Here is a 72089-nt window from a genome sequence, read left to right on the forward strand (position 1 = left end):
GGGGACCATATGGGATACTGGATGCATCAGCCATGTGCAAGGCAAGTGCATTACCCTCTGTGCTATTGCCCAGGCCCAAATACTTTGCATTTTGAGTGAAATTTGATAAAATAAAACATTCACAAGTATTATCACTTAACACTTTATATTTGGGCACTACTTTGAAATCATGAGCAAATTAATAAAATAAAACCCATTTACTTTTACGGAAATATAATACAAAGCTATGAACAAAAGTTCTGCAAATATTGGATATAATGTACCAGTTAACAAATAATTTAACATTTGAGGGCATATTATTTCTACCATGCATACTCAATATTGCAGCAAAAATATGAGTGGTTATAGGAAATATGTAAATAAGTGAGCATAGCTGTTTTCAATAAAACTTATAAAGAAAAGTTATGGGCCTGCTTGTTCCACAGACAATATTTTTTGACCTTGCCTTTGATATCTCATATACATACCATAGGTAGCTATAGCATAATATATATAGAATAAGATCATTTCTTTGCCTTAAGAAGTCAATTTTTGGCTTCTGGTTTCAGTCCGCTTAGCTGTCCTCGGGAGCCCCAAAGCTTTGGAATAAACCCGCTTTGCTTTTGCATTCTCTGAGGAAAAGAGACTGAACTTCGCTGGATCTCAGATGCCAGCACCCTTCTGCCTCTCTACTCTGCTGTCCTGCATTTCCGGCCTGATTTCACCCTTCGTGCAGCTCATCAGCCAGCCTGCCTTCCTGTGAGCTTTCCGGGGAGTCTGCCTTCCTGTGAGCCTTCCGTGGAGGTGAGTCGACACGACCAGAAAGGGAGGAGCCACTGAACTTCGCTGGATCTCAGATGCCAGCACCCTTCTGCCTCTCTACTCTGCTGTCCTGCATTTTCGGCCTGATTTCACCCTTGGTGCGGCTCATCAGCCAGCCTGCCTTCCTGTGAACTTTCCGGGGAGTCTGCCTTCCCGTGAGCCTTCCGTGGAGGTGAGTCGACACGCCCAGAAAGGGAGGAGCCACTGAACTTCGCTGGATCTCAGATGCCAGCACCCTTCTGCCTCTCTACTCTGCTGTCCTGCATTTTCGGCCTGATTTCACCCTTGGTGCAGCTCATCAGCCAGCCTGCCTTCCTGTGAGCTTTCCGGGGAGTTTGCCTTCCCGTGAGCCTTCCGTGGAGGTGAGTCGACACGCCCAGAAAGGGAGGAGCCACTGAACTTCGCTGGATCTCAGATGCCAGCACACTTCTGCCTCTCTACTCTGCTGTCCTGCATTTTTGGCCTGATTTCATCCTGGGTGCGGCTCATCTGCCAGCCTGCCTTCCTGTGAGCCTTCTGTGGAGGTGAGTCGACACGCCCAGAAAGGGAGAAGCCAGAGGAGCACGGTTGCTCCGCTCCCCTTCGTGACAGTGCACAGCATTTAGCCGATGAATACAATCACAACACGTAGAAAAACACGCAGTACTAGTGTGACAATGGGGAAACAACACGGGCCAGTGCCAGACATAGAGAATGAAGATGGCAACTCTGATGACTTGAACATGACCAACCACCTAGTCAGTCTCTCAGATAAGGAGTTTAGAGTTGCAATATGGAACATGTTCAAAGAACTCAAACAAAGTATAGAAGAGAAAACTAAAAAGAATCAGGAGAATATGAAGATAGAAATGAGAAAACTCCAAACAGAAATTTCAGATCAAATAACAGGTCTGAGAAACTCAGTAGATGAATTGAAGAAAAACATGTTTGAGATTTCCCACAGGTTAACAGCAGCTGAGGATAGAATCAGTACACTAAAAGATGAGATACATAACAATTACATACAGCAGAAGAAATTGGAAAAAAGCCTCAAAGCAAATGATCAAACAATGGAAAAATTACTCAAAGAATGGGAACAGATGAAAATAGAAGTCTATGATAAGCTCAACAGAAACAACTTAAGAATCATTGGAGTCCCAGAGACTCAGGAAGAAAATCTCCAGGAAGAATCAACAGTCAAGAACATCATTAAAGAGAAACTACCAGAGATAATGAATACATGTGATCAAATTCTGCATGCCCGAAGAGTGCCAACTAAAAGAGACCCCAGAAAAAACACCCCAAGACACATCCTAGTCACAATGACGAATCCCATAGATAGAGACAGAATTCTGAAAGCAGCAAGATCGAAAAGAGAAATTACATTCAAGGGAACATCCTTGAGATTTACTGCAGACCTGTCACCAGAAACACTCAAGGCCAGAAGGCAGTGGTGGGACATAGTGACAAAACTCAATGAAATAAATGCTTCGCCTAGAATACTGCACCCAGCAAAACTCACTTTCAGGTTTGAAGGAACAATACATAGTTTCACAGACAAACAACAGCTCAAAAACTTCACAGACTCAAAACCATTCTTAAAAGAAAAACTGAACAGCATACTTTAAGACAAGGCTTACCAACAGACACACCAAACTTTAATATAAAGATGGCACTAACTCCCAGGACAATTCTTTCTCTCAATGTCAATGGACTAAATGCACCAGTTAAGAGACACAGAGTGGCTAAATGGATCAAAAAACTCAATCCAACCTTCTGCTGCCTACAAGAAACGCACCTGAATAGTCAGAACAAACATAGACTCAAAATAAAAGGCTGGAGGAAAATCATCCAAGCAAACAACACCCAAAAAAAAGCAGGAGTGGCCATATTAATATCAGATGATGCAAACTTTATACTTAGGAAAGTTGTAAGGGACAAAGATGGACATTTTGTATTAATCAAGGGATATGTACAGCAGGAAGAAATCACCCTCCTAAACATATATGCACCGAATGAGGGGCCAGAATAATATTTAATACAACTGTTGACAAATCTGAAAAATAATATCAATAACAACACAATAATTGTGGGAGACCTCAACACGGCATTGTCAACACTAGACAGGTAAACCAGACTGAAACCCAACAAGAATATACTAGACCTGAGGAGAGAAATGGAAGAAAGAGGCCTAGTAGATATATACAGGACACTCCACCCCCAGAAGCCTGGATACACATTTTTCTCTAATGTACATGGGACATTCTCTAGGATAGACTACATGTTAGCACACAAAACATACCTCCATAATATCAAGAGGATAGAAATTTTGCAGGCTGCCTTTGCTGACAACAAAGCCCTGAAATTATATATAAACTACAAAGGGACACAGAAGAAAAATTTTAACACCTGGAAGTTAAATAGCCTCATACTGAATAATCAGTGGGTCCGAGATGAAATCAAAGAGGAAATCAAAACCTTCCTGAAAACAAATGACAATGGAGACACAAATTATCAGAACCTATGGGACACAGCAAAAGCAGTACTGAGAGGAAAATTTATAGCTTTGCAAGCACACATCAGGAAAGAAGAAGGGGCATACCTGAATAGCTTAATGACGCAGCTCATAGAATTAGAAAGTGCTCAACAAAAGGATCCAAAAATAGGGAGGCAGAAGGAAATAACAAAGCTGAGAGCAGAAATCAATGAAGTGGAAACCAGAAAAACCATCCAAAAGATCAACGAAAGCAGAAGTTGGTTCTTTGAAAAAATAAACAAGATTGATAGACCACTGGCAAAACTAACAAAGAAAGAAAGAGAGAGAAACTTGATAACTCGTATTAGGAAAGAAAAAGGAGAGATCACTACTAATATGACAGAGATTCAAAGGGTAATCAGTAACTACTTTGAGAAAATCTATGCCACTAAAAATGAAAACCTGGAAGAAATGGATAAATTTTTGGAATCTTATAATCTTCCACGATTGAATGAAGAGGCTGTAGCATATCTAAACACACCCATTACTATTGAGGAAATTAAGAAAGTAATCAAATGTCTGCCCAAAAACAAAAGCCCAGGCCCAGATGGATTTACTAATGAATTCTTTCAAACCTTTCAAGGGGAACTACTACCAATCCTGGCAAGACTCTTTCATGAAATTGAAAAAACAGGAAAACTTCCAAATAGCTTTTATGAAGCCAACTTTACCTTGATACCTAAACCAGACAGAGATGCTACGAAAAAAGAAAATTACAGACCAATATCGCTGATGAATGCAGATGCAAAGATCTTCAACAAAATCCTGGCAAATAGGATTCAATGCCTCATTAAGAAGATCATCCACTACGATCAAGTAGGTTTCATTCCAGGAATGCAAGGCTGGTTTAACATCCGTAAATCTATCAACATAATACACAACATCAACAGCAAGAAAAATAAAAATCACATGATCATATCAATCGACGCAGAGAAAGCATTTGACAAGGTCCAACACCCATTCTTGATCAAAACACTCAGCAAGATGGGAATGGAAGGAACCTTTCTCAATATAGTTAAGGCCATCTACCACAAGCCAGAGGCAAATATTGTCCTCAATGGAGAAAAACTGAAAGCCTTTCCTCTAAATTCTGGCACAAGACAAGGCTGTCCTCTCTCACCACTCCTATTCAACATAGCACTGGAAGTACTCGCTATAGCGATTAGGCAAGAAAAGGATATCAAGGGAATCCAGATAGGAAAGGAAGAAGTCAAGCTCTCACTGTTTGCAGATGACATGATACTCTACTTAGAAAACCCCAAAGACTCTACCAAAAAGCTTCTAGAAACAATAGACTCATATAGCAAGGTGGCAGGCTACAAAATTAACACACAAAAATCAATGGCCTTTCTATACACCAATACTAATAAGGAAGAAATGGACATTAAGAAAACAACTCCATTCACTATAGTGTCACACAAACTCAAATATCTTGGAATCAACTTGTCTAAAAATGTGAAGGACCTATACAAGGAAAACTATAAAACTCTGCTCCAAGAAATAAGAGAGGACACGCAGAAATGGAAGCACATACCCTGCTCATGGATTGGCAGGATTAACATCATTAAAATGGCAATACTCCCCAAAGCACTGTACAGATTTAATGCGATCCCCCTAAAGATACCCATGACATTCTTCAAAGAAGTGGATCAGGCACTTTTGAAATTTATTTGGAACAATAAACACCCTCGAATAGCTAAAGCAATCATTGGGAAAAAGAATATGGGAGGAATTACTTTCCCCAACTTTAAACTTTACTACAAAGCAATAGTTATCAAAACAGCATTTATTTGAATAAGGACAGGCCCTCAGATCAGTGGAATAAGCTTGAATACTCAGAGAATGTTCCCCAGACATACAATCACCTAATTTTTGATAAAGGAGCAAAAAATCCTAAATGGAACAAAGAAAGCCTCTTCAACAAGTGGTGTTGGCACAACTGGGTAGCCACTTGCAAAAAATTGAACTTAGACACCCAGCTAACATCATGTACGAAGGTAAAATCCAAATGGATTAAAGACCTTGATATCAGCCCCAAAACCATAAGATATATAGAACAATACGTAGGTAAAACACTCCAGGACATTGAGGCTAAAGGCATCTTCAAAAAAGAAACTGCACTCTCCAAGCAAGTGAAAGCAGAAATTAACAGATGGGAATATATTAAGCTGAGAAGCTTCTGCACTTCAAAGGAAATAGTGCCCAAGATACAAGAGCCACCCACTGAGTGGGAGAAACTATTCACCCAATACCCATCAGATAAGGGGCTAATCTCCAAAATATACAAGGCACTGACAGAACTTTACAAGAAAAAAACATCTAATCCCATCAAAAAATGGGGAGAAGAAATGAACAGACACTTTGACAAAGAAGAAGTACAGATGGCCAAAAGACACATGAAAAAGTGCTCCACATCACTAATCATCAGGGAGATGCAAATCAAAACAATGATGAGATACCACCTCACACCCCAGAGAATGGCACACATCACAAAGAATGAGAATAAACAGTGTTGGCGGGGATGTGGGGAGAAAGGAACTCTTATCCACTGCTGGTGGGAATGCCGTCTAGTTCAACCTTTATGGAAAGCGATATGGAGATTCCTCCAAAAACTGGAAATCGAGCTCCCATACGATCCAGCTATACCACTCCTAGGAATATACCCTAGGAACACAAAAACCCCTTCATTACACCTATATTCATTGCAGCTCTATTTACCATAGCAAGACTCTGGAAACAACCAAGATGCCCTTCAACAGACGAATGGCTAAAGAAACTGTGGTACATATACACAATGGAATATTATGCAGCTGTCAGGAGAGATGAAGTCATGAAATTTTCCTATACATGGATGTACACAGAATCTATTATGCTGAGTGAAATAAGTCAGAGAGAGAGAGAAAAACGCAGAATGGTCTCACACATTTATGGGTTTTAAGAAAAATGAAAGACATTCTTGCAATAATAACTTTCAGACACAAAAGAGAAAAGAGCTGGAAGTTCCAACTCACCTCAGGAAGCTCATCACAAAGAGTGATGAGTTTAGTTGGATAAATAACTACATTTTGAACTGTCCTAATAATGAGAATGTATGAGGGAAATTGAGAACCTGTTTAGAGTACAGGCGGGGGTCGGGTGGGGAGGAGGGAGACTTGGGACATTGGTGATGGGAATGTTGCACTGGTTAAAAAAAAAAAAGAAAGGAAACACAAAGGGACTAAAGGACTAACAAGAGTGATTTGTAAAAAAAAAAAAAAAAAGAAAAAAGAAAAGGAAAAGAATTGTATAAGAAAAGAGAGGTAGACTCATCAGAAAAATAAGTCAAGGCCTTGATCAGACAATCACAAACAAAAAAGAAACTAAAACCTCTATTTGGATAAATGTTCTGCCTCAGCATCAATCAAAGAAATCAAAGTGATTATAATAATATAATTAATAATGAATTAATATTTTAGACTTTCAATTTGACAGACTAGAATAATGCAAAGGTATACCACATATCATATTCATGTATCACATTGGCAAGAATGTAATATAAATTTTTTTAAGGACTGTGCAAATAAATATAAAGATACACACACAAAAAAAAAGAAGTCAATTTTTTTCTAATACTTGTTAGCCTTTACTCTCTTAGAATTTTATTCTTTCCAAAGATTTATAACCTAAAAAAAGTCATTAGACCAAAACATTAGACCTCCAGAATAAAGCCACAGAAAAATGGATTGCATGAACAAACCAACTTACTCTTTTGTTACAAGTTTCCCTACATAAGACTTTTATTTAGAAAAATGAATCATATCTCAACAACTGGCTAAGAGTAATATATTTTAATATTCAATGTTCATTCAATGAACAAAGTAGTGCTCAAATGCTTATCCAAACAAAATCAACTACTAGAAAAAAATTTGGGGGGCCACAGACAGATAATAAAGAATATATGACTAAATTACTTTTCTAGACTTAGAGTTTCTTTTTTTTGTTCTTAGGGCCACACTGGGCAGTTCTCAGAGATTATTTCTGGCTCTACACTCAGGAATCATTCCTGGTGGATTTGAGGTCCATATGGGATATGGGGAATTGAACCCCAGTTGGCCACATGTAAGTCAAGCACAATATCTGCTGTACTATCTTTCCAGTTGATTTTGAGTTTTTTAAATGTATTAATCTCTTAGTAAATGTAGACACTTAACTATAGTTACAGTAATACTAACATTTCTATTTTCCTATCCACTTATCTTTATGGAACTACAAAAGGAGATATTTTAAAGATATACCCTAAGTTTTCTTCTTGCTAGCTCCATCTTAACATTTTTTATCTTGGGATGCTATTAAATTACATTTAATAAACAAATTAGCATATTATTCTAAAAGGCTAAAATATTCATCTTGAGAATCAGAGATGTAGCTCAATAGCAGAGCACATACCTTGCATGCGTGAGACTTTGTGTTTGAGCCCTAACACTGCTAAAAAAAAAACCCAGAAAAACAAAAATAGCTTTTTGTGGACAAAATTTATTATTTCATAGGTCAGAAAGATTGCATAGGCAGCAAGTCATGCACCTGTCTTGCACACAACAAATCCAGATTTGATCCCAACTACTGTATATTCCAAGTGTGATCCCTGGGCATAAAATCAGGGGCAAACCTTGAGAACAGCTAGATATGGCCCCAATTTTTTTTTAATAAAAATAAATGTTTCAAGGATGAATCTTAAATTTCAGTGTGTAGAGAAGAACTGATTTACTTTGAGAGAAGTTCTTTTCAAATCAAATTATTTCTCTGTCATGAGCATGCATAGCCAATAGTCGTAGGCAGATAAAAAGAATTATGGGGTGCATAAACTTTAAAGTAGATTTTGACAGAATGTGAGGGTAAATTTTCTTTCGAGGCATAGGAAAGTCATACAAAAGTCCACAGTAACTGTGCATGTAGGCAGCCCTAAAGAGGCTGCTAATTCTGAGTATCTAAATCTGTGCCTATTTGTGAATGAATCACCAGGCCCTCCATAGAACTTGGCAATTGCATCAGTTCTTCTGCATCTGGCATTGCAGACAATTTGCATATTGTGGAAGTGAAGTACTTTGCAAACTCTGAGCCCCATCTCATTACGGTGTGATGAGCTCATAGCCATGTGCGTTCCATCTTTAGTTCTAATTTCAGGGCAGCCTTAGTTAAAAACTTAAGAACATACATACATACACAGTTTATGGATAATGATTGCCTAAACTGTTTTTGTTAGTAAACTTAAGATGTTAAATTAAGAACAACTTGAAGAACTAGAATGAATAAGAGGATAGGCAAAAATTTTCCCTCCTTATTACCAGGTTTTTCAAAGAAAGATAAAAAAAACCATTACTTTAAATTAGAAAATGCTGGGCATGACTATTAAAATTTAAACAGCCTTCATAATTCACCTTTAATTTTATAAAACACATTCAACAATCATAAATTCAGGAAAAATATGACAATTATATATCTTTTATTTCTCATGTAGTTTTATTTTCTTATACTTTAAAAACAAAAATAAATGAGCTTGAGTAGGTTTATGTTTAGCATAAATAGTTGTAATTAGAATTAAGAGAAAATTTGATATATGTCAGTGTGTTAATATCCATTATACATATGCTGTCCATCTCTAGTAGAATTCTGTAAACATTGTTAATTAATTGTTTAGAAATGTGTCCTAGAATCAAATATTTTGGTTTCCATATTAGATCTCACCACAGACATACTATAACTAGTTCCCTAACTTTTTGCTTAGATTAGGCAATTTTAAAAATCAGAACTCTGGACATGTTTAACTTATTGTAAATATATGGTATACATATTATAAATATGATGTTTCTAATAACAAAAAATTACAAGTTAAAATCATTCACTCTTTTTGTTGTTATTTTTGGTCCACACTTGACTGTGCTTAGGCATTCTCCTGGTTGGACTTGAGGACCATACGGAGTGCCTGGGATTGAACTTATGTTGGCCACATGAAAGGCCAGAGTGTACCCTCTGTACTATCTTTCCAGCCTCTAAAGTCAGTAATATTTTAAAATAATTATATTTCTTCTAAAACAAAGTTACTGAAAAGTGTGCCAATTTCTATGGTTTTACAAGTCATATGACTAGTTTAATTAAACACCATCAGATTTGGGGCCAGAATTGATTCCTGGCATCACATATGGTCTTCTGAGCACAACCAAGAGTGATCTCTAAGCACAAAACCAAGAGTAAGCCCTGAGTACAGTAATGTGTGGTCCTAAAACAAAAACTAAAATAACGTAAGGACATAAAATTTATAGAAATTCTGGGCAGGTCTGGAAAAACTCCCTCTCCCTCTCTACCTCCCTTTCTCCTTCCTCTCTCTCTCCTTTCCCTCTCGTCGTCTCCCTCTTTCTCTTCCTCTCTCTTCCCCTCCCTATCCTTCTCTTCCTCTCTCTTTCTCCCTCCCTCTCTTCCTCCCTCCCTCTCTCTCCCTCCCCTTCTCCCTCTCTTCCTCCCCCTGTCATTTCTTTCTCTCTCTCCCTCTTTCTCCCTTCCTGTCCCTTTCCTCCTCTCTCTCCTTCCCTCTCTCTCCTCCCTCTCTATCCCTCTCCCTGTCATTTCTCTCTCTCCCTCTCTCTCCCTCCCTGTCCCTCTCCTCCTCCTCTCTCTCCTTCCCTCTCTCTCCTCCCTCTCTCTCCCTCTCCCTGTCATTTCTCTCTCTCCCTCTCTCCCTCCCTGTCCCTCTCCTCCTCCTCCTCTCTCTCTCCTTCCCTCTCTCTCCTCCCTCTCTCTCCCTCTCTCTGTCATTCCTCTCTCTCTCCCTCTCTCCCTCCCTGTCCTTCTCCTCCTCCTCTTTCTCCTTCTTTCTCTCTCCTCACTCTCTCTCCCTCTCTCTCAGAAAGAAAAGAAAAAAGAGAAGAAAAAAAATTCTGATCGTATCAATTATCATATCTCATGCTATGTAGCATCTAAAAAACACCAGCATACACATAAGAATGAGATGAGAGGCCAGAGCGGTGGTGCAAGTGGTAGGATGTCTTCCTTGCAAGGGTTAGCCTAGGACAGATCATGGTTCAATCTCCCGGAGTCCCATTAGGTCCCCTAAGCCAGGAGCAATTTCTGAGCATCACAGGTGTGGCCCAGAAAACAAAAGCAAAAAAAAAAAAAACCCAACAACAACATACAAACAAACAAACAAACAAACAAAAAAAGAATGAGATGAAAAAGTAGAATACCTAACCATTATTAATGAAAACAGATTGACTTCCCAAATCTCAAGGAAAGATTCTAGAACACCTCAGAGATTCATGGATCAGATCTCAAGAACCTTTGCTTATACTATTGTATTTTTGAGATGAGTGAAGTTTGGAGAATAAACAAAAAACACTGGACCATCAAAGATAACTAGACCATAGTGTCCAACAATAGAAACCTCTCAACAAGCCACAAAAATCTCATGAATACTTAGAATTTAGTAAAAAATCTGTCATCTGGTATGTAAGGATTCATATTAGTTAGCAAATTTCAATCAATAAAAAATTTAAGAATCAGTGAGCTAATAAGTGAAAAATTTGAGGGACTGGGTATGTGGCTCAGCAGTAAAGTACTTATACTACATGTGTAGACACTGTATTTGAACCCTCACACCACCACCACCAAAAAAATGGTGGAGGCTCAGAAACCATTTTAATATAAAGATAAAATAATGGAGGAATTCCTTTTTATTTGATGATATTTGGGGGGGGCACGCCTAGCAGTGTTCAGGATTAACTTTTTTTTAAAACTTTATTTGGTTGATTGACTGATTCTTTTTGGGGCCACACCCAGCTGTGCTGAGGAGTTACTCTTGGCTCTACACTCAGAATTTGCACATGGCAGGCTGGGGGAACATATGGGATGCTGGGAATCGAACCGGATCCCTCCCAGGTTGGCTGCATGCAAGGTAAAGGCCCTACCACTGTGCTATCTCTCCAGCCCCCAGAGCTAACTTCTGATGCTCCTCTTAGGGATCACTCCTGGCTGTACTCAGTGGAGCATGTTGGCTGCCTGGAACTGAACTTAGGTCAACTGCATGAAAGGCAAACTCTCTAACTGCTATTCTATTACTCTGGCTCCCATAAAGTGATACAAATAATATGAATATAGGCACTTTAAATTATAATTACTGAAATATTTAAGCACTAGTTAAATCAGCAAGAGAGAAGTATTCTATTGATGTCTTTGTTTGCCATAAAGAATGTGAGCTAAGTATTACTTTCATATTAATGCTTTACATTTTTCTTCATTTTAAACATTTCTTATAAACAAAATCTCAGTTTCCACAAAATATTGTATCTGAATATCAGCTTATACTTTATTCATAGTTTTTATTTACTTCTTTTGTTATATCAGATTTAAATTGATTGAATTAATTTAATAAAACTTTTTATACTAATTTATTTTATTTATTCATTTAGCTAGCCTCATGTGTAAATATTTATTAGAGGTCCAGAAATATGTATACAGACTAAAAATATTATTAATGGTATTTTACTTTAATTATATTTTATTTTGTGTACATTCACCCATTCCTGAATTTAAAAATACATAACCATAAAAGTTTCAAAATAATGCTTCATTATTCTTCAGAAATGTCATATCATGGTAAAGTATAATATGCTTAAAGTGCTCAAATGAATACATACATTTCTTTCTTCCCATTGACCTTTCAGGCTCTTTTTAGTAAATACAAAAACTAAAAGTCTATAAGAGTATTAGATAATAATATTCAGAAGAAAATGTCAAACACTTTCTGAAAGCAAAAGAGTAGATAAAAGCAGCATGATGCTGGGTCCAGAATGACAGCTAGAATGGAGCTGGTCTTGTACATGTCAGATCTGAGTTCAATCTCAGGCATCCCCTTTGTTCCCCTGAGCCATGCCAGGAGTAATTTCTGAGTGCAAAACCAGTAACATGGTATGACTATAAAGTCATGACGAAGCTATATTACATAGACGACTTCTATGCTTCCCTCGGCTTAAGGGGCCCCAGCAGAGTCAGCTTTATCCACAGTCTCCGGCCCGGAAAGAAGCTGGACAATTCTTTTTTAAAAATGTAATCTCAGTTCAATTTAATACACAGTTACAAAGTTGTTAATGATTGAGTTTCAGTCATACAATGCTCCAACACTAAGGCAATTATTATGGGCTAGAACTTTATATTCCCTCTAATCCATATATTAAGTAAACCTTGATTCTATATATTATGAAATTTATAAATTGGTGCTTTCGGAGGTAAAAAAAATTAATATGAGAACATGAAAATATATCCCACTGAAGGAATAAGAGTCCTTAAAATGAAAAAGAAACTCAAGTGATAACTCTCCCATTAGTATGTAAAAGCATAAAGAAAATATGATCTCTTTTTTTTGGGGGGGGGGAGGTTACACCTGGCAGCACTCAAGGGTTACTCCTTGCTCCATGCTCAGAAATCGCTCCTGGCATGCCCAGGGGACCATATGTGATGCCGAGATTAGAACTGATGACATTCTACATGCTATCTCTCTGACCCCAAAATATGATCTCTTTAAGTTAGAAAGAAAGGAACAAAATATGCTAGCACCTCGATCATGGATTTTCCAGCCAAAAATGTGGAGAATAAATGCATATTGTTCAAGTCACCAAATTTATGTTATTTGGCTATAGTAGCTCAAGTTATTAAAATCAGAACCTGCTGAAGATAAAATTTATAAATAAAAACTGATATTTCAATAAAGGAGAGAGAATTAAATCCTATAAAATACTTGATTAAAATCACAATGGGCAGAGAAATATTGGAATATATTGATTAGAAACAGCGAACAAGAGTAAATAGTAATATAGTAGATATTAGTCTAATTATATAAAATTACTAAAGTCAATGGCTATTATATATATGTATATATATATTTGAAAATATTGTCAAGGTATACCTAAAAACAAATGTTATTAGCTGTATGCTGAATCCAAGAAACAAACGTTTAAATGTATATGTATGTCTATATAGATTGAAAGCAAAAGAATGAAGAAGGTTACATCATACTAGCATCCAAAGAAAAAGGAACTGGGAGATAGCTTAGGTGACAGTGCCCGTTATGTGCAAGATCCTCAGTGACAGCCCAGATCCAGATAGCCCCTGACACTGCTGGGTCTAGCCCTTAGAGCTCCCTAGTACTATTACTGGCCAATGTCTAGCCAAGCTTTGCTAAAAAAAAAAAAAAAAAAAAAAAGCTTATCCATTTATCCTTTTCTCTTTCTTTTCTCTCTCTCTTTCTTTCTTTCTCTTTCTTTCTTTCTTTCTTTCTTTCTTTCTTTCTTTCTTTCTTTCTTTCTTTCTTTCTTTCTTTCTTTCTTTCTTTCTTTCTTTCTTTCTTTCTTTCTTTCTTTCTTTCTTTCTTTCTTTCTTTCTTTCTTTCTTTCTTTCTTTCTTTCTTTCTTTCTTTCTTTCTTTCTTTCTTTCTTTCTTTCTTTCTTTCCTTTCTTGAGCATGTGGAATGCTTGGAGAAAATGCAGGTCAGTTACATGAAAAGCAAGTAACATACCTGCTGTATTATCGCTTTGTCCTCTTCAAAGAAATTTAAAAATAGAGTTTGAAGTGAATGATAATAGAACTTTTCAAAATTTGGCAGTCTACTTTAAATTAGGAAAATAGGAAAAGTCTCAGAATAAGATAGGCCTTTTTTTAAATTTTTTTTATTTAAACACCTTGATTACATACATGATTGTGTTTGAGTTTCAGTCATATAAAGAACACCACCCATCACCAGTGCAACATTCCCATCACCAATGTCCCAAGTCTACTTCCTCCCCACCCGACCCCCGCCTGTACTCTAAACAGGTTCTCAATTTCCCTCATACATTCTCATTATTAGGACAGTTCAAAATGTAGTTATTTATCTAACTAAACTCATCACTCTTTGTGATGAGCTTCCTGAGGTGAGCTGGAACTTCCAGCTCTTTTCTCTTTTGTGTCTGAAAATTATTATTGCAAGAATGTCTTTCATTTTTCTTAAAACCCATAGATGAGTGAGACCATTCTGCATTTTTCTCTCTCTCTCTGATTTATTTCACTCAGCATAATAGATTCCGTGTACATCCATGTATAGGAAAATTTCATGACTTCATCTCTCCTGACAGCTGCATAATATTCCATTGTGTATATGTACCACAGTTTCTTTAGCCATTCTTCTGTTGAAGGGCATGTTGGTTGTTTCCAGAGTCTTGCTATGGTAAATAGTGCTGCAATGAATATAGGTGTAAGGAAGGGGTTTTTGTATTGTATTTTTGTGTTCCTAGGGTATATTCCTAGGAGTGGTATAGCTGGATCGTATGGGAGCCCAATTTCCAGTTTTTGGAGGAATCTCCATATCGCTTTCCATAAAGGTTGACTAGACGGCATTCACACCAGCAGTGGATAAGAGTTCCTTTCTCCCCACATCCCCGCCAACACTGTTTATTCTCATTCTTTGTGATGTGTGCCATTCTCTGTGGTGTGAGGTGGTATTTCATCGTTGTTTTGATTTGCATCTCCCTGATGATTAGTGATGTGGAGCACTTTTTCATGTGTCTTTTGGCCATTTGTATTTCTTCTTTGTCAAAGTGTCTGTTCATTTCTTCTCCCAGTTTTTGATGGGATTAGATGTTTTTTTCTTGTAAAGTTCTGTCAGTGCCTTGTATATTTTGGAGATTAGGCCCTTATCTGATGGGTATTGGGTGAATAGTTTCTCCCACTCAGTGGGTGGCTCTTGTATCCTGGGCACTATTTCCTTTGAGGTGCAGAAGCTTCTCAGCTTAATATATTCCCATCTGTTAATTTCTGCTTTCACTTGCTTGGAGAGTGCAGTTTCTTCTTGAAGATGCCTTTAGCCTCAATGTCCTGGAGTGATTTACCTACGTGTTGTTCTATATATCTTATGGTTTTGGGTCTGATATCGAAGTCTTTAATCCATTTGGATTTTACCTTTGTACATGATGTTAGCTGGGGGTCTAAGTACAATTTTTTGCAAGTGGCTAGCCAGTTGTGCCAACACCACTTGTTGAAGAGGCTTTCTTTGTTCCATTTAGGATTTTTTGCTCCTTTATCAAAAATTAGGTGATTGTATGTCTGGGGAACATTCTCTGAGTATTCAAGCTTATTCCACTGATCTGAGGGCCTGTCCTTATTCCAATACCATGCTGTTTTGATAACTATTGCTTTGTAGTAAAGTTTAAAGTTGGGGAAAGTAATTCCTCCCATATTCTTTTTCCCAATGATTGCTTTAGCTATTCGAGGGTGTTTATTGTTCCAAATAAATTTCAAAAGTGCCTGATCCACTTCTTTGAAGAATGTCATGGGTAACTTTAGGGGGATCGCATTAAATCTGTACAGTGCTTTGGGGAGTATTGCCATTTTAATGATGTTAATCCTGCCAATCCATGAGCAGGGTATGTGCTTCCATTTCCGCGTGTCCTCTCTTATTTCTTGGAGCAGAGTTTTATAGTTTTATTTGTATAGGTCCTTCACATTTTTAGACAAGTTGATTCCAAGATATTTGAGTTTGTGTGACACTATAGTGAATGGAGTTGTTTTCTTAATGTCCATTTCTTCCTTATTAGTATTGGTGTATAGAAAGGCCATTGATTTTTGTGTGTTAATTTTGTAGCCTGACACCTTGCTATATGAGTCTATTGTTTCTAGAAGCTTTTTGGTAGAGTCTTTGGGGTTTTCTAAGTAGAGTATCATGTCATCTGCAAACAGTGAGAGCTTGACTTCTTCCTTTCCTATCTGGATTTCCTTGATATCTTTTTCTTGCCTAATCGCTATAGCGAGTACTTCCAGTGCTATGTTGAATAGGAGTGGTGAGAGAGGACAGCCTTGTCTTGTGCCAGAATTTAGAGGAAAGGCTTTCAGTTTTTCTCCATTGAGGACAATATTTGCCTCTGGCTTGTGGTAGATGGCCTTAACTATAGTGAGAAAGGTTCCTTCCATTCCCATCTTGCTGAGAGTTTTGATCAAGAATGGGTGTTGGACCTTGTCAAATGCTTTCTCTGCGTCGATTGATATGATCATGTGATTTTTATTTTTTTTGCTGTTGATGTTATGTATTATGTTGATAGATTTACGGATGTTAAACCAGCCTTGCATTCCTGGAATGAAACCTACTTGATCGTAGTGGATGATCTTCTTTAATGAGGCATTGAATCCTATTTGCCAGGATTTTGTTGAAGATCTTTGCATCTGCATTCATCAGCGATATTGGTCTGTAATTTTCTTTTTTCGTAGCATCTCTGTCTGGTTTAGGTATCAAGGTGATGTTGGCTTCATAAAAGCTATTTGGAAGTTTTCCTGTTTTTTCAATGTCATGAAAGAGTCTTGCCAGGATTGGTAGTAGTTCCTCTTGAAAGGTTTGAAAGAATTCATTAGTAAATCCATCTGGGCCTGGGCTTTCATTTTTGGGCAGACATTTGATTACTTTCTTAATTTCCTCAATAGTAATGGGTGTGTTTAGATATGCTACATCCTCTTCATTCAATCGTGGAAGTTTATAAGATTCCAAGAATTTATCCATTTCTTCCAGGTTTTCATTTTTAGTGGCATAGAGTTTCTCAAAGTAGTTTCTGATTACCCTTTGGATCTCTACCATATCAGTAGTGATCTCTCCTTTTTCATTCCTAAAACGAGTTATCAAGTTTCTCTCTCTTTCTTTCTTTGTTAGTTTTGCCAGTGGTCTATCAATCTTGTTTATTTTTTCAAAGAACCAACTTCTGCTTTCGTTGATCTTTTGGATGGTTTTTCGGGTTTCCACTTCTTTGATTTCTGCTCTCAGCTTCGTTATTTCCTTCTGCCTCCCTATTTTTGGATCATTTTCCTCTCAGTACTGCTGTTGCTGTGTCCCATAGGTTCTGATAGTTTGTGTCTCCATTGTCATTTGTTTTCAGGAAGGTTTTGATTTCCTCTTTGATTTCATCTCGGACCCACTGATTATTCAGTATGAGGCTATTTAACTTCCAGGTGTTAAAGTTTTTCTTTTGTGTCCCTTTGTAGTTCATATATAATTTCAGGGCTTTGTGGTCAGCAAAGGCAGCCTGCAAAACTTCTATCCTCTTGATATTATGGAGGTATGTTTTATGTGCTAACATGTAGTCTATCCTAGAGAATGTCCCATGTACATTAGAGAAAAATGTGTATCCAGGCTTCTGGGGGTGGAGTGTCCTGTATATATATACTAGGCCTCTTTCTTCCATTTCTCTCCTCAGGTCTAGTATATTCTTGTTGGTTTTCAGTCTGGTTGACCTGTCTAGTGTTGACAATGCCGTATTGAGGTCTCCCACTATTATTGTGTTGTTATTGATATTATTTTTCAGATTTGTCAACAGTTGTATTAAATATTTTGCTGGCCCCTCATTCGGTGCATATATGTTTAGGAGGGTAATTTCTTCCTGCTGCACATATCCCTTGATTAATACAAAATGTCCATCTTTGTCCCTTACAACTTTCCTAAGTATAAAGTTTGCATCATCTGATATTAGTATGGCCACTCCTGCTTTTTTTTGGGTGTTGTTTGCTTGGATGATTTTCCTCCAGCCTTTTATTTTGAGTCTATGTTTGTTCTGACTATTCAGGTGCGTTTCTTGTAGGCAGCAGAAGGTTGGATTGAGTTTTTTGATCCATTTAGCCACTCTGTGTCTCTTAACTGGTGCATTTAGTCCATTGACATTGAGAGAAAGAATTGTCCTGGGAGTTAGTGCCATCTTTATATTAAAGTTTGGTGTGTCTGTTGGTAAGTCTTGTCTTAAAGTATGCCGTTCAGTTTTTCTTTTAAGAATGGTTTTGAGTCTGTGAAGTTTTTGAGCTGTTGTTTGTCTGTGAAACTATGTATTGTTCCTTCAAACCTGAAAGTGAGTTTTGCTGGGTGCAGTATTCTAGGCGAAGCATTTATTTTATTGAGTTTTGTCACTATGTCCCACCACTGCCTTCTGGCCTTGAGTGTTTCTGGTGACAGGTCTGCAGTAAATCTCAAGGATGTTCCCTTGAATGTAATTTCTCTTTTCGATCTTGCTGCTTTCAGAATTCTGTCTCTATCTATGGGATTCGTTATTGTGACTAGGATTTGTCTTGGGGTGTTTTTTCTGGGGTCTCTTTTAGTTGGCACTCTTCGGGCATGCAGGATTTGATTGCATGTATTCATTAGCTCTGGTAGTTTCTCTTTAATGATGTTCTTGACTGTTGATTCTTCCTGGAGATTTTTTTCCTGAGTCTCTGGGACTCCAATGATTCTTAAGTTGTTTCTGTTGATCTTATCATAGACTTCTATTTTCATCTGTTCCCATTCTTTGAGTAATTTTTCCATTGTTTGATCATTTGCTTTGAGGCTTTTTTCCAATTTCTTCTGCTGTATGTAATTGTTATGCATCTCATCTTCCAGTGTACTGATTCTATCCTCAGCTGCTGTTAACCTGTGGGAAATCTCAACCATGTTTTTCTTCAATTCATCTACTGAGTTTTTCAGACCTGTTATTTGATCTGAAATTTCTGTTTGGAGTTTTCTCATTTCTATCTTCATATTCTCCTGATTCTTATTAGTGTTCTCTTCTATACTTTGTTTGAGTTCTTTGAACATGTTCCATATTGCAACTCTAAACTCCTTATCTGAGAGACTGACTAGGTGGTTGGTCAGGCTCAAGTCATCAGAGTTGCCATCTTCATTCTCTATGTCTGGCACTGGCCCATGTTGTTTCCCCATTGTCACACTAGTACTGCAGGTTTTTCTACGTGTTGTGGTTGTATTCATCGGCTAAATGATGTGCACCGTTGCAAAGGGGAGCAGAGCAACCGTGCTCCTCTGGCTCCTCCCTTTCTGGGCGTGTGGACTCACCTCCACGGAAGGCTCACGGGAAGGCAGGCTGGCAGATGAGCCACACCCAGGATGAAATCAGGCCGAAAATGCAGGACAGCAGAGTAGAGAGACAGAAGGGTGCTGGCATCTGAGATCCAGTGGAGTTCAGTGGCTCCTCCCTTTCTGGGCGTGTCGACTCACCTCCACGGAAGGCTCACGGGAAGGCAGGCTCCCCGGAAGGCTCAAGGGAAGGCAGGCTGGCTGATGAGCCGCACCCAGGATGAAATCAGGCCGAAAATGCAGGACAGCAGAGTAGAGAGGCAGAATGGTGCTGGCATCTGAGATCCAGCGGAGTTCAGTGGCTCCTCCCTTTCTGGGCGTGTCGACTCACCTCCACGGAAGGCTAACGGGAAGGCAGGCTCCCCGGAAGGCTCACGGGAAGGCAGGCTGGCTGATGAGCCACACCCAGGATGAAATCAGGCCGAAAATGCAGGACAGCAGAGTAGAGAGGCAGAAGGGTGCTGGCATCTGAGATCCAGTGAAGTTCAGTGCAAGATAGCCTTTTTCAAGCACCAATGATCTCACTTATGTGTAGTATATAGGAAAACCAAAGAGACTGAGATCTCCAAATCTCAGAGAGCAATTGGGCAAGGTATGACATGGAATGAGTGGACAATATGAGTACTTTGGTAGTGCTGACATGAAGTCATTGTGTACGCCCAAACTACATATGTCAGCACTATTGTAAGTACATTACATTAACTATAATAAATTTAAAAATAAAATAAACACCAGAAGATAGGCCTATTATAATAATATACAAATAAAATGTTAGAAAGGGAAATAGTAATTCACAAGTAAATAAAAGATGAATGTGAAAAATGAGATAGATGAGATTTGAAAAAAATGCAAAGGCTTATATATATTTTTAAAAATTGTATACAGACCACTAAAATAATGCTAAGAATTCTCTAGATTTCCCCCAAGTGAGGCATATGTAGGAAGAAAAGTAATAAGGAAGAATCAAACTTGATTTTGACTTTAGTAAATATTTAACTAGAGGTTTTACACTAGGTTTTATGGCAAGAATTAAAAACCTAGGACTGGGGCCAGAGAAAAGTTCAATAAATTGGAGTACCTGCTTTGTATGCAAGAGGACTGAGTTTGATCCCTGGAAATATATGGTCCCTCAAGGACCCAGGAGAGGAACCCCCCAAAGCATCCTTGAGTCTGACTTATAAACAAAAATAATAATTTAGAAAAATTTAAAACTAGGCCTGTTCCTTTTGGGGTAAACAAACAGAAAGTTTACTGGTATTAAAAAAATAGATCTTTGTAGGGTTTGGAGAAATAGACTAAAGCATGTGCTTTGCAAGAAGGAGCCCTGCGTTTTATGTCAGCATCACATGGTTCTCATCATGGTAAACAACCAAGAATATGGCTGACATATCTTACATATGCAAGTGCATGTCTTACGTATGCATTGTCTTGGGTTTGATCCCATATAGCACACGATCCTATAATAAACATTAAGTAATCACTAAAGTCTAATTGTTACTTTATACATAGCAAATATTTCAATTCTAAACTTGCACAGATTTAGAGACATGGGTCATAACAGTTAAGCAAAACGTTGTAAAAGAGTAGTAAGAGAAACTTGATTTACTTATTTATATTTAGGAGCCAGACCCCAAACTAATTTTTGCTCAAGAATAAATCCTAGTGATGCTCAGGAAACTATGTGCATTTCCAGGGCTTGGAACTAAGGTCACAAGAACACAAGGCAAATGTCTTAACCCCTGTACCATCTCCCCAGCCTCAAGAGGGGAAGCTTAGCAAAGAAATATGTTTTAATACAATTATTCTAATAATTAATAAAAACAAAATTTTCTCAGTATTTAATCCCTTAGTAATGGATAAAAGTAAAAGCCCATAGAGAGTACAAAGATTAAGAAGCTTGTATCACTTACATACCACCAACCCCTATTTGATGATTGTTGGCACTACTTGGTCTTCTAAATCTTTCTAATGCAGCCCTATAATTTCCCAAGAATCACAGGAGTGACCTGGGTAATCCCCCACACCACAGAACTGAACAGTACTACATTCTCAAGTTAGCCTTGATGACAGCTAAAGACCTGATTGGTTGAGAATTGTTGAGAGTTGCCCATGAATTCTGAGCAGCACTTAGGAGGGCACGAAAATATAATTAGAAAAATATAATTAGAAGCAAATTTTAGGGGGAAATTAAAAAGCTATCTAAATTCTACAAAATAGTGATAAAACGCAGAGATGCAAATATGTTAAATATAACACTGGAAACAAAAAGTCCACAGAGTACTGAGTGTTGAAAAGATAAAGTGGCATGCATGATATTTTTCAATAACAATATTACAAACCACAGTGTCTAGAGCTAAAAATGGGACTAGAAGGAGAAGAGATGGAGGAGAGGTGGAGGGGATAGAAAGATGAGGAAAAAGAGGAGGAGGAGAGGAGATGGAGGAGGAGGAGGAGGAAGAAGAAGAAGAAGAAGAAGAAGACGAAGAAGAAGAAGAAGAAGAAGAAGAAGAAGAAGAAGAAGAAGAAGAAGAAGAAGAAGAAGAAGAAGAAGAAGAAGAAGGAGGAGGAGGAGGAGGAGGAGGAGGAGGAGGAGGAGGAGGAGGAGGAGGAGGAGGAGGAGGAGGAGGAGGAGGGTCTGTATGCCGAGAAAGTAGGGGAAATCGGTGGGTAATTGGAGACATTTCTGGCATAAAATAAACACAGTGAAGGGATGGGTGTTGAATATTTTATAACTAAATCCAACATAAATAATCATATTCTGTCTCTTACAGTGATTCAATTAAAAAATTTAAATGTTCACATCAAAATTTGAAGGTTGCAACTAGAATTCAGAAATGATTGTCTTAAATGCTTATACTAGAGAATAATAAAAGCTGACATGAATCACTAAATTAAAATCAATATCAAGAATTCATAAAATAGATCATGAAGCTAGTAATGTTGAATAATGTCAACATTGAAAATGGCAGAGAACAGATAAAATGGTAGCAAAACTCACTAAGGAATAAATAGCAAATAACTTTTTAAAATTCAAGACTTTTAATGACAAAACCAGTAAGTAAAAAGTAACAGAATTTATTACATCTTTGGAATTAGTGGTCTATAGGAAGAATCTACTTCTTTTTGTTTTATGGTGATCATGGCACCTTTACCTCTAGTAGATCCATAATCTAGTACAGCCCAAGACTTCATTTTATACTATCAATATTGAAAAGTCCGGACGACCCGACCCCCCCAGTTGCCCAGCACAGAATAGTGAAAAAGGCACGTGCTCAGCAAATTGCAGGCAAGTTCCAATTTTAATCTGATCAATCAGAGGTTCGAAACGTGTTCAGAGCAGAGCAGAGGTTGCGAACCCCGAGGTCTGAAATCAGGGGGTTTTTATACAGTTTTCAGGTGGGCTGAGTTATTTTTACAGCGGAAACAGGAATGGGCTTTGATATGGGGGAATCCGGAGGTTTGGGGGGTAGGTGTGAGTAGGGATCCAGACTTCAAGTCTCCAAGTGAGCGGGACTCAGACATTAAGTCTCCAAGATGTCTTCAGGACGATTAATGCAGGGTCTGTAAAACCATGGGGAGCCAGCAAATGGATCAGCACCTGTAGCTCAGTAGATAAGAGACAAGCAGATAGTTAACACAGAGGGGAGGGTGGGGGGGGAACATTGCATTGCATGAGAAAGAGACAGACAACTCCCATCAGGAATGTGTAGGGGGAAATATGTTTTTCATTCCTTTCAATATCACACAAGAAAGTAAATATCACTGCTCTGATATCATATTTTCTATAAGGATATATAAATACTATGAAGAACACCACTTATCTTGGCCACTTAATCTTGTTCCTAAGTATCAACAACTCACTACAAACTCAGTAAAGGGAAGCATTTTCATAAGCAGTGAATGAGAAATAAAATACTTTATTTTTCTAATGAGTACTAAATTGTTTGGTTTTTTAATACCTGCTGTTGAGAACATCTAGAGAAGCTGGAGATATTAGGAAGCACAAATATCCGTTAGAAGACCTTGTTGATTACCAGTGAGAAAGAGGATTTGCAGAAAACATTCTAATAAAAAAGAAAACTGTGGGGAGATAATCCCAGATTTAGTGTCGATTTGCCCATTGAGACCACTGCTTATATTTAAAGATGAAGCTAAGAATCTGGGAAACTGTGATTTCGTCTCAGAAAACAACAATGAAATTCAGGACTTGCTGGAGGAGGTGCCCTAGGAAGCATCCAGAAAGAATACAAATTGAAGACAAAACCCAGTACAAAAGAAAGCCAACAAATACATATAAATCTTTAGGGGGAGTCTAATTATCTAGTCCCTGCAATTATTTCCACATTATTTCATATGCAATGTGCACTACTAAATAAAACATAACCAAGCATAAAAGAAAACACAAAACATTACACTCCACAGGAGAAAATGAGTGAACAGAAAGTCACATCAAAGGAGGAGATTCAGAAAGCAGCTGAAAGAGCAAACACAAGGCAATTACAGAAAAATAAGTCATCGGAGACACCTACATCAGCCACAATATTTCAAACTGATCAATTCTAAACAAAGGCTCATAAAATAATTAAATTTAAAAAAAGGAAATCTCTTCTGGGCATCTAAGAGAAAAGATAGCACTTCACAGAAGAATACACTGGGCATTTCAAACAAGAGTTGGTTGATATGTGGAGCCTCACACCACAAGTCAGGCGTGGTCCAAACTTCCCCTGTTGTTTGGATTCCCTGGGGCAATGATCACTTGTGTGAGCTCCTGGGCTCCACAATAATGAGTGGGACCCCCCCCCCCCCAGGAGCAACCTAGTTTGCTATGCCTGGAGGCCAAGAGTGTGCAGGTACTGGTTTTCTCAGCAACAAAGGGAAGGGGATCAAGTAGGATTTTATCTTTGTATGTTAAATTTAAAATTTGACTTCTCCACCTAAAGGTACTTACAGCCCAGAGAAATAAGACTTTCAGGACACAAACCAAAAATATTGGCAAATGAATGAGGGAGTAGAAAGCTTGTATAGAGTACAGGTGGGGGGGTGGTGGGAAGGAGGGAGATTTGGGACATTTGTGGTGGGAATGTTGCACTGGTGAAGGGGAGTGCTCTTTACATGACTTAAACCCAACTACGATCATATTTGTAATCAAGGTGTTTAAATAAAAATATTAATTAAAAAATAAAAAATATTTGTATTCAGGATTTCCTATTTTTCCAATGTCTCTTTCAAGTCTAAGGCTAAAGAAAACATATTGCAGATTCACTAGCATCTCAACATGAAATAGGAATTCTCAGCTTTCACCCCTCTGCCAAAGCAACCATGTACTCTAGCTCTCTCTATAAATAAAATGATTTAACTTCACCAAATAAAGAAACAGAAAGCATTATTCCATAGACTGGGAATATGTAGTCTAGTGGCCTTGCAGCTGAAAAGCTGAGTTTGGTTCCATAATCAAATTTCTGAGTGAAATGCAGATATGATCCATTGCATCTCAAGTGTGAAGTTTCTGTTACAACATAATTCTGTATTTTGGAGCATCTCAACTAAATGTACCAACCATTCACATTGCAATGATAAAAGGAAAATTGAAAATAGAAGAAAAATATCATTATATAGACCAGACAGGTAAGGATATTAAAATTCTCCACATAAACCGTTATATATATTATACTTAAAGAACTAGAAAATAAATTTTATTGGCTCATAGACAACAGGTTAAACTTCAGAAAGATGATTGGTAGTACACTTGATGGTTTATTTAGATCTTTAACAATGTTAAAGAATAAAACACAGATGCAATTTGCTTTATCAACTACAGATAAAGGAATTTTAAACTTAAGGACAATTGAAATATAAAAGTGCATTGTTTGCCCTCTAGATAATGTGAGTTAAAAGGAATAATATTTCAAACTTATAACCTAACTATATGACTAAAATAAGAAAAGGAAGAAAATACCACTATATTCAAAGAATTTATTTTAAAGGCAAAGTTATTAAGAAAATAGAAAAACTTCCCTAAATTCAAAAATAGGAAAGTAGAGAATAAAATATTACAAAAACATAGCATACAGCAAACATTATTAGCAGAGCTGAATCTAATTCCATCAGTCACATTAAAAGCAAATAAGCAATGCACATGTAATAAGAAATTATTTTGAAAGACTCACAAGCAAAACTTAAGACCTGACAAGAAGGCTAACTTTTAGAAGTTGATTTAAGAAAGCTAAATATAAAGGGATAAGAAAAAAGGTGACTGCAAAAAAAAAAAGCAAAAACAAAAAGTAGTGATCAAAATCTTGATATTTTGTAAGGTAGAACCGATACCCCAAACACCCTAAATACCAAAATCCAAAACCCAAACACTATCATTCTAAAATCAATTTTACATATTGATTAAACAACAATGAGTATATGTGTATTGAATAACATTAAAAGTAGAAATTACATGGCATTCTAAGAGTAATGGAAGAAAACGAATAACTATGACTGTTTAATATATTACTTGCAATTCAGATGTAGAAAAAATCATTAGAAAAATATATTACAGAATACCTAAGCATATTAATTATCAAAGTCTATCAAATGGAATATATATCAAACTAAACTCTGTACTCCAATAATTGAGGGCTCACATTTTTCTTCAAGTGATCTGGGAACATTCAGAAGATTAATTGAGTCACAAGAAAAATTCGATATATATAAATAATCAAACAAGTGTGGCTACCATTTTGTATGTTGGTGATCAATAATTACAAAAAAAACATTCCATGTGAAGATTTTACAATGCAATATTTCAGCTTAGAGTCTCTTGACACATGACTAAACCAGTAAAAACTAGTCATATCCTTAAAAATATATCCATAAAATATTTATTCATATCCATAAAAAAGAAGAAAATTCACACTTTAAACATTACATTTATAAAATTAATGTCAATAATCTTAAAGAAAAAATGGAAAGAGTAGGAACTACTACATAGTGTTAGAAAAATACTATAACAAAACAAAAATGAAAGTCTCTTTTGTAAAATCTATGTTTTAGATATCAGCACAACTATTCCAGAAAGTAAAATAATTCGCTTATAGAGCAACTACTGTAGCAAAGAAGTAACTAATGATACTCTGCATATAAGTTTTAAAACATGTGAAATGTACCATTTACTAAAATGATCTAGAATGAAACAAACAAAATTCAATTCAGTACCCGTGAAAGAAATTGAGGAGGCTATCAAAGAGCTGTTCTCTAAATAAAAAGTAGAAACAGCTCAAATTGTTGAAATAGAAATGATATTATAAGGGGAGAAAATCTTCACACTAAAATATGCCTCCTTGGCCTAAGGATGATTAATTATTTTTTTGTTTTGGGGTCACACTCGATGACACTCAGGGGTTTCTCCTGGCTATGCGTTCAGGAATCTCTCCTGGCTTGAGGGACCATATGGGACCCCAGGGGATCGAACCGAGCTCCCTCCTGGATCAGCTGAGTGCAAGGCAAAATGCCCTACCGCTATGCTATTGCTCTGAACCCAAGGATGATTAATTTATAGAAGGCTGGGAGAGGTAGGGTGGAGAAGGTAGGTGCAGAGAAGTTGTGTGTGTAGGAGTCTTTCTTATGGTGAATATGAAATGATAAAAAAATAGCACTGTATTCCTAAAAATTACAGGAAAAAAGTATGCAAGTTATAATGCATAAACTATTGTTACTGAAATAATTCTTAAAGAGAAAATAGGCAACAATAATAATATGTCTTATTCATTTTCTGCAGAAAAACCGAAAGAAAAAAATCAGGGCTTAATAGGAATATCACAGATTTCAGCTAATAGAAAGAGAATGTGACATATGAACATAGCTTTATGTCTTTAGGTTTTTGAATCATGTAATTAGTTCACAGATTGAGTATAAAAGTAAATAAACAGTTGAATAGAAAAGCAAAATGAAATTGAGCATAAATCAAATAAGATAACATAACCACACAGAGAAAACAATTATTTTTATAATTTTAGCACAGTTGTCTAACCACAAAATAAAAACTGAAAAAAATTGTTAGTAGTATAGCAATTTTAAAGCAATTTTTTATTTATTATAGCAGAAAGCAAGCTGATGACTATATTAGAAACTAAGATTTCACTGCAGGGGAAAAGAAATACAGATATAAAATATAATGTTTGAAAGAAAACCCTGTAACAATAAACTGGAATGAGAAATAGCCATGAGAACACATATTTTGAACAATATATAAAATATTTCTAATCTGTCCCCTGAAAGGCCCAAGAGAAATAACAGTGTGGTAGCATGTGCTACAGAGAACTTTTTGGAAAATCTTTTCTGGTCTGAGAATAGTAAATCATGGGTTATGTTAATGTACCAATATGTAAGAAAGCACAAAATGGTCAATAAAATTAACAGGCCACAAGGGTAAACTGTGAAGGATTTTGGAAGGTAAAATTAAGAATAACCTGAGCATTTCAAAAATAACTTTTGTTTATTGAAATTAAATTCTAATGCATTAAAAGATGAGTCCAATATGATACATACATCAACATACAAACAAGAGAAATAATGCTTTGGATGCTCTTCTATATAAAAGAATGCTTTTAAAAATGTAGAACAAATGATAAATTGAAAAAAATCAAAGTTTCACAACCTTCTAGGGAAAAACTACCAAAGAATGGTAAAATACTATATCAAGCATTGCCAAGTGAGCCCCCAAATTATACTATAGTTATGAAACACAAAGTATGCAAAGAATTCATCTTAAACATATATTTTCATGAAAATGGAACCCTTCCTTGTTCACTATTGGTGGAAACACTGGCTGGTTCAGCCTCTCTGGAAAACAGTATAGAGATTTCTCAAAAAAATTAAAACTAGAATTACCATGTGACCCAATGACTCCATTCCTTGGCATGTATTCCAAGAACACAAAAACATGAATTAGGAAATACATTGTTCAGATTATGTTTGCTGCAGTCCTATTTACAATACCCAAATTTGGAACAACTCAAATGACCAACAACAGATGAATGGTTAAAAAAGCTTTGAAGTATGAGAAAAAATTAAATCTCACTTTTGGAATGAGCAAGAAAGTATTGCATTAAGCATAGGCAGTGGGAGAATGACAAATTCTGGAAGATCTCATTCATATTTGGTACATAGAAATGAAGTAAAACAAATGCACAATGGGCTATAAAACCCTGACCCTGAAGCTAGCAGATAATGTGGGGTTTGGGGTAAACAAGTGATATAAGAGTTGTAGATTTTAGCATTTTGGTGATAGTGGAAGTATGGTAAATTGTACACTTAAAGCATAAATGTTAACTCTTGCAACCATGAAACTTCAATAATAATTAAATCAAATACATATTTAGAACAAAATTATATTTTCTATTATCACTCTAGAGAAAATATGAAAAAACATTGTGTGGATAATATAAAGGTAACTATTCATCTTAAAATTTTTCAGTGTTGAAGCTAGATGCATATTATAGGTGTTAAGGTTAACATGTAGCCAACCCCATGCATTACATGGTCCCCTGAGCACCACTGAGCCAACAGTAGCTCTGAAGCACTTCTGGGTGTGGTATAACATGCCCCACTCACTGATACTTTTCCTCAGTATCAATTTTTGGGGTAGAATGAGAGATTGAATCCAAACTTCACACATGCAAGACGAGCACTCTACTGCTAAATTTCCTGACCTCATTGTGAAATTCTTAATGCGTTGACAGAAAATATATAATTTACAATAAGAGTAAAAGTTAGCCAACTATATTATGAAAATTGAAGAAGAATAAATCATGTTATGTATCAATTATTCCCATGGCCAAGAGGCTCAATATTGAAGAGGTTTTATTAGATCCCTAATTATTCCACAGACACAATATAATTTCAAATTTGTTACACATATTCCCAGTGTTTTTCAGTGAAAATAATCAGTTGTTTCTAAAATTTATATAGAACTGAAAATCTCAGGCATTATTTCAGATCAATAAAGATGAAGATACACCCTTTTATAAATCTAAACTATTTACAGAGGTGCTATATCAAAGATTATGTAGACTTGATGCTATTTATTCAAACAAATAACTCCCAGATAAATTGTATATGAAAATGTGATTTATGCCAGAGTTTGTATTTATTATCTTTGAGAAAATGTGGGAATAATTAGTGACCTCAATGTGAGAAAGTAGTTTTATCTCATTATGCCATTAAAAATTGATTCTGTCATCTAAAAGACTTAATTTTTGTTTTAATTGAAGTAAATTAGTTTGTCACACATTAAGTTTATATAGTTTTCTGATTCAACATCTACATATGCCATAATATGTTTAATAATGAAAGAATTTCCAATAATAGTTGGAAATGATCACTCTGAACAACTGGGAACTGAAAGAAGGTAAAGTGATGCATTATTCCTCTTCAATAACAGTATTGCAAATCATGGTGTCTAAATGGAGATAAAGAGAAAGAGAAAGAGAAAGAGAAAGAGAGAGAGAGAGAGAGAGAGAGAGAGAGAGAGAGAGAGATTGTCTGCTATAAAGGCAGCTAAGGAGGTGGGGCAGGAAAATGCCCTTCTTGCTGCATTATCACTCCAGTTCCAACGTAGACAAGCTCTATTTGTCAATTATACCTCAGCAATGTTGAGCAAAATAAGATGTATACAAGTAGAAAAAAAAAGAAAAGCAGAAAGATTATTTGCTCTATTTATCTTCCTAGTCAAGAATTTGCAGGATCCAAGAGCCAATAGGATCCAAAATAAGTATTTCACTCTAAATACCAAAATATATTAACAAAATGCATTAATCCAAAGTTTTAAAATATTGAAACTAACAGCACAGAATTATAATTTTTATTTTTGTAGTGGGGTCACATCCGGCAGCCCTCAGGGGTTACTTCTGGCTCTGTGCTCAGAAATATCTCCTGGCAGACTAGGGGAAACATATGGGATGCTGGGGATCAAACTCAGGTCTGTCATGAAAGGCAAATGTCCTACCTCTGTGCTATCACTCTAGTCCAGAACTATGACAGGAAAAAAGTCAGATGAGCCTTATACTTTCTAGAAAGAGAGGCCAGGGAGACTATAGTCTATCAATGGTCTTCAAACTACGGCCTGCGGGCCACATATTGTATTTATTCCCATTTTGTTTCTTCACTTCTAAATAAGATATATTCAGTGTGCATAGAAATTTGTTCATAATTTTTGTTTTTACTATAATCTGGCCCTCCAACAGTCTGAAGGACAGTGAACTGGCCCCCTGTTTAAAAAGTTTGAAGGACCCCTGCATGATTGTTAAAGCATTTGCCTTGTATAGTGTTTAGCTGGATTCAGTCCTTGGCAGAAACAGCCCCAGAACCAGGAATAGCCCCTGAGCACTGCGAGGTAGGGCAAAAGAACAAGAACAAGAACAAAACAAAACATGAAAAAGTTCAAGAAAATTACAGAGGGTTTGTCAGCATGGAGAGATCAAGCATGAATGGAACAAATACCTCAAGACTCAGGAAGGAAAGAAGCAGACAGAACTTCCACATCAAAACAATAGCACTATATAAATAGATTTGTTGTTCAATAATAAAAGCAAAAAAAGAAAAACAAAATTAATAAAAGAGGCATTGGGTAAAATTCTAAGAAGAGTATGTCCTCAGTAGTATTTAAAGTGTAATATTAATGCATTTATCTATTATATATACATCTCTACTTCTTACCTTTTTAAAATGAAATCAATTCATTTTAATTAATTATACTTATTAAGGATTTTTTCTGAACCTAGATAGAGTGAGTGCTACTTTATTAATCCAATGCAAAGAAATAATACAGGCTATAGATTTTTAACTCTAATTTTTGGCAAATCAATAGAGAGTAAAAAAATCATTTTAGTGAGAACATAGACAGTCCTCACAGTCAAAGGCTAATCTTTGCTCCATGCTCAGGAATGATTCCTGGCTGTGCTTGGGGAACCATATGTGATGATGAGGACCAAACAAGGATAACATTTAAGCCTTAAACCTTGGCAAGCACCTTAACTTTTATACTGCTCTCCAGCTTCTTCTAGAAAATCGTAAGCAAAACTAAGGACTTGTCAGAGTGGTCCCTTCTCTGCCCTAACTGCACTCCGCTCCTGTGGTGGCAAGCTTCTTACAACAGACTGGTCCTTCTAGCCCTCATCTCTCTGTCTCTGGATAGTAATACCATGCTATCTTTTTTATATATCCCACAAATGGGTGTGATCATTCTATGTCTATCTTTCTTTATCTGACTCATTTTGCTGCATAATACTCTCCATATCCATTTATGGAGATGCAAATTTTATGACTTTATTTTGGACAACTTTATAATTGTGTATCTAAGTATTTCAACTACAGTTTATTTCAAAATTAAAATAAAATAAAATAAGGACTTGCTTAAACTATAACTATAGCAAATTATTTTTTTCAGCTTATATCTTGCATTAGTAAGGTAGAAAGAAAGTGATTGAGGAATAAAGTGATTTTTGATTGGAAAAGATTTTCTTTTATCTGACTCTTGCAGCACCCATCTTTAATGCCTCCTTCATTACCTGACAAGGAAATGAACATCAGCAGAAAAAAACAAAAGAGGGGAGGAAGGGAGGCCCTATTTCCTGGGTAATGACATTATATTACTCAGGGTGTTTGGAGCTATCTGTCAACAGCTTCTAGATACACTGGGATTAAGGATACTTTATCTCATTTATTCAATGCCAATTTTGAGTTTCCAATTATGAAGGGATAGTAGCTGCTCTGGTCTTTTTTAAAAAGCAAAAGCTCACTTTCACTTTGGTCGCGTATCACTCTTAGTATTGCCATCATTCCAATAATGATGTGTCATTCTAACCTTTGAATTTGACAGGGCAAAAACAATCTGTACTGTATTATTTTTGTAGCTACTCCTTTATTCTTCACATTGGATTGCTTGAGAAAGAGAAGAGTATTTTCCCTTGAAAAGTCAAGAAATAAAATAACCAGCCTTGTTTAAGAAGATCCACAACACTTCAAAGTTACAACTGCAACAGAGATTTGGCTTTATATATATTTTAAGATTCATAAAGAAATTTATTTTCTTAAAGAAAAAAATATGTGTTAGTTTAAAACATTTGAAAAAAATATGTTAAAATAAGACAACTGGAAACCAAGGTTCTTTGTTCAGCACTACAAGATACTTTATAATATTTACTGTAATCAATGTCAAAACTGAATTTGTAATTAATTTGAGAAAGCATGGTAGTAAAGAAAGTGATAAAGATCATTCACATTTTTAAATAAAAATTTAAAGGATAAAAATGGAGGTTGTCTTTGTGCTCATCCACATCATAAATATACTGAAGTTAATTTTTTAAGAAAACACTTTTATTAGAAAATGACCAGCTAAAAATATTTTATTTTAAAAGAACTAAAGACAAAATAAGGGCCAGAGCTATAGCACACATGAGTAGGGCATACAAACTACCCAGGTTTGATCCCCGGCAATCCATATGGCCCTTTGAGACCACCAGAAGTGATTCCTGTGTGCAAAGCCAGGAGTATCCTCTGAGCAGCAGAGCCAGGTGTGGCCCACAACAAAATAAAACACAAAGACAAAATGAATTTTATAATATGGAAGTTACACAGTGAGAAATGTTTTGAAAAATTCTATTGGTAACAGTATATCTGGGACAGACAAATCTAAAGTATATATAGATTTAGTTTTCTATAATATGAATTTAGTTTAATAATTGATCAAATGTTACTTTAGTTTACTGTCTTAATTTTCTAATTATCTGTAGTATTCCAAAATAAAAAATGTAGGCTATTGTGAGAAGAGACATCATATTTGAATTAAGTTTTTGTATAAATAAACTCTAAAATCATTTGATAACTGATTTGTCTGGATATTGTCAGCGTATCTCAATTTAATAATCATTTCCCTACAGTGAACATTTTTCATGTTGCTCCTTTCTGAGAACACTTTACTCCACAGTTTCTAAAATTAGTGATAATATTTGATATTTTGCACCCAAATTGCTAATCATGCATGTCTTAAACCCCTGGATGTATGTCAAAATCAACATGATTTTATGTTAATAGATACCTTTTTGTTGAAAAGTAACTTGCAATTTGAGAGTGCCCAATAGGAATGTAAAATAAAATCTGAATGAAATGAGAAAATGGTGTAAGGATAGTACAAAAAAAATTATTAGTCATGGTTGGAGATTTGATTGATTTTGTGATAAATTTTTAAAGTATGTTAGCATTAAATATTGGCTAGAAAACTACAACACAGTTCTGTTAAAAATTAATTTTTCAAAGACTATTAATCTTCTCTTAATATGATATTATAATAGGTTTTTCCATACCTCCTAAGTAATCTGACTAGGAGACAAAGATTCTGAGCTTTATCAGAATCTGAGCTTTCCTTTTTTTTCTTCCTTCCTTCCTTCCTTCCTTCCTTCCTTCCTTCCTTCCTTCCTTCCTTCCTTCCTTCCTTCCTTCCTTCCTTCCTTCCTTCCTTCCTTCCTTCCTTCCTTCCTTCTTTCCTTCTTTCCTTCCTTCTTTCTTTCTTTCTTTCTTTCTTTCTTTCTTTCTTTCTTTCTTTCTTTCTTTCTTTCTTTCTTTCTTTCTTTCTTTCTTTCTTTCTTTCTTTCTTTCTTTCTTTCTTTCTTTCTTTCTTTCTTTCTTTCTTTCTTTCTTTCTTTCTTTCTTTCTTTCTTTCTTTCTTTCTTTCTTTCTTTCTTTCTTTCTTTCTTTCTTTCTTTCTTTCTTTTCCCCTTCCTTCCTTCCTTTCTTCCTTCTTTTTTTTTTGGGGGGGGGTCACACCGGATGATGCTCAGGGGTTACTCCTGACAATGCGCTCAGAAATCGCTCTTGGCTTGAGGGACCATATGGAGTGCTGGGGGATTAAACCGAGGTCCATCCTGGGTCAGCCACGTGCAAGGCAGACACCCTACTACTTCACCACTACTCTGGCCCCCTAGAATCTGAGCTTTTCTTGACTTAATCATGATTCAGTGTCCCTGATTGAGAAATTAAAAAAAGTATCTTATTTTTAGTTTTACTTTATTTTTTATGTTTTTGCTTTTTGGGGTCACACCTGCAATGCTCAGGGATTACTCTTGTCTCTGTGCTCAGGAATCACTCATGGAGGGCTCAGGAAATCACATGGGACACAAGGGATTGAACCCAGGTCAGCCACATGTAAGGCAAATGATCTACCCTCTGTGCTATCACTCCAATCCCAAGGTATTGTATTTTGAAAGAGCTAAGATTTTATAACATCATTCTTCTCCTATATTTACTTCTGAAATCTTTTCTAGTCATTTTGGTAAAACAGGTAGTCAAGTGTTTCTTGGTGACACAGAATTATATATAATCAAGTGTTCAGAACTCTTGATGATTTTTGACATTTTGCATTATAAAAATAAGTTCATAAATTCTAACTTCTCAATCTCAAACTGTTTCTGAGATTTCCCAAAGGGTCCAGGGAAAATTACAAAGATACTCACCTTGTAAAAGCGAGGGTTTAGAAATAATTAATTATGTTCATTCGATATGTTATGGGTTGCTTGGGAAGTTTTATCAAATCTGAGGAAATTTTTAACATTTTCTAGTTTCAGTTTGCATGGGGTCAAGTTTACTAAACAATATTTCAAAACCATATAAAATTTGTATTTGTTTTGTAAGTGCCCTTGTGATCCTTGCTAGTCACTGTTTAGCTTGACATAGGACAACAGTCAATGTTACTGATCATATTTCCAGTTATAATTTTCATGATGTAGACAGAGAAATAATCTAATTGTCTTGCACCACTTTTATAATTCTGTTTCATTAAGAAACTGTGTTTACTTTGTTTTTTGTTTTATTGTTTTTTTGGTTTTTTTTTTGTCATCTCCAGAAAGTTCCCCATTTCACTCTGAGTTTCCCTGGAAGTGCTAAAAAGCACTGCTAGAAAGCAATGTGCTTGTTTTTTGATTTTGTTGCTATTTTTTTTATTTCAGCCATACAATGATCCAAAGTCCATCCCTTCACCAGTTTACACTTGTGCTTGTATTTTACAAAATTTTTTGTTTTTGAGACTGATAGAAAAGACCATGCTAAAATACTCAGGAACACAGTCTTCTGATAAGGTTTCTTAGATAACCTCAAAATCAAAATGTGGGCTGGAGTGACATCATAGCTGTAAGGAATTTGCCTTGCATATGGCCAACTAGGGTTCAATCCCTGCATCCCACATGCCCCCCCCCCCAGTCTGCAAAGGGTAATTCCTGAATGCAGAACCTGGAGGGAGTATTCCCTCAGTGCTGCCTGGTGTGTCCCAAAAAAAACAAACAAACAAAAATCAAAATGTTACATGGAGGTGAGATTGGGTAAGGAGAGGCCATTGGGGGTAATTTAAAATCTCCCAACAAAAAGTGTCATTACCCAGCTAACTGAATCCACTTTACTTTTTGACCTCTCACCTATGCTTCCAGCAGAAAGAAAGCAGCAGCTGTCCTCACTCCCCCCACATGCCTCTACTCTACCTGAAAACAAAGGAAAGTCAAAAGGCAAAAAATATCACTGAGCTATAGGCCTTTAGGTACAGGCTGTGGAGACACCAGCAACAGAATAGAATAGCACAGAAGTGGAGTTCAGAAGATAAAATCACTCAGAGAACAGGGAGAATTCAAGAGAGAAACCTGTATGATAGCTATTTAGACCAAGGACTATGGAAATGGGAGCTAGCATGATAGAATATCAGGAGATCCAGTGCTACTTCCTTAAAGTTGTTGAATAGATGATAACTTCATAGCCATTGGGAGGTTATGTCTCCTAATTGTACAGACAAAATTCAAGGGTCTGCTCAGGAACTCAAATATTTTCCCTTCAACAATAACCCTGAATTGAGTTTGGGTTTGCAGAACTCTAGTTGATGAGTTCACAGGAATGCTGATCTAAGATCAATAAATAATTGCATGAGATTGAATAAATTTATGAAGGTTGATTATAGGCTGTGGTTGAAATGTTGATGTTTTAATGCTCTGTTTTCTTTTAAGCCAACCATTATGTATGGCAATTTAATGAATTGTAATTTAGTAAACATAGATAAAACATTTCTCTTTTCTCCAGGCCTGATTCTTGAAGAACTCAGAAATTCCTGTTGAGTATTCTTATTTTTATGAAAAATATTTCTAGGTCTACGTTGAATAACCATCAGTTCTCTTTGGATAAAACACTTCTGGGAGACCAGGCTCGTCCTGGGATTACAGAATATCCTTTTTTTTTCCAGTAAAGTTAAGAAAACTATTTTTTTAAATCAAACTCAGTTTTAGAATTCAGGGCAGCTGCAATAGAGAAAAATTATTTTTTTGTTTTGTTTTTGGGTCACACCTGGCAGCGATCAGGGGTTACTCCTGGCTCTATGCTCAGAAATCACTCCTGGCATACTCAGGGGACCATATGGGATGCCAGGATTTGAACTGCAGTCCTTGTGCATGCAAGGCAAATGTCTTACCTCCATGCTATCTCTCCAGCCCCAGAAATTTATTTATAAATTCTGCAGGTAAAATCTAGTGGCAAATACATAATTTGGCTTAATGGCCTTGGAATTTTTTAAGTTTGTTCTATTCCTTATAAAAATTGCATGAGGATACCTAGGGGGTAGTATAGTGTATAGCGTGCTTGTCTTGCATGCAGCCAAACTGGATTTGATCCCCTGTACCACAGATGGTCCCATGAGCTCTACCAGGAGTAATGCTTGAGCTTTCAACCAAGAGTAAGCACTGAATGCAACTGGATGTTACCCCAAAACAACAACAACAAAATTCTAGTGATGCAAAATTTGAAATCTTTATTTAAAAAACCACCTTTCTTGTTGCATATATATATATAAATTATCAGATGAAATCTAATGAGATAGATTTATTTTGTGATCAAGGGTAACTTTCCTGGGTCAGGGAGAGAGTTGAAAGACTGGAACATATATTTTACATGCAAGAGCTCCAGGAATTGTCCCTGACATTATATGATCCCTTGTGCACCACAGAAAGTGGTTATAAATCTGCATATGACCTCTTTGTTATTCTTTCTGAAGAAAATGAGCATGCCAATAGGAAGAAATGTTATATTTCAATTGAAAACTACAGCACTTTTTTGTGGTCCTGGCCACTATTGTGGTTGATCTATTTTGTATCTCTTTGCAAACAACATGACTTTATTACTGCCTTAAAATTGTCTAGATCCCATCATCTTGCCTTAGAAAATCATCTTTTTTTATTTTTTTTTGTTTTGCTTTTTTGGGTCACACCCAGCGGTGCTCAGGGGTTACTCCTGGCTATCTGCTCAGAAATAGCTCCTGGCAGGCACGGGGGACCATATGGGACACCGGGATTCGAACCAACCACCTTTGGTCCTGGATTGGCTGCTTGCAAGGCAAACGCCTCTGCTATCTCTCCGGGCCCTAGAAAATAATCTTAACCCATCATCTTAACCTTTAGAAAAATTTCAGTTCTTACTATTTCTTTCCATTTCTGGCTTCTATGCTTGAAACTCATATTCAGGTTGTCCCCTTTCCTTCCTAACCGTGACATCACTGAGAAGTGGAGCTTAACCTCCAAATCCTGATGGAAATTGTAGGAATTCGTAATCTTTGCCCTTTCTCCCTGGAACAACATGTTATAATCAAAATATTTCTATTCATTACATTTTGGAGGGTTTAAATGTATTAATGTTAATACATTTGATACTAAGACCTGTCCTTTTGATTTTAAGTAACTGATTTTAAATTGCCTGACACTAACAATGACTGATTATTGCTAACAACCTTCAATAGATGCCTTGACTAGTTTTGCAGAAACAAAACCCCCCAAAGACCCCCATCTACATGTTTCTACCTAATACAAGGCTAGATGTAGATTCTTCAAGTTCAGTCAGCTCCCTACCCCTACTTTTTTGTTTTAATTTTTTTTGCCTCAAATAACTAGAAGAATATCTTGCTCAATGATTAGAAACATTTCCTCTATTTCTCTTTCTCCAAATTCTGACCCGCTGGTATTGCCTCCTCCAGGAGAGAGATGGGCAGACAGGTCTATTTGATCAAGCAACATTTCCCACCGCCTCCCAAGTCCAATTGTTTCCTGTCTGTACTCACTCTTCTATAAAAGAAAAACTCTATCTGCCTAACTCTTGAGATCCTTGCATATTTTGTACGGGATGGAGGGATTGAGTACAAAGTAACATAAATGCTACAATGCTTTTCGGTTTATAAGCGGTGATTTAGGTGCTAGTTACATAATTTTAAGTTTGTTAAGTTTTATGAGAACATACACTGCAAAGAGTGAATTTTACATCTAAACTTTCTCTTGATAAAAGAATAACAGAGGAGAAAAATTAATTTGAGTTTATGCTTTTTCTATTTTTTGTGTTTGTTATCTAGTTTATGCTGGCTGCTGGCTTTCTAAGGTATATTTATTTATTCTTCTTACTTGTCATTTTTTCTTCACTATTCCAGGTAATTATTCTGCTATTTTGATTACAACTATTAAAAACATAAAGTATAAAGGTAATTCATAGGAGAATTGAAGAACTATTGGTCTAAGGGCACAATCCTGCAATTAGATATCAATAAAGATGTGGAGATCTGTTGCAGAGCCTGATTACAGTGAACAATACAATATTATGGACATAAGACTTGCTATCAGACTAGAACATAAATGTTCTTCATTTTCAATTTGACTATTTCTTCATCTATTCAGGTCATAAGAAAATTTCCCTAATGTTTAATAACATATTTTCCTTCTGTATCACACTGCATTGAACTACTATGAATGTGATGTTTATCTGACTGTTTCTCTGGTCTTTCATTTTTATCATCTATCACAGATTTTTGCTTTGTTTAGGGTCCACAACAACCTATGCTCATAACTGACTCCTGATCCTGTACTAAGGGATCACTCCTGACAGGGATCAGGGGTCCATATGGGGATCAAATATCAATGTTGGCTGTGTGTCCAAACTTTCCAATTCCCCACCTACTAGAAGCTTGTACATTTTAAGCCAGTTTTATTTGAAAGTCTTTTTTACTTTGTGTTTATCATTAACTCTTGTTAAGTTTTAAATTATTGAGCAAGTCATTGATAATATTTCAGAAAAGATAACAAATGCATTTCTTTTATATTGCTGTTAATCTAAACTATCCTGTTACTCTAATCATCCTTTCTCCTTTTTTTCTATTTTTGTGCTAGATTCCATTGCTTTCTCTTTTAGCACTATCTTCCCTTAATTATTAATAATTCTAGCATCTATATATATATTTTTTTATTTTTGAAAATAATATTTTTATTTAATCACCTCGATTACAGACATGATTGTAGTTGGGTCTCAGTCATATAAAGAACACCCCCCTTCACCAGTGCAACATTCCCATCACCAATGCTCTCCATTTCCCTCGAACCCCAACTGTATTTGAGACAGGCATTTTACTTCTCTCACTCATTAACATTGTTATGATAGTTGTCAGTCACTGTAGTTTTTTCTCTAACTGCACACACCACTCTTTGTGGTGAGCTTCATATTGTAAGCCAGTCTTTTCAGCCCTCATCTCTATTCTCTCTGGGCATGATTACAATAATGCCTTTTATTTTTCTTAAAACCCATAGATGAGTGAGACTATTCTGTGTCTTTCTCTCTCACTTTGACTTAGTTCACTCAGCATAATAGATTCCATGTCCATCCATGTATAGGAAAGTTTCATGACTTCATCTCTCCTGATGGCTGCATAATATTCCATTGTGTATATGTACCACAGTTTCTTTAGCTGCTCATCTGTTGAAGGGCATCTTGGTTGTTTCCAGAGTCTGGCTATTGTAAATAGTGCTGTGATGAATATAGGTGTGAGGAAGGGATTTTTGTATTGTATTTTTGTGTTCCTAGGGTATATTCCTAGGAGTGGTATAGTTGGATCATATGGGAGCTCAATTTCCAGTTTTTTTAGGAATCTCCATATTGTTTTCCATAAAGGTTGGACTGTGGACTGAATGAATGATAATTCCTTTCTCCCCACATCCCCTCTAACACCGATTATTCTTGTTCTTTGTGATGTGTGCCAATCTCTGTGGTGTGAGATGGTACTCATTGTTGTTTTGATTTGCATCTTCCTGATGATTAGTGATGTGGAGCATTTTTTATGTGTCTTTTGGCCATTTGTATTTCTTCTTTTTTTTTTAATTTTATTTAAACACCTTGATTACATACATGATTGTGTTTGGGTTTCAGTCATGTAAAGAACGCCACCCATCACCAGTGCAACATTCCCACCACCAATGTCCCAAGTCTCCCTCCTCCCCACCTAACCCCTGCCTGTACTTTAAACAGGCTCTCCATTTCCCTCATACATTCTCATTATTAGGAAAGTTCAGAATGTAGTTATTTCTCTAGTTAAACTCATCACTCTTTGTGGTGAGCTTCCTGTGGTGAGCTGGAACTTCCAGCTCTTTTCTCTTTTGTGGCATCTATATATTTTTAAAGAATAGGCCTGGCAATGAACTTGGTGTGTCTCTAGAAGGCCAGAATACAATATGATCCTGAATGTCAAAAATATTTGATGTTATAATGGATAGCATGCTAGTAGATATGGAAAGTTAGAAAAAATAGAAACTATTTTAGAAAATAGTCATTGATTTAATTGTGATTCTAAAGAAAACATAGAAAAATTATCATTTATGAAATATAATATTTTTGGATCTTTTCAAACTATACTTCCCAGTCCCCCAAATGCTCCACATTCTACTGTCTTTGAGAATTATACATTTGTTTTAAAAGTGAAAGGTAACATTTAGTGTATAACTTCAGAAACTCATTTTTCTCATGGTCATAGCTACATGCCTATATTTCAAGCTTCAACTCCCTTACCCCTGAACATACTCTCATGAACTTTACATAAGCAAGGTAATTTTTATATCAAATGCAAAAAGAACCCTTCATATTTTATTTAGTCTGTTTGACTAGATGGGCTCATTACATTTACATATATTAAATTTGTAATTTATTTTTCACATTATTTTTATATTTCTCTGATAGTTGTGGCATGAGATTTAAATGATATACAATGTAGATTTGTAGCCTAGCACATTTCACTTTTTCTTTTCATCTGCAGAAATTTCAAACTAAATTTGCATTCCAGCAAGAATTGCAGACATTATGATGAGTGCTTTTGTAGAGTAACTTCATATGACTGCCTAGTAATTTTTTCTCACATAATATATTTCCTTGTTTTTATATATGTACACATCAATACATATACATGTATACATATATATAAAATATCTCCCAATACATGTATCATTTTTATTAATGTAAGCCTCCACAAATAGTATTTGCATTAAAACAGAAAGTATTATAAAATTAGGCCCCATACCCAGAAATCTAGCAAATATTTAGACAAAAATTTAAATAAGAACTTATGTGGAAAGAAAATTGGTCTCAATTTTAATCTATTAAGCCTGGGATCTTAGTATATCATTTGAGATTTTATTTGGATTTTTGCTAACCAAACTTTTCAACATTATATTTTACTTTCAGTTTTCTTTACCTTTACTAAAATGTAAATAGTAAAAAGTCTGCTTAAACATTGTATATGGGTATATTTTCACATGATCATTTTTGGATTGGTAGAGTGGGGTTCACACTTTGCAGAGCTCAGGGATAACTCCTGGATAACCCTGCAAATTTCAAATAACCTTATTGGGGTCTGGGGAAAGAACCTAAGTCAGTTGCATGCAAGACAAGAAACCACTGTACTATCTCTCCAGCCCTATATGGGCATTTTTATAAGAGTGATTTCCATGCACTGTAGAGTAGCTTATTTTATTATAGCTAAGGCTTTTGACTAAATTTTATTTTTGTGCTATTAAATGAAAGTATGTGCAATTCAATGAATCATCTCATTTACTAGATTCTTCTGTATTTTTTAAGAAAAATATGTGTATATGAGTTACTGATTACATTCTATTGGTGGCTAGAACAAGCCTAAAAGTTTTGCTGCTCTTACTACTGATTCATGTGGTGTCAGTCTTTTTTATCACATCAAATTATTTCAGTGATGTCTTTCGCAGAGTGTTTGACTAAATAAAGTATGATTCACACTGATGTGAATGCTTCTGCGTGACTATGTTCTCAGATGTGTTTGCTGATTAAGGATGTTTGACAAACTGTGTCTCAGCTGTGGTGCAACCCACAGGCATTTCTGTTGTGAGAAGCAAACGATATCTCTAGTGGCAAAGAAGCAACATGGTGCCTATGTTTTCCCGACTGTAAGGCTTTTATCACTAACACTCAGAGGTCACAGAAAATGACATCTCAATTCAGCACATACACTCTCTTCCTTCCCAGGGCAGAATCCACAGCAAATAGGCCAATATATAAGGTACACTGGAATAACATAAAAACTGCTATTGGGTTCGGGTAAATTATATGTTATCTCCAGCTGTTAATTGTAGGTTTGGTGCCTTTTGTTTTAATTCCAGAGATGTGCAGAAGTAGAACCCTTCATTAAGCTCATCCAGGATCAATCTATGAACATCCCAATTACATGTTGTTTGTTGGTAGGAAGTCAGGTTGAACTAAGTAAGGAACGTACCCCAGTAATGTGTCACTGGATATAAAAGGAGTTGCTCGCCAAACCCTGGAACTGCCTGGGTTACTTTTCTCATTTATTTCCTCACTAAGTAAGCTACTGCCTTAATTGCATCCTAAATATGTATAACTTTTGAGAAAATCTTAAAGTCTAGCCCAACTACTGTTTCATGACCAAAAAAACCCGTCCATTGTTTAATTCTTAACACATGGAAAACAATTAAAGTTAATTCAATACAGTGACTTTAATTTTTTATCTCAAATACATTCATATTATTTTGGTCATTCAGGGTCTAAGCAGTCACTTCAAACTTCAGTTTCCAAAATATGTAAAAACATGTTTTCAAAAGCCAAAGAGTATTTATGGTTTTTTTTTTTGCATACATTGACTTTATAATATATCTGCCTCTTAAGTGTGAAAACCTGTTATAGTTCAAAATGTAAACATCCTTTGGTATGAAAGAGTTTGGTCCAGTTTTTCAAAATTAATGCTAATGTATTTGTAGATTTAAGGACAGTGAAAATACTCACTGGAGGAGTTAAATATATATAGTATGAGTCACTGAATGAATGTGAAGGATACACTTTCCAAATGGCATTCATGATTTTCAAACAAAAATTAAAGCTTTCTAAAAAATATCCAAAAAATAAAGTGGAATATATAATAAAATAGGTCTTCAAGTTGGTTTAATAGTATCTTAAGTTCTTTTTTATTGTGCTATGTTTTATAACTACTAACTGCTCTTTTTAGACATTTGTATGAAACTATATGTTTGATATATTTATGGGACCTATATGTATCAGTTTAATTTTTTCTACTTCTCATACATAAAATAAATGTCTATATTTTTCATATATTAATAAAATAGTAATAATACATTTTGTTTAAATATATTGAATAGTAAAATATATATTTATTGTAGAAATTTGTATTTATACTATAAGAGTATATTTCATCTAAGTATACTGTAAAAGAAGTTTAACATCAATAGAAAAGGTGTTTGCCTTGCACAGCTAACCCACGCTCAATCCGCAGCACCCCATTCACTCCTTTAAGCCTGGCAAGACTGATCCCTTACCAGTGTCATAATGCAGTGTCATAAGGCCTGGAGTAATCCCTGAGCACCACCGACTGCGGCCCCCAAATAAAATAAATAAAATAGAAGTTTCATATCTATATACATGATTACACAGCCTAGTCATTAATAAGAAAATCAACTAAGCTGAGGAGGCATAATAAAAGTGAAATAAATTCGATGTGCAAGGTTATACTGACTAAATTAATTAGGCTAAACTATACAAACACAAACTGACACCAAAATTTATTTTCTTATATGCATGTTTTTCCATTTGGGAAATTGTTCAAAATCAGATCTTATGAATATTATAAGAAGAATAAATTCTCAAGAAAAAAAATAGCTTATAGGCCTTAAAATGTAGCTAATTGTCTTTTCTGAGACCTTTAACTGTGTTTTTAATGTATTTTAATTCATATTTTTCATATATGCTTTAATTTTCTTCTTTGGCAATTTTTTGTATTTAATCTGTATTCAAAAGTTCCATCAACAAGTTTTTTCTGGACTCTGCTAAATAACAAGGCAGATCTTTTTATTACCGGTTTCATCACTTTTCTTCTCTTTTTGTCTATAAAAAGACACATGGGCCAGAGAGCTAGCATGGAGGTAGGGTGTTTGCCTTGCATGCAGAAAGATGGTGGTTCAAATCCCAGCATCCTATATGGTCCCCCGAGCCTGCCAGGAGTAATTTCTGAGCTTAGAACCAGGAGTAACCCCTGAGTGCTGCCAGGTGTGACACATTCCCCACCCCCCAACACAAAGACACATGGACCAAATTCTAAATGAAAGTTTGGAATTTTGTTCTTATATTGTCTGGAGTTTTCACCTTCTGGATTTTTTTCTGACTAAACAAGTCAGAGAAAAAAAATGACTCGGGGCCTTATATTATGCAAGCAGCATTATAATATCTGATGAGATTTAGTCTAAAACAAGATAAAGTATCATAAATTACTCTGTAAAGATATGACAAAAGAATAAATGAGAAGAAAGCTATATTTGCTTTTTCCTTTAGCAGTGACAGAGAACACAAATTTTTCAGTTATTAATAACTTAGATTTGGGATAAGAATAGCCAAAAAACTGATGTTCCTAATATTTTGGCCTTTCTATAAATAAATATTAGAATAAATTCAAAATCACTAAAATCATTATCCAGAAACTCCAGGGCATATTAACATTATATGTTACAGTACTTTATAATTCTATTTGGTTAGAAAACATGAAGCTGTCCCACATCATACATGCGTGCATGGATCAAACATTTCTTAAGCATTTTGTATGAGCCATATATGATAGACTTTGAAGACACACTATTGGACAGTAAATCATTTCTTCTTTTGGAGTATTTAGATATGGGACTGCAAAGACAAGAAAAATTCTAGAGAAACATGAGAACCATGATGCCCGTATAAACTAAAGAGCAGAAGTACATGAGAGGGTATTTAATCCTGTTTGAAAGGATCAAGAACAGTTTTCTGGAGAAAGTGCTGAGGTCAATAGTTAAGCCAAACTGAAAAAGAAGCTGGAGAGAAAGCTTGCTAGTTCGTATAAAGCAGCATGAATTAAGACTCCACAGTTGCACAATACACTTGGGAAAATGTGAATAGCAAACAACTACAAATACTCCTGCACAGAAAATTAACCAAGCTACAAACACACAAACACACAGATAAGTGGAAATGTCTCTTGGTGGAAGTGTGAAAAAAAATGTTATATGATTTAATGTTTAATCAGTAATAGAGGAGGAAAATCAGTTATTTCAAAGTGCATATATAACTTCAAACAGTAGATGGCACTGAATATAAGCGATTTTACAGTATATAAAGAGGCAGTAAATTCTCTCATTTAAAAATTTGCAAGATTAACATAAAATTTTAATATGAGAAATCACTGGGTGAATTTAGTGGCAGACCTGAATTTTACACTTATTTCTGCTGTTCACAATAACGCTAATATCAGTGAGTCCCTTGGACCTACAATATTATAATAGGTGTAAATGGATGGAAGAAATGGAAGAACTGACATGAAAATGATATGAAAATTCTGAGATTATTTTTAAAGTAAACATAACTGGGTAAAGTAAGACTATTGTTTCCAGATAATGAAAACTACTTAGAAAAACAACAGTTGCTGCTACTTTGTTATCTAAAGCTCCAAAGTAGAAGGTTCAAAAGGTTTTCAAAATTATTCAAAAGGCTTCATTGAGTGTGAGGATGGAGGTCAAGTTTCTTTGTTTTATATTTTGGGGTCACACATGCCCATGCTCAGGGTGCTTAGTCCCAGATCTGCACTCAGGAATTATTTCTGGTGGTTCATGAAGGATCATATGTGATTGACAAGGATCAAACCCAGGTCGGACACCTGCAAGTCAAGAGCCCTACCTACTGTTCTATTGCCCCAGCCCATAAAGGTGAGTTTCATGAGGACTAAGTCTCCCTCAAGCACGCTAATACAATTTGGATTCTCAGATCTGCTACTAAAAGTAACTTCTCTACATTACTTCACATTAGTTGAAAGTACACCGTGAGCACTGTACTGACTTCCACTTATAAGTAATTTAATTATATATATCCCCTATACAAGAAAATGTATAATTAGAAATAAAAAATTCTTTGCTACTTAATATAAACCATTATCTATAATCCTGGCAGTATTTCTAATCCAGTAGCCATAGTCCTTCTAAAGCTCTTGAGGATATTTCAAGGAGACAACAAGTAAAATCATATAACTAGGGGGAGATCATGGCACAATCAAATGGGGGGGCAGTCAGTCAGGCAAAGGGAGACTACAGAAGAAAATAAGTAATACGTAAAAAAGTAAACTGAGAAACACTCCAGATTCTAGAGTTGAGGAGTAACAGTATGAAAAGAAGGGACAGAAAAAAGTAAATTTAAAGGATTATGGCAGGGACAAGGTGATGTAAAAGAAAATATTTGTCTTACAGTTTATCAATAATTATGCCACTTTCTAAATCCTTAATACACACCAAGATCTTAAACTGTGACATTAAATTGTTATTTAATCTTCGAAATATAAGATGGAAGCATTGTCTCCTTGTTACAAATAAGGAAGTTGGGACTTAAAAAGTAATATATGATTATACATTAATATATAATATAATATATTATAATATAACATATAATTATATTACACATAATATAATTATATTATTATATATAATACCAGTATATTCCAATGTACCATATGCAAAAAGCATGACTTTTCAATATGCCAAGCTTAATAAGAATTATACCTGGGTATCTTCTAGTTTCACTCATTGTTCCCTCACGCTTCAAGGATTCATAAGCCCATGGTTTTTTTTCCTTGCTGGCCTGCCTGGAGCACAGTGCCACTGCAGCTCAGTGCAGGTAGCATATATAAAGTCTCTGTAAGTGGAGTAGGAAAGCCACAGTCCCTCTTCCAGGCCATGCCAGCCAAAGCATAGGCCGGGCCAGACAGTTTAGAAAGCATGTTTCCTCTGCGAGCTGAAAGCAGTGTGATCCCATGAGGTTTTGTGTAACCTGAAATGGCATAAAGCAAAGAACTATTTTGAACACATCCAGACTCCAGAAAATAAATCATACCAGATAACACATAAAAACGAAAATAGCACTAACATATGTGAAATCCGGAATGATTTGATCAATAAACAGCCTGTATAAAGTACTTCCCCAGGAAGGAACTAATCCTCTCTCTAGCAGGAAAGCTGCAAAACAAATGCTGAACGCTCTTTTCATTTTTTTTTTGTCTTTTGTCATAAAAGCAACAATCCCCTTTAGATTTCTTTCACTTGGAGAGAATAAAGGCACTAACTTGAGCCTTTTCTAAAAGCCAAGTGGTGCATGTAATAAACGTTCAAAAAGCAGGACTCTCCATAATGTAAACAGAAGCCAAACTTCAGGGGCCTAGGCAGTAGTGCAAGTGGTAGGGCGTTTGCCTTGCACACATTAACCTAGGACTAACCTCGGTTCGAACTCAGGCTTTCCAAATGGTCCCCCAGCCCAGGAACTATTTCTGATGATCATATCCAGGAGTAACCCCTAAGAGACATCGGGTGTGGCCCAAAAAACAAACAAAAACACTCCAAAAAATGGCAAAAACAAAAATAGAAGCCAAACTTCAGAGTGACACATCCCAAGTTAGATGATTTTGAGTCGTTGGGTCAGAAGAAAACTCCAGAGAAAAACAGTCTCACATCCAGATTATTCCTCCCTAAGTCTAAGTCAGGGGTCTCAAATTCGCGGCCCGCAGGCCACAAACGGCCCTCCATACAACATTTTGTGGCCCTGCCCTAGAGGAATCTTTTTTTTGTTTTGTTTTGTTTTGTTTTGTTTTAGTTGTTTGGGTCACACTCCCCAATGCTCAAGGCTTACTACTGACTTTGCACTCAAGGATCACCCCGACTTTGCCTCCTGCAGCCCCCAGGTATATTGACCCCTAAGTGATCAGAAAGAATCAAAGGGCAAATTCAAATCTCTCAAATTTGTCAATGTTGCTTCTGTTTTCAAACTTTTACTTATTGATGCACATTTTCAAATAGTTTATACTCACAGCATTTTAATGACCTGAAATAAAATACAAATAGCAAACATTCAATCATTTTTCTCTTTACTGCTATCAGAAATTTATTATCACTACCAGAAGCAACAAGTTGCTATATGATAAAATTATCCTTGGATTTTTATTTTATTTTATTTTATTTTAATTTTATTTTATTGTGGTGCTGAGAATGAACTTTTACACACTTACCTCACACATTCAGACAAGTGATCTACCGCTGAGCTAAATTCTGGCATCTTTCTTGAGTTCTGACTGATGTGATATGACCTATTTTTCAGATATATTATGCCTCAATTATAATAAATGAGACTTCCATTATAGGGACTATGGTTGTGCTACCCATCACTGTGCGCTGTTAGGGATCCTTTTCTTTCTTTGCTATCATCTTCTACTTGCCTCTGGATTTTGGCTTATCATTCAAGCAAGAGAATAAATACTTCTTCATAATTGCTCTAAAGTACATACACACAAGGCATCCTGACAATAATTTTATTATACTCATCACAATGTCAGAAAATAATAGAAAATTGTTTGGCTAATTAAAATAATTACCTATATAATTAAATCTAGAAAATATAGCCCAAATAATGAATACAATACCATTTGTAATGGTAATGACCACATATACATCCAGACTCCTTAGTCTCTCTTAGCCATAAAGACATGTACACTTGGTCCAAAAGTACAATGTTTTCAAAAAGTGTCACAGTACTCCTTTGTACATTTACTATTTACTTGAAAGATCATTGTTGGCTATTATGTAAACAAAAGAGGAAATGAGTTGTCATTGCTTATTCAGGATGTTTGAACTGGAACACTTGTAAACAGATAAGTTGAGAGGCTGGCAGTATATAGAGTAGTTTAATAGTGTGAGTTTTAGTTTAATTTGCAGATGTACTATTGCTCATTTAACAATGTAGTTATCAAAATCACATTGCTTTTAGAGAACGTCACCATGTGTTTCCAACACTTTATATTTCAAATCCATTATGATAACATACACAAATATTCTATGTATTTCCTTATTTTGTCTGAAAAGTTAATATTTTTCATAAGTTTAGTGACAATATTGTCTCTTAAAATCTCCTAAATAATCTAAATTTTTCAATGAAGTCTCTTTCTCTTGGTGAAAAATGTCAAATGATGATCTCTAAAAATAGTAAAAAGAAGAGGAAATCTTTGACAGAAAAGAACAGAAAAAGTGCCTCCATTTTAATTCAAAGTATAGGAGAGCTTTGAGATAACAAAATAAATTGATTAGATAATTCTTCATATATATTAAATTATAATCAAATGTGTAAATTTATTCCCATGTAATTATTGCTAATAAAGTCAGACTGGAGGATCTACTTAGTAGAATTTTCTGTATTACTGTAGTCTTTGTCTTCAATTCTTTGGTTAACCAGTTCTTCTGTAAAATTTTGCACTCTGTGAAGACTGTGTGATCTATTTTCAATCCATTTTATCAATTAGAAATGTATTTTATACATAAATTTATTATTTATAAAACAAAAATAAAATACTATTTTCATATATATTTATATTTATACTATACTTTATAATCACTGAATATCCTAATCATGCTTAGTCAGACTCTAGGCTTAAAATTTATCAGTGAAAGGTCATATCAGGAGTTCACAGGACATTTGCATAAATCCAAAAACCATCTGAAAATAATTTATTGTACACAAGATACACTATCTTTGCCTCAGAGGGAAAAGGGGTAAGCAGTAAATGGTTACAAAAAAAACCAAACAAGGTTAGTCTATAAGTGTAAATCTTTTATCTTTTATATGTCTAGTTCTCTGCTGTATATTTATATAGCTGGATTTTCATTTCTATTGTTTTTAAATATTGAAGTATAAAAATATTTACTTAAACATAAAATGGTAATAAAAGTGTTATTTATTTTCCTAGCATGACTATGAATTCCTGCTTCTATAATAAACAAAAGTCTCTAAATGAAGGCAATATCTTCTCTTAAATATACTTGATAGAGTAACTTTTGCTCTTCTAATAACTAAAATACATAGCCAGAGTATCTGCGTAATCAATGTAAAGAATCACTGTGCAATACAAAAGGATCCAAGATATTTTTTCTATATACTATAAATATTTTCCTTGTAGTTTTTTCATTAACATAATTAGCTTGCTCTGCTGCCTGTCTATCCTACTCTGATTCAAGTTTAGTCTCTTTTAAAAGAAAAACATACTGAATCTTTAACTATATGACTCACACTCTATTATGTTGAACAAAAGTTAAACATTTTGTGATAGGCCATGTTGATTATACTGCTGAGATTCTTCATATGAGATGTAAATTAATTTATTACTGTAAAATTGGACTGACATTATTTTAAGGGCTATTTGAACTCATTAGGGAATGGGAAATTAAAGCAGAACATGAGAAAAAATTCTGGAAAAAAAGCATGCTTGTAGTTGATAAAGGAAACATATTTTCTTCGTGAAAAAAAAATAAGGTTTAATGCAAGTTACTGACACCCATGAATTGAGGTTTAAGTCTAGCATCTGCTTCTTGGATGACTGTGGGCTTACCACCCAGGGTGTTGAGAAACTCATATGAACTGACTAGCTTCTCTTTGTTCTGATCTCTATTTATCTCCTCAGGCCCAATTCTCTCCTCCTTCTGCAAAAGACTGAAATTAAGTAATGTGGCATGCACTCTCTAATTTTAGGAATAGCATTCTTCTCAGGATGGTGGGGTGGAGAGACTATATTGTGACAAATATTTCACCCTCTTCTTCAATCTAAGGATGATAATTTCAGTGTCTTTTATAATAGATATGGGAGGTTTAGAAATGTCTCCTTTTTAGCAGCTGTAAAATTTATCATAAAATAGCATGATTTTAGCCATTTTATTTCATTGCTTAGGAATCAGAAGGAGGAGTTATTGTGATCAGAAAAGCAAAAGAGAAATATTCTGTGAATTTCTATTCATTGGGAAATAAGAGTTAAGGTTAAAGCTACAGTTAAGAGATAATATTATACTATTATTTATATTTGTGATTTATACATTTATTGCACCAACTTGAGCCTAAAGATACTTTTTGATGAGAGAATTGTAAAACATTTCAGTGATTTAAAAATACCAAATTTTAATGTCCAGATCTCCATATGTTGGGATTTACATTTCCAATCAGTTAGACAAACAATATTGTTAACCCTTCTCTGGTATAATTCCAACTTTTCCCTTTAATGCTTCTAAATTTTAGCTAACTCTAAAAGGTGCTGATGATGGCTTGCTTTGGTTTGACCAAATCACAGCTTCCTCATCATTCTTACAAATTCTATGCAGTAATAAAGTATTTGGTAAAGTGAATGAGCTATGCAAACATCAATACACAAAAAGGATTGTGGATCTTTGAAGGACTCTGGGCATACAATGATTGTGGTCACATATTGATATTCATTGTCAAATCTCCTATGTTTTAGTTGAATTGTTTCACAAAAATATTTATAGCACTATGAGATAATTACTTAGGATTTTCAATAGTGATAGTAGCCTTCCCAAAGACTTTAACACAAGAAGCAGAGAATGCAATGCAACCCACAATTCAAATCTGGGTATGCTATGACTGGGGCACAGATTCTGAGGGAACTGAAGGAGAGGTAGAAAAGGGGAAGTGGCCAAGATCTTTCTAGGAGAAAAAGACATTGATTGATACTGTAATCTAAAGAATGAATATATTCAAGATTAAAAAGACTTTCCAGCCAGAAGCACATACATGATACATACTCAAGTTGAAAGAATTTATGGAGAAAGGGTTTATTATTCTGAGGGTTTTTGTTGTTGGCGGTGGTGGTTGTGTTGCTATTTTTGTTATTTCTTTTTCTTGGTTTGGGCCACATACCCGTGGTGCTCAGAGGTTACCCATGGCTCTACACTCAGGAAACACTCCTGGCATGCTCAGTGGACCACATGGGATGCTGGAGATGGAGCCTAGGTTGGCTGCAAGAAAAATGCCTTACTTGTTGTACTATTGTTCTGGCCCAGGGAAAGGGCTGTTCTTATGATGCTGATTGACTCTCATTATAAAAGCTTAACTGGGTCAAATTTAGAGAAATTGACTGAGTAGCCAAAAAACCTTCTGTAGACATCTTTTACTGTAGTTGTGGCTTCCTGCTACTTTGCAGGAACATTCTAATTATAATTTAGGCAGCTCAGTTACAATAGTATTGTCATTTATGTTTTTGATATGCAAAGTTACTGTATTTCACCAGCACCATAGTGCCCCAGGCTGGCCACCACTATTTCTATGTCACTTTTTTAAAATTTTTTATTTTGTCCAAAGTGAATTACAAATCTTTCAGGGATATTTAAGTACATAGTGACAATAAATGAGGGGCAATCCCACCACCAATGTTGCATCCCTCCACCTCTGTTCCTTCTAATTTACCTCTTCATTTCCCCACCAAGCACCCGACCACTGCTTAGTAATTTCAGTTTTGTAAATCACAGCCAAAGTTTATCCTCATTTATTATTACCTAGTTTCTTGTTTTGTTTTTCTACTTACGGTAGACGCTTTTTGGTATTTCTATATGTCATATTGCAAATTGATTAGAAAAGAAAAATTACAATATTTTGCAGCTTAGATGGAGCAAAGAGCACCATGATAAGGAAAATAAGTGAGAGGGAAAATGACAACTATCCATTATATTTTATGGGAAATTTGCTTTCATTGCTGGAGAAAATGTTCACCTGAACAAACCTCTCAACTATTTAGCAAAATACCCTTTACAGCTCTTATCATTCAGTATAAAAGTGCTCAATTTGGCCAAACTCATTTATTAATAGATGAAAAACAAAAACCCTCTTTGAATAGTAGCCCAAATTAGACTGAAACTTTACTTTATAAGCCACTGCCATTGCAAGAAATTATGGCAGATTTTAAAAACTATTAGTAGTTCAAGTTTATATAAATTTATTTTCATCTATAAATGTTGACTTCTTTTACAAAATAAACTTGAGTTGACTCTGATGTTTGCTCAATTGTATGTGAAGGGTTTTGTAAATAGAAAGGCTAAACAAACAAAAAAAGAAAGGCTAAACATCTGAAAGCCAATTATCAGTTTTATTAGACTCTAAATTTGTCAGTATTCCCAATACAATGAAAAATTTAGATTTAACAGAAATATGTATTCTATGTGCAACAACGAGTTTGTATAAATTAAAAAATGAGATCCAATGTTAATCATCATATAAAAATATAGCATAATTGTAGGCAAGATGTTAATGTTGCACCTTCAAATTAGGTTCTCCTTTGTTCTTAGAAAATTCATGCCTGAAAAACCCATTAAAAAGGAAAAAGGTAAATAAAATATAACTGACACTTAAACATAAGCAAACAAATAAATTATTTATATTGCATGGCTAATAGTAACACTGCTAAAGTAAAGCCATCTGTTCAACTAAAAACTTTATTTTGAAATTTTTACTAGTATAGCTAACAATAGTCTTGGATATTTCTTAATCTAAAATTAGTTCTCCTTAAAAAATAGTGATGAATTGGGGCCGGAGCGGTAGCATAGCAGTAGGGTGTTTGCTTTGCATGCGGCCGATCCAGGACGGACCTTGGTTCGAATCCCTGCATCCCATATGGTCCCCCAAGCCAGGATCGATTTCTGAGTGCATAGACAGGAATAATCCCTGAGCGTCACTGGGTGTGGCCCCAAACCCAAACAAACAAACAAACAAAGAACAATGAAATAGTCAAGAATTATTTTATCTAGAGTTCGTTAGTTGCTATCTGACTTTGAATTTTTTGTATTTTTCAAAATCAGTCATTACAGATGTCTTATATTTAAAGAAGTTTCCCAAATTTAAAAACCAGGTCTCTCTTGTGGATAATTCAGAAATTACAATTGTTCCCTTGCCTGTTATCTTTATTTTTAGATATTATTATCTTAAAAATAAAATAGAATAACTACACATATTTTAAGATGATGCATAAAGGAAGTCAATAGAAAATAAACATAGTTTTGAATTAACAAAGAACTCTTGGTTTCCAGGAAAGACAAATAAGAATACCCAGAATTGAGAAACATTTGCAACTCCAAGTAAGAATATATTACTATTAACCCAAATAGGAAGTCATAGAGCAAGTAGAAGAACTTTTACTTAAGTCTACTTCTTTTTTATAAATTTTTAATGATATCAATGTGAATCACAAGTGTTTCACAGTTGTATTTCAGGCAGATAGTGACAGTGAATTAGGGCCATTGTCACCACCAATGTTGACCTCCCTCCACCATAATTCCCAGCATGCAACCCATACCTCCACCCATAATCCCCTGGACTGCTAGTGTAACAAGTCCATTTTTGTGTATAGCTTGTTATAGTTTCGGTCTCTTGATTATATTATCATTGACTTTGGTTTGGTTAATTATTGATTTCCGCTCAATGCTCAATGCTCCTGGATCTCATCCACTATTTTCTTTTCTCAATTTGTAGGAAGACATAGAAATATGAGGCAGAAGATGATTTGTGTTCTTTGATTCTGTCAAAATAAGCTATAAATAAAATTAAAAGAAGAAACAAAGAAAGGAAAGGCAGATGTGACAAGATTTTTGTTTGCGTGGTTTTTTTTTTTTACACAGTCACAGTAAATTTTGGGGAAATTATAAAGGAAATTTCCATGGCTTAAGATATACAAAATGTCTCCACCCTTGAAGCATGCTGTCATAAGACTGAATTTAGGTTCCAGGCATGTTAGTTGTCAAACCCCAAGGTGTTTATGGTCCCAGGAAAAGTTCTGCTCAATCTCAGTTATCATAATCAGTCTTCTGTAAATAGAAATCTTTTTTTGCTAGTTCAGAAATTTTATTTTCAATATCTTAATATATAAGTAATTGCAAAGCCTTCCACTAGCAAAGATAATGCAGCAATAAAAGGAATTCTCAACTTCTTCTTTACAATCTTTACAATCTGTAAAACAAAAAAGCTTAATAATTTAAATTATCCAAATTTAACCATACTCTATTTGAAAGTGATTCATATTAAATTAAGATTAAACTGTGTTTTTTCTTTTTTGTTTTTAGTTTTTACATTTTTAAATTAATATCTTTATTTAAACACCTTGATTACAAATATGATTGTAGTTGGGTTTCAGTTATGTAAAGAATACCCCCCTTCACCAGTGCAACATTTAAATAGAAATATTTGGTTTTGCACAGATTCTAGGACTAAGGGTCTTCTAATTTCATCTTACTGTTAGGTGGTGAGTTAGGGCAAGCTACCCATAGATCAGATTGTTGCTGTTTTCTTGTCATTAGGGTGTCATTTAAACCCACCCCAGAGCAAATTGTTGCCAAAGTAGTATTAGGGCCTCCTTTGGGGGCAATTTAATTTTTGATGATGCTTCAGGGAACTGTGCCAGATTGGGATCCTGGAATTTCCTGTAAGATGGTTGATGTCCCATCTGTTGAGGTCTAAGTCAAATCCCATGACAAATGTATGGAAGGTGCCCTTACATTATAAGATTTATGGGTCCTTGTCCCTAATAGATAAGAACTTGCCTCTATACATAAGATTTCCCCCATTTTAATGTGCCTATGCAGATATGAATGATGCCATATTGTATCATTAGTGCATTGGGGAGTAAAAATAACAAGCTATACAAACTCTGTGCCCTGGCTTTGACCTGAGCTCTTATGTCAAGCAAGTAAAGTCTGTTTCTTGATAAGAGGATGCTAATCTGTTTTAATCTGATGTATCCCAAGTACCTTGAAAGAATATTTTATGTGCTGTAAAAGTTTATTATATGTTTGGTGGTTAGAAGGTGGGAGGAAATAGGAAAAAATACTTATTAAATGTAGATATTATTGCTATAGGGAATCTACAGGTTCCTTGGGATTGATGTGAAAGAACAGCATGCTAAACCCTGGATGTCTTCTGTGTTAGAGCTCTTTTATTTAATAGCGCTTGACTTAACACTTCATTAGCTCCATCTCTGCAGATTATAGCAACCCCAGAAACTGCAAACTCTGTCAGGGACAGCAACTCAATAGCTGTTTCTCTTCTAGACCTCTGCCTGTTCCTCTGCTCTTGCCAGCACTATCTGCTGCTCAGCTCTCTTACACTGCTGGTCACTTGACACTGGTCATAAGTCTGTTGTCATCTCTGTGGACAAACCAATGAGAATGCTGACATACACTGTGTCTTAAATTACCTATAGCACCCTTACTAACTTGTTTTTTCTGGTTGGCTATACCCCATGTACACCAGATTTAAAATAACCAATCAAATTATATAGGCAATCTCAGCACTGCTCCCACCACCAATTCCACAATGTGATGCTGACTTCATATCATGACACCTTGGTAAATAAATGTACAATTCTTCTGGATTAAGCATGATTCTTTTTTTTCCCAGTTTGAGGAAAGGAACCCAGGTCTTTTCTGACTTCATCTTTTCTTTTTAACAGAAAAACTAGAGCTCAGAATGCTGAATTTAATTGATCAAGTTTTCACATTGATAACCATCTCATCTGCAACTAAGAACTATCTAATAACATAATACTAGCAATAGTATCAGATAACCCATAAAGTGTACCAAGAACATTAATAGTTGAATATTGATGTTGTACCAACATGTCCCAACAACAGTATGACCTGTGACTGAAGAGGAAGCCATAGAGATTAATATACAACAAATTCATTTAGCTGCCAAAATTCTCTGCAAGGAAGCACCAATAAAATATAGTGTTGAAATTATCTGTGGACAGGTACAATATTTAATAAAAACTTTACATTACCAAGTTAGAGACACTATTATTACTTGACACTGTCTTCATTTTCTTTCTTTTTCTTAATATAATTTTTATTTTAATTGTAGTGGCTTACATATCGTTCACAGTAATATTCCAGGTACATATTTACATTGATTCAGGGGAATTCCCACCACCGAATTGTCCTCCCACAACCGCTCTCATCCTTCCTCCCATATCCTCCACTCTTCCCCCCAGGGGCTGCTAGAATGCCTGGTCTCCTCTGTGTCTAGTTAATTACTTATTGTTGCCATAACATCTTATTTACAAACAATACCTTAAAACCAAAACAAATGTATTATCTCTAGGCCAGAAATCCAACACAGGTCTCACTGGAATAAAATTAAGGTAATGGCTGGGCTTCATTCTTTTCTGGAAGTTTTAAAGCAGGGGTTTTAAGGCCCTTTGCGGCACTCCATACAACATTTTGTGGCCGCGGCCGGCCTTCAAATATCACAGTATTAGTGATTATTTGCTTACAGAATAATCCCAATAAAAATCGCATTAGTAAGAAAAAGTCGCATTAAACATTCACATACCCCGAGCAGTTCTGTTCGGGGTATGCAAATTTTAATGCGATTTTTTTGTGATTTTTTTTCCTTACTAATGCAATATTTTATAGCGAATATTCAGTAAGCAAAATTTCTTATGCGGCCCTGCCAAACCCCGACTTTGCCTCCTGTGGCCCCCAGGTAAATTGAGTTTGAGACCCCTGCTTTAAGGGAAAATGTGTTTCTTGCTTATTCATTTCTTGGCAGAATTTAGTTCCACTATAAGGCCTCCATTGCTCACTGACTGTTTGCAGAGGGCTGGCTATGTCTTCTAGTGATCTTTTTCTGGTCCACTATTCCATCTCAGAATCAAATTTATTGAATCTTTCTCATCACCTGCTGGAATTTCTCTTTTGTCTTCTTCCATTTTTGTAGGATTCATGTCATTAAATTTAGGTAGGTCAATTTTGTAGCCTGCCACCTTTCTATATCAATGGCCTTTCTATACACCAATAGTAATAAGGAAGAAATGGACATTAAGAAAACAACCACATTCACAATAGTGCCACACAAACTCAAATATCTTGGAATCAACTTGACTAAAAATGTGAAGGACCTATACAAAGAAAACTATAAAACTCTGCTCCAAGAAATAAGAGAGGACATGCAGAAATGGAAACACACCCTGCTCATGGATTGGCAGGATTAATATCATCAAAATGGTAATACTCCCCAAGGCATTATACAGATTTAATGCAATCCCTCTAAAGATACCCATGACATTCTTCAAAGAAGTGGATCAGGCACTTTTGAAATTCGTTTGGAACAAGAAACACCCTAGAATAGCTAAAGCAATCATTGGGAAAAAGAATATGGGAGGAATTACTTTCCCCAACTTTAAACTTTACTACAAAGCAATAGTTATCAAAACAGCATGGTATTGGAATAAGGACAGGCCCTCAGATCAGTGGAATAGGCTTGAATACTCAGAGAATGTTCCCCAAACATACAATCACCTAATTTTTGATAAAGGAGCAGGAAATCCTAAATGGAGCAGGGAAAGCCTCTTCAACAAGTGGTGTTGGCACAACTGGCTAGCCTTTTGCAAAAAATTGAAATTAGACCCCCAGCTAACATAATGTATGAAGGTTAAATCCAAATGAATTAAGGACCTTGATATCAGACCCAAAACCATAAGATATATAGAACAACACATAGGCAAAACACTCCAGGACATTCAGACTACAGGCATCTTCAAGGAGGAAACTGCACTCTCCAAGCAAGTAAAAGCAGAGATTAACAGATGGGAATATATTAAGCTGAGAAGCTTCTGCACCTCAAAGGAAATAGTGTCCAGGATACAAGAGCCCCCCACTGAGTGGGAGAAACTATTCACCCAATACCCATCAGATAAGGGGCTAATCTCCAAAATATACAAGGCACTGACAGAACTTTACAAGAAAAAAACATCTAATCCCATCAAAAATGGGGAGAAGAAATGAACAGACACTTTGACAAAGAAGAAATACAAATGGCCAAAAGACACATGAAAAAATGCTCCACATCACTAATCATCAGGGAGATGCAAATCAAAACAACTCTGAGGTACCACCTCACACCACAGAGTATGGCACACATCACAAAGAATGAGAATAAACAGTGTTGGCCGGGATGTGGAGAGAAAGGAACTCTTATCCACTGCTGGTGGGAATGCGGTCTAGTTCAACCTTTATGGAAAGCAAAATGGAGATTCCTCCAAAAACTGGAAATCGAGCTTTCATACAATCCAGCTATACCACTCCTTGGAATATACCCTAGGAACACAAAAATACAATACAAAATCCCCTTCCTTACACCTATATTCATTGCAGCACTATTAACCATAGCAAGACTCTGGAAACAACCAAAATGCCCTTCAACAGATGAATGGCTAAAGAAACTGTGGTACATATACACAATGGAATATTATGCAGCTGCCAGGAGAGATGAAGTCATGAAATTTTCCTATACATGGATGTACACGGAATCTATTATGCTGAGTGAAATAAGTCAGAGAGAGAAAAACGCAGAATGGTCTCACTCATCTATGGGTTTTAAGAAAAATGAAAGACATTCTTGCAATAATAACTTTCAGACACAAAAGAGAAAAGAGCTGGAAGTTCCAGCTCACCTCAGGAAGCTCACCACAAAGAGTGATGAGTTTAGTTAGAGAAATAACTACATTTTGAACTGTCCTAATAATGAGAATGTATGAGGGAAATGGAAAGCCTGTCTAGAGTATAGGCGGGGTCGGGTGGGGAGGAGGGAGTTTTGGGACATTGGTGATGGGAATGTTGCACTGGTGATGGGTGGTGTTCTTTCCATGACTGAAACCCAAACACAATCATGTATGTAATCAAGGTGTTTAAATAAAATATAAACAAAATTTAGGTAGGTCACATGTAATCTCTGTATCCTAAAGTCCTTAAAGTTAATCACATCTGCAAAGTTGTTCTCATGTCAAGCAAACACAATCCCAGATTTTGAAGATTAAGTTACCAAAAGCATTCTTCTGACTACCATAGTAACTAAGGAGCTATACCAGAGATCAATTCAAATAAAGACAACTGTCCTTGCCACAAAGCCTAAATATTTATCGATAAGAAATAGCATATCTTAGGGAACTGGCGCATGGGGGGATTTTCTTTTTGGGGGGTGCCCACAGGACTACAGCCTACCCATTTTTGCAGTTTTTTCAATATAAGAAATCCCTTGTTGGACTGGAACAGGTAGGGAGTTTGCCTTAGCCACATTCCACCCAGGTTAGATTCACTGCATCCCATAAGCTTCCCTGTACCTATTAGGTGAGATCCCTAAGCACAGAACCAAGAGTAAGCCCTTAGCACTACCAGGTGTGATTTAAAAAAAATAACTACAACAAAAGCCCTTGTTGTTCTGTGAAGACCAGTTGTTACTTGGAGGAGTTCAGTCTATCATATTTCAACCTGAAGACAGGTTGTCAATAATGCTCTTTCCCAACCCTTTGCTATGTCTTTCATTTGACTGGAGCCTGAATGTCAGTGGAACTACACCTTCATGATTACAACCTAATTGACTTCAACTTCTCCTAACAACTGATGGACATAAAGTTACTGGTCACAGAAATGACTGGTCTTTTTATTTATTTTACAATGAGGTGATAAAATGAAATAATTCCTTGCCAAGAAATTATTTTATCACCAAAAAAATCTAGATATTTTTAGTGACTTATTAAAGTATAGATAGCAAGTTTTTATTGAACTGATTTGTCATATAGTATAAATTTAGATGTTTAACATGCTAGCATGATGCACTTACATTTCTAATATGATTGGCATTGTAGTAACAATTTGTAGATCTATCGTGATACATAATCATGGTTTCTTTTTAAACCTAATAGTCAGAATTTAGGCAGTAGAAGTGCTTTGGAAAAAACATTGCACTTACTATTAAGTCCTTTTATTCTTCTGTGAATGTAGTCCTATCCTTTATTTATGTCTAAGGCTTGTTTTCTCATTGACTTTAGATTACAATCAGGGTCTATAACTGATTTTCTTTTGTACAAACTGCGAAAGTGGTTTTTTGCAGTCACTGAGTAATGACCAGGGTTTGACATTTGGGAAATAGAACTGGACTTATTCCCATAGCCACGTGTCTCAAACTAGTTAACTGCCATACATATATCAATTTGAGTTTTGGAAAAAAAAACAAGGACAGGGAATTATAGGAAAAATAAGAAAAAAATGACAAGGATGCCTCCAGATCAAAATGCATCTACTCTACATGCACAGCTAGATAATAAAACTTCTAAGGAAATAAATCTTGAGAATGAGGATATGGCTCAAAGTGGTTTAGGGCCTGGCATACATGTCTGGCACCTATGAGGCTCTGGATTCAGTTCTTTAGTGGTAAATGTCATGACACCTACCCCACCACCACTGCCTCATGGCAACTAACAAAAATAATGTTGAAAGAAAATAAATCTTGCTTGACTCCACTCATATACCTAGAATAATAAAAATGTTCTTTAGATTCTTTTTTGGATATGAAAACCATAGTTGACAATACAGAGGGGTCTGAATATCTAAACCAGAGGTAAATATTCAAAGATACTCCAATCTCTTTACATGCACAGTTAAATAATAGAACTTCTAAGTAAATAAATCTTGGGAATGAGGATATGGCTTAAAGTGGCATAGGGCCTGGCATACATGTCTGGCATGTATGAGACTGTAGATTCAGTTCTTTATTGGTAAATGTCATGACTCCAACCCCACCACCACTGCCTCATGGCAAAGAAAAAGAATAATATTGAAAGAAAATGAATCTTGCTTGACTCTACTCATATACCTAGAATAATAAAAATGTTCTTTAGATTCTTTTTTAGATATGACAACACAGAGAAAAAGAGTATGGATAATCTAAGCCAAAGATACTCCAATCTCAGAATAAAATACTCTCCGGTCTTTTAACAATGATTTCAATAAAGAAAAAGATTCTGGTGCCAGGGTGATAGCACAGCTGGTAGGGCATTTGCCTTGTATGCAGCCTACCCTGGTTCAATTCCTAGCATCCCACCACCACCAGTAGCACCTCCAGAAGTAATTCCTGAGTGCAGAGCCAGGACTAACCCCTGAGCATCACTGGGTGGGGCCAAATAAACAAAAAATATAAAATGTTATCACTATAGCAATCACTGTACAGCATGTACTTATACCATGTGCCAACCCTAGTACCTAAAACTTAGTACCTAAAACTTCCCAAGTACTTAAATGTCCTTCAATTCTCAGAAATATTCCATATGGTAGGCAAAGGGTGTCCAATTTTTATGGTACTTGGGGCACTTAATTCAAGGCAATCTATTAAAAATAATACATTTGTGGACATAAAAACTAGTATGAAAACAAATATTTGAATGATAGAAGATGTATTATTGGAAAAATACTATCAGAATGTTGTAGAGAATCCCTTTTTGGAGATAATTCATCTAATTTTTCAGTACTAGCTTTCATTTACTTTTACTGGAGCTACACCCAACAGAATTCCTGTGCTCTGGAGGTCTCTCCTGGCAGTGCTCAGAGGACAACAAAGTGCTTGAGTTTGAACTAGGGTTGACAACATGTAAGGTAAGCACTTTACCCTTAGTGCTATCTCTCTAGATTTAGAATTGACTTTTATAAAATGCTTTACTTTAGTCCTACTTCTTTCCCCTTCTTAAAAGAACTTATACATATGAGGAGTCATGAAGTTCAAACTCTTTTGGCTTCATGAAAAATTCATCTTGAGGTCTGAGTAATATTATAGTCATGAGGAAATAAAAGATAGAACATAGCAAATATTCAGTAGCTATGCCAAAATTCAAGACCAGGTGACTGACTCAAGAGGCTACAATCTTATTTCCATGTTAGACTGCTTTTGATCACTGTCTAAAAGTCACTGTGAAAAACCTTTTCGATGGACACATACATGTATCTGGATATAATTTTATTAAGATCATGTCTTTTTTACTAATGATTTTACTTATTTACTTTATTGATATATTTGTCTCCATCAATACAAGCTGGAGTCAATTGTCTTTATTAGCTCCAAATATGACAAAAGTTAATTCTGCATGGATTTATTGAAACCCCATACAAAAATCTACCCAGGACAACTGTGATGTCCTGTACTGCTTTCATGGTATTCCCCACAGAGACTGGCTTATTCAAGATATAAGCCTCCAAGCACCAAGTAAAAATATTGATGCCGGAGATCATAAACATCAAAGAAGTTTCTGATCTTTAGACAGAGCTTGAACTAAGGCAGGTAAATGATAACTCTGGTCTCATCCTCAATATAAAGACTGAGTAAAGGCTGGAAAGAATTTTGTACTATAATCATTAGTTCCTAAAACTTGTAGCTTTCTGTAATACTAAGAATGTAGATGACCTACAAGGGGAGGATTAGGAGGCCTGAGATGATTTCTCGGTGAATGTTATTTACATAACCATAATATATTTTCTGCTTTTTTTAATTCAACGTAAATCATAACACAGTGTATTTGTTCAGGTTTTGCCTACTGGAAAATGCCTAGGTCAGAGCACAGAGACCATTTTCTCTTGACATTTATAGTAGGAGAGGTGGGAAAGTCCTGTCAGGTTATTAATGGGAATGTAACACCTTCAAGTAAGTAATAAATGAAACATCTAGACTACTATGCTGAGAATAAACAGTAGTGGTCAAAAGGCTGAACAATGTTGCTTACTGAGAAAATATTACAGTAATTTGAGCAGAACATTGTGGTCATATAAACCAGAAATTATGTATTTTGGTATAACTACAGATGGTGGGCAGAGGTTAGCCTGGTAGATTTTCTTGAAGGGGCAAAATAAGATTTGTTGGGATGAAAGTGGGTACATAGGACTAAGAATGAACTTCCCCTTCTCACTCTCACCCCCATATTTTTCCATGGTAACAATACTGGAATGCTGTTAGTGTAGACAGGACAATATTGCAATATTGTAACCTAGGCCCATGGGGTGTTGAAAACTAGCAGAGTTGGAAAGACAAGCTCTCGTGATGATTACAGGACCATTAGGAGTCTTGGAACTCTGCTTTCCTTTAAACTGATCAGAAATTTCAGATAACATATTTTTCACCTAGAATTAAAAAATTAATTACTCTATTTAAACATTGTGGTTTCAAGGTTATTCATAATACAGTTGTTTTTTTCACAATTGCAAAGTTGCTCATGATTGGGGTTCAGTCATAAAATGTACACCCTTCACCAGATGAACATTTCCCTCCACCAATGGCCCCAGTTTCCCTCTTACCTTCCCCTCTCCTTCCTTCTGGAGCATTCATCTCTCTCTCTCTTTCTTTTATACACTGTGGTTTTCAATATTGTTGCTGAAGGTGTATCATGGCTATCACTTTATCTCCTTTCAGCACTCAGTTTGTGGGTGGGGTGGTGAATGAGATCTGCTCAGGGTTTATTCTTGTTTTCAGGACATTCCTAGTGGTCCTTGAACTTGGGTCAGCCACATGCAAGGTAAATGTCTTAATCCTTGTACTATCTCTCTTCCCTCAGGTAAGTTTTCTCTTTACAGAATTAAGAAAGTAAAAGCCAAGCAGAATCTTTAATTTGATATTAGCATACAAATATGTAAGAAGCAGATTTTATAACTGGATACTCATTGCATCCTAAACAGCATAACTTTAACATTTTTTAAAACATATACACCTAATAGGATACAGTTTGACAAATAAAGAGTGCTATTAATGCATCTGTTATCATTAATGTAGTTCGAATTTAGAATACTGTAAATAATAAATAAAATACTAATAAATTTATATGCATCTCTCCTTATATAATACCAATTTGAATTTCTTAGGAAATATGTATATCGATGATAAAGTTATATCAAAATAATGTATTTGTATGATTTTCGGGTATTTGTATGATTTTCAGATATCATTAGATAACTAGGATTAAAATTTTAAAAATTAACAAATGACTCAAGAGATAGAAGAGCTTTTATCTAAGGAAAGATATAATTTGGAAAGGCTGATTTTATATGATACGCTATTAGAATGCAGCAAATAATACCCCTTATATTAAAACAACCTTCACCTAGAAAGTTTTAGATTAGGTAGATTATTTTAAATCAAATAATTCATGACTTAATCATTTTATGTTGAGGAGTCAAATGTAAATTTTCAAGTCCTAGTGAGCACAGCTGTGCTAACATTATTTGTCTTCCATGGCTAAAATAAATAAAAAATGTTTCACAGTGTCAACTAGCCTTCAAGATGTCACAATCACCCAAATTTGAGGAAATTATGTACTGATATTGAACTTCCATTACTTTTTGTTTAAAATTTTCTGTCAGTAAGTGACAAATACCAACCTATTTTACAATTTACCTGGTACATAAAGTGTGGTCCACTCACATCAGAAGAACATGAGGAATATCATCCAAACCCAAACTGCAGATAATATCAAATGGATAGCCTTTTTCATATCCATACTTACAATAGTTTAATTATAAATTAGGATCTAAAGATTAGCAAGGTGGAATGATTTTAGCAATTGTTGTAAAAATGTTATGTGAGTGTGGTGTGTCTGAAAATATACAATTGTACATTAGTCTTTTTTAAATATGATACAATGCCTACAGGAAGAGTTAAACTATATTGTCATTGTGACATAGTGTTAGACTGCACTGTGTTTAGTTCAACAAAAGATTCACATGGCAAGTTGGACAAAGTAAGATGACATGATATTTCATCACACTATTCATTTTGATATGAATTATTTGTTAATTTTTACTTGGAGTATTTTTGTACCACAGTTGACCTTGGATTCAAGGCAGTAAACTGGAAATTGTCATTCCTGCTTCATCCTAGTAATAGGTCTCCCCCCATATTCTCTATATATCAGGAGTCAACAAACATAATGATGAACTATTCAAAGTGTTATTTATGACTAACATGAATCATTATATCAGAATAGTACAGAGAATAATTCTGAAATATTCTACTCAAATTCTACAGTCAAATGAATAAATAAAAATACTATTCACTGGTACTTTTGTAAATTTTTTCAGTCATAGACTTTTTAATTAATGTTTTTCTTTTATTGTTTTGTTTTGTTTGGGGGCCACACCCTGTAATGCCTGGCTATGTAGTAAGGAATAAATTCTGGTAGATTCAGGGGACCATATGGGATACTGAGGATCAAACCTCAAGAAAGGGAAGTGACTTTCTCTCTGTTCTAGCTCTCACACCTATTTTTTATTTTTATAAGCAACACATATTTGTGGTAGACTATTTTCAAATACCTTTTTCTCCACATGTGATTGGAAGAGCAACTCCACATATTAATCCAATAGCTATTTCAAGAATGAACCTTTGTTCATTGGCATGCTGAAACTAACCCAGGGGAGGTTATGCTCATCCTTTCCTTATTATGTTTTCAGTAATATAATGCTGAGTGTCTAGTGACCTTCATGGGAGTGGGAATACTTAACACAAATATTGACAAATATATCTCTTCTCCTCTCCTCTTCTCTCCCTCTCTTCTCTTCTCCTTACTCCTAATCTCTTCTCTCCCTCCCTCAAACTATCATCACACCACTGCACTGCATATAATCCCACTATTGGCCAATGTGAGAGATTGTTCATTGAACTCTCTTAAAAGTATTTCCTAACTCTAGGAGAGGCTTTCAAAAGATACCACATATTTTCTTTCACTTAAGTATGAACATGTGAGTCATTTTTCATTGCTGATAGCAAAAATCCTATGCTTTGGGAAAAGTAATGAAGACAATGGGCACTTAAAGAATTACAAAGAAATTGAATAGGAGATTGTTTAAATTCAGCTTAAAACTCATTTCAAGTCACTAAATCCAGGTATATAAATTATTTGTTGTTGAATCAATTTGAAACAGGTTGTAATTATTTATCAATTGACATATATCTAAATATTTAAATTGTATTGCTTTCTTCCTACCTTAATGTTTTCTTGGTGTAATATTAAATTTCTCTGTAATGGTTTTTTGTATTAGTTCTAATTTATTGAGTGCTCAATCTAATTATAATATTTATACCTAGCAGAGCCAGCACATAGTCAACTGTTTACCTTTGTATTTAGATTTTGCTCTTTTTTTTGTTAAAAATTAAAAAAATTAAGTGTCAGCTCCTTTAAACTGTTTAATACTACTGAAAACAGATATTTATTTAAAATAAAATCCATCTATTCCTTCCACACATCTGCTTGCCATTTATGTGTTAGTATATCTAGATTGAGGACAATTGAGTTTGGCTTCAAGTTATATGATAGTTTTGGATCTGATCCACCTCTTTGTCATTTTCCACTAACTGGACAATTAGTTTAAAACATAGAAAATACTCAAGAAGAACACTTCTTGTATTATTAGTCAAAGTTCTCTTTCCAGATGGTCTGAAAACAAGCACATTATCATATCTACATGCACACTAGAGATTAAGGCAAGTCATACATCCAAGTTCAATATCAGTGGTAACTCTTTGCCTAAAACGGATGGAAAATTCCATGGCAAAGATAGGATTGAATGACTGGTGAGATTTTATTTCTTGGATATATTTTTTGTTCTTTGTTTTTTTGTTTTTGGGCCACACCCGGCGGTGCTCAGTGGTTACTCCTGGCTGTCTGCTCAGAAACAGCTCCTGGCAGGCACGTGGGGACCATCTGGGACACCGGGATTTGAACCAACCACCTTTGGTCCTGGATCAGCTGCTTGCAAGGCAAACACCGCTGTGCTATCTCTCCGGGCCCTATTTCTTGGATATTTTTATAAATAAAATTCCTGTTAAAGTTGATCAGAGATGTCATTTATATGAACTACATTAGCTCTACTAAGATAATTGTAGCATCTTGTCAATACAACAAGACATGTATGCCAATTTAAAACATGTCCACATAGGGACTGAGAGATAATACAGCTGGTATGATGCTTGCCTTGCATCTGGTATACCTGGAATCTATCCCTGGCATCCCATATAATCTCATGAGCACTATCAGGAGCCATTTCTGAGTCCAGAGCCATACATAACCCCTGATTATTACCAGTAGTGGTTCAGAAATAATAACAATGCAAAATAAAAAATATTAAGGCTGCTTTAATATTACTTCACCATGTTAGACATTCTTTGATTGGGGTACAGAGGACTCAGAGGTCAGATATCAGGAGTGCCTGCTTTGCCTCTACCCAACACTGGTTTGATCCCTACCCCATGGCCCTCATGCAATACTTGGGTGTCCCTGGTGGTCCCTATCATCACTGAGCTCAAGCAGCACTACATTCCTGAGTTCAAACATTGAATCAGAGTCTCACTGAGAAAGTTTCACTGGGTGTGGCCTCTCCAGCCTTTGAGTCCTGCTTGGGAGTCTTCCCACCTCCACCAATTTAATAACTCTTCCCAGTACAATAACAGAATTCTAAAGAAATTCCCTTTATCTATAATTTAGCACCAAACTATTTTTATCTATGCATCTAAAAGCCCTCTATGGAAGCACATTCATATCATAATTCTGCATTTGAATATTTTCTTATCTTTGACTTTATTCTTTGTTCTATACCTGGAAAATCTTTTTGTTTCTACTTTCTTCTTTCTCACTAGAACATGGTATCTAATTCCAGAGTGAACCTTGCTTTACTTACATTCCTGTGCCTTTCTAAACTGCAGTAATTATTTGGCACTTTAGACAAAATAGTATTGGCATGCACTCATGGGCTATGCTGGTCACCTTGCCATGTGCTGGAAATAAGAAGGGACTGCACTTGTAGTAAGGAATCAAGTGAAGACAAGTCCAAGAACATAAGTTAGAAATCACCACAGATGATGGGACCAGAAAAAAGGCAGAAACTCACTTGCTAATGCCTACTACAGTGCTGATGCATAGAGAAGCTGTACTATGTGACAAGACAGGGTTCCTACTGGTTCTGGAAACAGGGAAAATCAGGGACTACCATAAACATGGGCAAATACAAATATATCTCAGACACTATATCATAATCTCCTTGTATTATTAATTATTTTTTATTTGTGATTCCTGCTAAAGGTATATTAGTCTTTCCCCACAAACTGACTTGAGTTCATTTTCCTGCAAAGCAAGCTTTGGGTTGTCTACCTACAAAACCAATGGGATTTTAGTCATGGCTGAATTTAAGTGAACTTGATGATTTTGACATATATGGTTTAAAAAAATAGAAAACATTACATTCAGCACATTATTGACTAAATCTAGTTTGGATTTAAAAAAATATTGTATTTTATTTCTATACCAAAATAAAATATACAAGAAAAAGCAACTTCTTATAAGCATGCAAATAGACAAAAAATGAGACAGAAGAGGTTCCTATCTATCTGTTCCCAAAAAAAGACTAAACTGGTGCACAAAAAGTAATAAACCTGTTGCTTTGAGTGTAATTTGAGATTTTGACATTGCTGTCAAGTACTCTTCAGTAGAAATTAAACTTTTCTTCCATTCAGTCTGTCTATAAAAAGGCCAGTCTAGTCTTCAAAACTAATAAAATAAAAAACATCAAGAGCCATAAACAAAAGTAAAGGAAATATTGAGCATCAGGTCTACATGTGAGAAGATAAGAAAAAAGACAATTTGAAACAAATAGAATCCTAGCCAGCAAATAAAAGTAGAAATAAAATAAATATATATAAAATATAAAAATAAAATTTTAGCCAGCAAAATAAAAGTTGGCTTTCGATTAGAGTGGAGAGGAGTAAATCGCATGAAATAGTACCTGTGTTGCTGGACTACATAGTAGAGAATAGTACCATATATAAATTATGAAAATAAGAATTGAATGGCCTTGCCACCAACTTCTATCCCAATGTAACACATATAAAATTTAGTATGAAAATTAAAATTAGCAACAAAAATATGTTGCAGAAAAACAAACATCACAGTTCCTATTCCCAAGAGACATGCAAAAAAGGGATTGAAGCGACCCTTTTTTGTTGTTTTATATTGCTTGAACAAAATTGCCATGCTGCAATAGGGGAAATCTTGGCATATTTTAGGCAGGGAAATGATAATAGCAACAGTAACCACCAAAAAATGACCAGGTATAATTGCCCTCGGGCAGCTAAAGCCAAGTGAGAAGATTCTTGCCAAGAGACGACAATTATACCCGAATAATGGAGCAAGGCAGATAAGGAAGGCAGACACTTGAAAGGATTAAAACAGACTTAAAATTGTGACACGGAGGAGGAAATTACGAGCATATTAAGACAGTGATTTAGCACTTCCCATACTGCTTATTTCTTTGTACTTTTGCCTTTTATATCTGGTTACATGATTATATACATATGATTCTATTCCTCATGTAACAACAGGCATGCATTAATTAGATTTGGATGCCATTTATGTCGACCAGATTAAAATCCGGAAGCCTTTCTAAATGTGAGCATGAAGTACATAATTTACGTCCTAGTATTACATCATGCACATCTCAAAAACTAATTGTAAAACAAAGTGAGAATAGGAAACAAAAAAACTGACATCACCAAGTTCAGAAGAAATTCGCATAATATAATTTACATAATCCCATATTTATTTTCCTGAACTAGTTAAACAAAGGACGTGCTTGCTGATCAATTTTCAAAGGAATTGCAAGAGAAATTCATAGGCTTAATATCATTAGGGGTTGTAATTCATCTCTAGTAGAATTTAACTACACATAATTAAAACCTTTTGAAATGTTAAGGCTGTAGCTTCCTCCTATAATCCAACTTTCCTTTATAAAAATATGACAAATTAAGTAATTCCTCATTTTGTTAATTACTCATAAGCTCTTAGGTAATATATTCATGAGTTTGTTAAGCTCTAGAAATATCTACTTAGCTCCTTGCCAAATCTGGTTCCAATATAGCCACAAGCCTGATTTGCTGCCCCCCACATAAATGTTCCAAATTCCTTAGACCTTGCTATCTCTTAGCTTGTTCATTTTAAAATATTTTGGATTTAGGTTTACCTGTAAATCTGCCAAAAGTAATAATTATAATTGGTTCTTATTTAAAGTACCCCCAGACAGTTGAGCTTAATTTGCTTAACATATGTAGTATTCTCCGAAGCTCAAGGTCATGATGCAGAAATTTTTAATGCCAACATATTTAAGAGGGTGAGATACTGATTGTTATAATAATCTACTTAATTAAAATTAAGAAAGTGAACTATGTTGTAACATAAATTGCCCGGGTGGCACTTTAAAGGATGAAATACAATGTACATATAAAATATTTCCTATCATAAATAAGAACAAATTTTATAAGAACCGTTATTTTTAAACTAATATATGTAGATAATTATGTATGTAAAAATAGAGGCAACAATTTTCAGTCATCTATAGAAATGAGAGAGGAAAATTATAGAGATGTTAAATATATTCTTAATTCAAATATTCCATTTTCACCATTATTTTGAGCTTGCACCTATTGAATTAGTATGTAAAAACAATTCTTTCTCCTAATTGTGAATGGAAAAGATAAAAATGAAAATTATGATGGTTCATATATAGATGAGAAAATCGTCTGAGACAATTAAGAATTCTCTGTCATGGCCTATTTGGTGATTAATATTTAACAGAATTTGTGGATCCCAGTCTTGCTCCACTGCACCTAATCCTCAGGTCTGATGTGATTTATAATCTATTTCTATTTCTCTTCTCTACTAAAGAGCAAACTTTGCCAATAAACACAACTATGTTTTAAACACAGGATGAAGGATTCAGTTTTTATATGGAAACACATTCACAAGAATAACCAAAGTTTAAACTGTTGAATTGTATTACAATTACGTTCTGAATATGAAATCTAGTCTTCAAATAGTAT

This window comes from Suncus etruscus, chromosome X, assembly GCF_024139225.1.
Source record: "Suncus etruscus isolate mSunEtr1 chromosome X, mSunEtr1.pri.cur, whole genome shotgun sequence".
Lineage (NCBI taxonomy): Eukaryota > Metazoa > Chordata > Mammalia > Eulipotyphla > Soricidae > Suncus > Suncus etruscus.